Genomic DNA, 72,089 nt, shown 5'->3' with positions numbered 1-72,089 from the left:
TGTTGCAAACTAATGCAAACACAATGATCTGAAGTGAAGGAGCCAACAGATCATATGGAAATAACTATGGAGAGATGGAAAAATAAAGACTTCCTTAGGAAACCAACAGGTTAGGCACAGACTAGCCAGTAGCTAGTGAATGGGAAAAGCAGTGAGTGAGACAGGTACAGTCTAGTTCTCACTAAACTTGTCTTTAAAGATTACAATCTTTTACTTTTAATGTAAATGTATATGCATTATGTTATACCAAAAAATCCCTGCATTTTTACTTAACCTATCATAGATCCATTCTTATTTGATAAACACATAGGTGCATCACTATTTTTAATAGGTGCACAATCCTTCATTTTACAGATACACAATAGTTTGATCACAAACACAGTTTTTGGCAGTTAGGTTGTCGTCAAACAACATAATTACAAAAATCCTACAGTGCAATGTTTAAGGTATTAGATTTGCCTGGATTAAAATTTTGCTGTTGAAAACTTTATTGCCACTGTGGTCAATGTGCCATTGGTGTCTGTATTAGTCTAATCTTACACTGCTATAAAGAAATACCTGAGACTGGGTAATTTATAAAGAAATACCTGAGACTGCATAATTTATAAAGAAATACCTGAGACTGCATAATTTATAAAGAAAAGATGCTTAATTGTCTCACGCTTGTATGGGCTCTACAGGAAGCAGAGCAGCTTCTGCTTCTGGGGAGGCGGCAAGAAATTTACAATTATAACAGAAGGTGAAGAGAAAATAGGAACATCTTACATGGCCAGAGCAGGAACAAGTGAGAAAAGTGGGGGAGGTGGCACACACTTTTAAACAACCCGATCTCACTAGTACTTAGTCACTATCATAAAATCAAGGGGAAATTCACCTTCATGAGTCAATCACATCCCTCCTGGCCCCATCTCCAACAATTGGAATTATAATTCAACATGAGATTTGAACAGGAACACAAATTCAAATCATATCATTCTGCCCCTGGCCCCTCCCAAATCTCATGTCCTTCTCACATTGCAAAATCCAATTGTGCCTTCTCAATAGTCCCCCAAACTCTTAACTCATTCCAGCATTAACTCAAAAGTCTGAAGTCTCATCAGAGACAAGGCTAGTCCTTTCCACCTATAAGTATGTAAAATCAAAACCAAGTTGGTTACTTCAAAGATACAATGGGGATACAGGCATTTGATAAATACTCTCATTACAAAAGGGAGAGTTTAGGGCAAAATAAAAGGGTTATACGCCCCATGTAAGTCCAAAACTTAGCAGGGCAGTTGTTAGGTCTTAAAGTTCCAAAAAGTACCTTTTGACTTCATGTGCCACATCCAGTGCACATTGGTGTGAGGTGTGGGTCCCCAAGGCCTTGGGCAGATCTGCCACTGTGACTTTGCAGAGTTCAGACCCTGAAGTGACTCTCAAGGACTGGCATTGAGTGCCTGCAGCTTTTCCAGGCTCAGGGTCCAAGCTATCAGTGGATCTACCATTCTGGGGTCTGGAGGACAGTGGCCCTCTTCTCACAGTTCCACTAGGCAGTGCCCCAGTGGAGATTTTGTGTGGCAGCTTCAACCCCACATTTCCCCTCCACACTGTCTTAATAGAGGTTCTCCGTAAAGGCTCTGCCCCTGCAGCAGGCTTTTTCCTGGACATCCAGTTTTGTCAATACATCCTCTTAAATCTAGGCAGAGGCTCCCAAGCCTTAACTCGTGCACTCTGAGCACTCACAGGCATAACACAATCTGAAAGGTGCCAAGGCTTATGGCTTACACTCTCAGGAGCAGTGGCCCAAGATATATCTCTGTCGATTTTATCCATGGCTGGAGTTGGACTGGCTGGGATGCAGGGAGTAGGGCAGTATGTCCCTGGGCCTGGCCCATGAAACTGTTCTGTCCTCCTAAGCCTTCAGATCTGTGATGGGAAGGCTGCCAGGAAAGTTTCTGAAATGCCTTCAAGGACTTCCATTGTCTTGGCTATTAGCACCTGCCTTCCATTTAGTTATGAAAATTTCTGCAGCCTGCATGAATTCCTCCTCCAAAACAGGCTTTTCTTTTCTACCACACGGCCAGGTTGCAAACTTTTTAACTTTTACACTCTGCTTCTTTTTGAAATATAAGTTCCAATATCAAGTCATTTCTTTGTTCATACGTGTGAGATAGACATTTAGAAGCAGAGAGGTCATCGCTTGAAGACTTTGCTGCTTAAAAATTTCTTCTACCAGATACACGAAATTGTCACTCTCAAGTTAAAAGTTGCACAGATCCCTAGAGCAGAGGCACAATCCAACCAAGTTCTTCACTAAGGCATTAAAAAAGTGACCTTTGCCCCAGTTCCCAGTAGGTTCCTCATCTCCATCTGAGACCTCCTCAGCCTGGCCATGTCTGTCCATATCACTATCAGCATTTTGGTCACAACCATTCAACAGATCTCTAAGAAACTCCAAAGTTTCTCTCAGCTTTCTGTCTTTTTCTCAGCCCTTCACACTCTTCCAAGCTTTGCCCATTACCCAGTCCCTAAGCCACTTCCACATTATCAGATATTTTTATAGCAATGTTCCACTCTTCGGTACCAATCTTCTTTATTAGTCTGTTTTTGCACTGTTACAAAGAAATATCTGGGACTGGGTAATTTATAAAGAAAAGATGTTTAATTGGCTCATGATTCTGCAAGCTGTACAGGAAGCATAGTGGCTTCTCCTTCTGGGGAGACCTCAGGAAACTTACAATTATGACAGAAGACAAACAGAAAACAGGCATATGTTACATGGCCAGAGCAGAAGCAAGAGAAAGACGGTGGTGGTGGGGGCAGTGCCATACACTTTTAAATGTTATTTATTTATTTATTTTTTGAGGCAGAGTCTCACTCTGTTGCCCAGGCTGGAGTGCAGTGGTGCAATCTCGGCTCATTGCAGCCTCTGCCTCCTGGGTTCAAGTGATTCTCCTGCCTCAGCCTCCCAAGTAGTTGAGATTAAAGGCACACACCCCCACACCCAGCTAATTTTTGTATTTTTAGTAGAGATGAGGTTTCACCATGTTGACCAGGCTGGTCTTGAACTGTTGACTTCAGGCGATCTACCCGCCTTGGCCTCCCAAAGTGTTGAGATTACAGACATGAGCCACCATGACTGGTCAAGGTGCCACACTCTTTTAAATAACCACATCTCGCAAATACTCACTGACTATCGCGAAACCAGCATGAAGGAGGAAATCTGCCCCGATGATCCAATCATCCCAGGGTCCTGGGATCCCTCAGGACCCATCTCTAACACTGGGGATTACAAGTCAACATTAGATTTGGTGGCGGACAGGGCACATATCAGTGTCCTAAAGTGGACTGGAAAAAGTTTCAGAAAACCCAGTGATGGCAGTCAATGATATCTATCTCTATAGTGAGTGAGCAGCCTTGATGTGTGACAGGCTTTTTACAAAAATCCTTACACAAAAGGATGACACTACCATGAGAATAAATTTAGTAAAACATTGTATTATTGATATATCATAAATATACTATTTAATATTAAAATTGTGATTTCTTATATTTTATACAACATTATCAACCTTTTAATCCTCATTAATTAGTATATTTAAATTTAGTACCAGTGCAATGTTTCTGCATGTTTTAGTGGTTTATCTTAATAATAGTTGTATACATGATGAAATGTCAATTGTTACATACTACATATGTTAGAAGCCTTTGACAGATAGGAGGTAATTATCTGAAAGTGGTTTTTAAAATGTTAATAAACTTACTAGAAAATCAAGAAACTTTTTTTTTTTTTTTGTAATTTCCTTTAACCAGTGAAAAGGTGATTTTTGGCCTTGTTTACAAAATGCATAAAACAGATTTCATACATTATAACTTATATCTGGATTGATTCAATTTCCTCAATTTTCTTTCAATTTATTTTTAAGCAGGTTATGTTTATTTTCAGATAGAAGAACAATCTCACTGAGCATTAGTTTAATAACCTATTAATTACTTTATTAAAATACTTCTATCTGTAGTCCCAGCTACTCAAAAGGCTGAGGCAGGGGGTTTAGTTGAGACCAGGAATTTGAGGCCAATGTGGAAAATGTAGCAAAATTCTATCACTAAAAACAAATGAATAAACAAATAAATTTCATTGTAACAATGCTTCTGCCATTTACATAGCTTCCCTTTAGAGTCTTTTAATGTTCTTCTTTGAAATGTATTTCTACGTACTTGACTAAATCTTCCTATAATAATGTCAACTTCTGATATAGCACAGATTAGATAGGCTTTGCAAAAAAGGCTGGAATAGTAAAGTTTATTGACTTTTTTTGTGTAGATTTGTGTTATCCATCTCTTTTTAAATTTTATTTAACTTTTATTTTCGGTTGCAGGGTACATGTGCAGGCATCTCGTGGTGCATTTACAGCTGTGCCATTTTAAAGATGCCATTCCTTAGTGCTGCTACATAATTCATATGGACAAAAATATGTGATTTTTAGAGGAAGAGTGCTTGCTCTCCTTATTTTTTCCTGTCTTTTCAAAAAAAAAGACCAGATGTCCCAGAGCAAAACACACTAGGGGATTATTTTTTACCCTCTACTAGCATGGAAATATTTAGTGCTAGAGTCAAGAGAACTGACAGTTAGTTAATAATTTGCAAGAGGAGCAAAGAGCATACTGCAAGTAGAAAATACATATGACACACATAAATAATGCATTCCCTTTATGCTTTTTTCTTTTATTAGGTTCTTAGCTTCGACCAAGTAGCAGATGAGTACATCATGACGGGTAGGTCCAAAATCTCATATTCTCCAGAGTAGTTTAAGGACGGGAAATTTTTCAAACATGGAAAAGATTTTTCATAAGAATAGTGCAAATCCCTTTTCTCAGGTGGCTTGTTAGACGTACAGTGTCCTGTCAGTCCTGTAAGTGGGCTTCAGGACTGTTGGTAGGAATCTTAGTTTCTGTCCAACTCTAGAACATTATAGGCCATCAGGGGAGAGTTCAAGGTACTCTTACTTCTCATTCACAAGTAGTGGTGGGGAGTGGAATTCTCAGTGGGGTGCACTGGGTTTTTACATTTCAGGCTTCTACCTGAGGTCTACCGACTTCCTCTGTCTGTATCTTTCAATCTTAACTAGAAAGGAGGTTCTTCTCCACAAATTAAGGCCCTTCCTCTGCACACAGTACAAGATTCCACCCAGGACTTCTCCCTAGAAGATGTACCTCTTTGTCTTTTCATCTTAGGTCTTCAAACATGGAACAGATGCAATAAGATTTGGGAAAAGAAACCTGGACCTGTAGCTCCATGCCTTAGCAAAATGGTCCTGTGTTCAAGAGCAAAAGCTCCCATAAGCAAGACCTATAGAATGAAGACTTCTGCCCTGTCTGTGGTTAGTGCAGGTTTCACAGCAGGAAAATGAGTTACCCTTGCAATGACAAGACATATTCCAGGACAGGTTGACCAGAGCAGGGAGTTTTCCACGGGAGAGGTTGGAGCTAGAGTTCAGCATGTTTGTGTGAATGTGTGTTTCTATATGTGTGCAGGGGCAGTTGTACTTGAAGGTGCATCCGAATCTGTGTTACAATAATAGACAAATTATTGAGAATTTGAAATCTTAGGCCATTGTCAAAAATTGCTTCAAAATTAGCATCTTAAGAAAGCAAGATTGGTATACACAAGGAAGCAGGGAATGAGATGAAAGACAGTAATTAGCTTAAGAGGGCATATCTTTACATCTGGAGAATTCTCTAATTCCCAAACTGAAAATACAAATGAAACCAAATACTTACTGAGTAGCATTCTATAGGAAAATTAGCAGAATCTTGACTATGGTGATAAGAATTCTTCAGGCCAAGGAAGCAGTCACCTTAAAATTGGCAGGGTAAATCTGAGAGGTCTTTGACTTTCTGAGTTGAGCTTCTGGTGGCTCCACAGCATCTAAGCATGAGGTGCTTTTGCTCATACCATGTTGAGATAGTGTCAAGTCACCATGGAATGGTGCATTGGAGGAGCTTGATTCCTGGAAGGCTCTGGAAGACGGATGTCCAGTAACGTTAGTCTGTCTCATCTTTTGTGTGTGAGAGGATGAAATTCCAATCTTATTTAACCACTTTTTAATCAATGAACTTTAACAAAAACTCACAAAATAATTAGGGGAGAAAAAAACATATATGGCAAGGGATACAGGGAGAAGATTCACAACAAATTCACAATAGGAAGAAGACAGAAATAGTATAAACTAGTTTTATTTTCAAACTTTCTAACAAGCAAATAAATATATATAGAAGTGATGAGATAAATCAAATGTTGACTACGTAAATAGATACTATAAGCATATAAATTAGAGCTTATAATAAATATTAAATTGTAAGGCATTTATACCATGTAATATACATTATACTATTATAATGATATACATGTGATAGATTTTAGCAATTGGATTGTCAAACTTTATAAAAGTTTGTTCAAAATCTGTGTTTACTAATTTGTTAGGTCCTCAGCAATTCTATAATTTACTTGCTTTTGGAAAGAAAAATGTGAATAGACCATCTGAAGTCCAATTTGATGATAAAATCAAATCATTGCAAAACTATTGATTCAGCAATTAAGAAAGAATCTAATACATTTCAAAATTATAGTTATGTGGTTCTACCTAACTGGCTGTACAAAAATATACAGTCATATTTAGAAATAATATTTATCCATTATAAAACATAAATTAGGGATCTATGATCAAGTAACAAGCATATAATCTCTGAAGTTAAAATTGAAAGCATATTATTGAGGATAGATAGACATGGTTTTTCTGGAATGGGGGTAATTTTAATGTCCAAATCCCTACTGTATTTCTATGAAATCCCTACTGTATTTCTATGTTGCAACTAATGCCACGAAAAGGAAATCTTGTCAGTATGTCATACCAATGGAGCCGACACAGTTGATATTATGAGTGCAGTGATTAATAGATTTTAATACTTATTGCTATAGGTGAATTCAAATTTTATTCTTAATAACAGCATGAAGATTTAGCCTAACCTACCATCACCTAGGAAGGCATTATTGCTAAAAAGAAATAATGTGAACTTCTATATTATGGAGTCTCAAACATGCTAAAACATTACCTGAAATTAGTATGGACATCTTGCTGTTTTTCAAGATCCAAAAGAAACTGATTATCAATAAAATACTTTGTTTTTATAGTAAAAAATAACATTTTATTCTTTTAGTAAGCAATTCTCAAGATAAGCATTATATATTTGATTTTGTGTTTCATTTAAATATTTGCAAGCTCATGGAAAATAAACCTAATTTCTGGGTAAATGTAAATTTTTCTTCCTCACAAATGGCATTATGTAGAGATAGACTCAGTAATCAGATAGCAGCAAGGCCCTGGACATGAATAATCATAGCACCTCACTTTTACCTTTCTTGAAAATTAAAAAAAAAATAACTCCACCTATGCATAGTTACCTTATTTGGGGGGCTTCTACCTATGTTAGTGGCAATATAATGAATTATTTGGATAGTGCTGCCTTACATTTCATTTTGTAAATGAAATACTGATACAATATTTTATACTGATACAACATTTTTATGTATTATACTATATATACATTCTATATAGTTTTCTGACAGAGATAAATTGCAATTAAAAATGAAGCTTTTATTACAGTGAGAATTTTTCACACTGATGGAATTAAGTGTATGCCAACATTACAATTAAATTTCTTATTTTCAGAAATTTCAAATCAATACATTAAATATGACTTATTCTAGCACTTGGCAAATAGTATTTGAGGCAATAAAGAAATTAATCAGAACAGTTTTACAAAGAAATTGAAGAGTAGGATTAGAGACTCAAATAATGGAATGTAAAAATGTGTACATCAGTTCTAAAGTAATTTTATATGTGCATATAATTTAAAACAAAGTAACATGTGCTTAATAAAATCATCATGTACCCAGAGACCTATGCCCTCAAGCTATTCAAAAGTGTAATAAAGCAAAAAAGTAGCATTTCATGTATAATAGCCTAGAAAATTAAAAATGTATTCCTTTATTAAATAAGCAAGTAATGTAGGTATTTTTATCCAAAATAATAATGATTTCAGTTTCATTGCCTTTAGATTTCTGAACCTAATTCTTGTCCCTAAAATTCCAGTGGCCGCAGATATACGTAGATAGAGCTAAAAGTAAAATATTATGTTTTAAAACTATTAAGGAAAAATTCTTTAAATAAAGACAACTATACAGTTTGGGGGAAAACAAAAACCAAAACCTGAATGTAGTGTAGGATGAAGAAATGCAGACAGATTCTAAAAGGAAGTGAACATTTGCAGGAACAGAATGGCAGAAGCTAAATTTCTTGTCTTTAGCAACTTACAGCTGGAAGGCATGCTGCAGTTCACCATATACAGCAGCTAAAACTCTGATAGAATGCCCACAAAAGAAGCCAAAGGGAGAGATAGGGACAACCACATGTGCTGCCAAATGTGTGTGTAGGAGGGCTGTACCCCAGGAAAGACTGTCGGAGACAGACAGACATGTGTTGTACCCATAAACCCTGCAACAGCCTCTGACTCATCCCTGAGCCACTTACGCACAGGACAAAGTCAAAGGAGCTCAGTATAGGACAAAATGCCTCAACTCTAATTTCAGATTCTGTCCAAGAGATAGCATTTCCAGATTAAACCTGGCTGACTTATTTGTTGCTAAAACAAGCAAACAAATGAGAATCTCAACACTGTCTAATAGACTACAACAGAATTCAAACAGCACATAGCATAGCATTCACAAAGCATAGGATACAATTTAAAGTTACCCGACTTGGAAAACACAGAGAAATGTGTGTCACTTTCTCAAAAGAAAGGCAGCAGATAATAACTCTGAAATAACTGAGATGTTGGATATATCACACTAAGATTTTTTACACATGAATTGTCATTATGTTTAATGTAAAGGAAGAATGTTTGCTCTAAATGAAAAGGTAAAAGAATATAAAAGAATATCCATAGGAGATTGAAACAAATAAACACAAATGAAAAGAAAATTCTGGAATAGCGGAAATATATCTGAAATAAAAAATGCATTGATTGCTAGAACAGTGAGGATTGTAATAGCTTACTATGGCTGCCATAGTAAAGAGTCAAAATGTTGGTGGCTTACACAACAGACATCCTTTTTCTTACAGTTCTGAAGCCCAGAAATCCAAGATCAAGGGTTGTCAAGTATAGTTCCTTCTGAAGGGTATGAGGAAGAATTTGTTTCATGCCTCTTCCTTAGTGTCTTAGTCAGCTTGGGCTACATTAACAAATTACCATAGACTGGGTGGCTTAAACAACACATGTATTTCTCACAGTCTGGAAGCTGGGAAGTCCAAGATCAATGTGCTGGCAGATTATATCCTCACATGACAGTGAGCAGAGAGATGAAGCAAACTCTCTCGGGTCTTTCCTTCGAAGAGCACTAATGCTATTCCTAGGACCTCCACCCTCATGATCTACTTACCTCCCAAAGTCCCTACCTCTAAATGCTGTCACATGAAAGATAGTCTTTAACATATGAATTTTGGAGGGATAAAAACATCTGGTTCATAGCACCTTGTTTCTGGTCATTGCTGGCAATGCTTGACATTCCTTATATTGAGAAAACATTTTCCCAATTTCTGCTTAATTTCATATGCCATTCTTACCCTGTGAGTCTGTGTCCAAAATCTCCCTTTATATAAGAACACTGATCATATCGGAGTAAACTCCACCAGAATGACCTCATTTTACGTTAACTAATCACCCCTGCAGTGACCCTATTCCCAAATAAGGCCACATCTTAGATGCTAGGGTTTAGTACATATACATTACAGGGGAAACAATTCAAAAAGAATTAATTGATTAAAAAGAATCTCTCTTTGTGTTACTCAATAACACAAAAAGAAATTAATGAAAATTATCTGGTCTGGAAAAATAGACAAAATTATTTTTAAAAAGAGTACATAAAAGAACATCTCCTCACAAAATCTTTGGGCAGTATCCAAAGATCTAACAAGAATGTAACAAGAATCCACAAGGAGAGAAGAGAAAAAGCAAATGTGGCCTTAAACAAAGGATTTGAAGAAATCATGACTGATAATTTCACAAAAATGGTGTGAGGCAGGAAATTACAGGTTCATGAATATGAGCGTACCACAAGAAAAATAAAGTCAAATCAAATCAAGATAGGCAAGATGATAAAAAACAAAGAGATAAAATTTTGAAAGTAGCCAGATTAAAAGAGCACATTACTGAAGAACAAGAAATTGAATAACTGATGACTTCTAATCATAAACAGTAATGCTATTGACCAATATTTTTAAAAAGTGAAAAGAAAAAAAATTACTGATAGAGAATTCTATATCCAGTAAAAACACCTTTCAGTAATAAAAGTAGAATGAAAATATATATCCTGATATATATATAATCATATTATAAAACATAGGAAAATCCAAAATACTTCCAGAATGTGCTGTAATATTATCACATTTTATATAGGTAGCAGGAATTGCATTGCTATGAACACTAAAGATCCGAATAAAATAATTAACAAACTGTTCTTTATAATTGTACATTAAATATTTACAAAAATTGAGATTGAGAACCATGATGAATACAAGTTGCAAAGGATGATCATAATCCAATGTTTCCCAGCCATGCTGAATTAAGCTGTACATTAATAACACAGATTCCAGTAAAAAGCATCATTACATAGACATTATAATATATTTATAAATAATCTATATGTCTCAAAAGAATGCAAAAGAGAAAGAAAATATTTCAAATTGAATAACAACATGCCACATTTTGTGTTTCACTTTACTATGTTTCACAGATATTCCATTTTTTTACAAATTGAAACTTTGTGGCAATCCTGCATCAAGCAAGTCTATTGGTGCCATTTTTTTCTTTTTCAAAAGCATGTGAAGGTAGCTACACTAAAGAGCAGATTTTCGGCCGGGAGCGGTGGCTCACGCCGGTAATCCCAGCACTTTGGGAGGCTGAAGCAGGCAGATCACGAGGTCAGGAGATCGAGACCACCCTGGCTAACACGGTGAAACCCCGTCTCTACTAAAAATACAAAAAATTAGCCGGGCGTGGTGGCGGGCGCCTGTAGTCCCAGCTACTCTGGAGGCTGAGGCAGGAGAATGGGTAAACCCGGGAGGCGGAGCTTGCAGTGAGCTGAGATGGTGCCACTGCACTCCAGAAAAAAAAAAAAAAAAAAAAAAAAAGCAGATTTTCAGTGTACACGCAACAGCCTTCTACTGGGAGAAGATGCCATCTAGAAATTTCATAGCTTGAGAGAAGAAATGAATGCCTGGCTTCAAAGGACAGGCGAATTCTCTTGTTAGGGGCTAATGCAGCTGGTGACTTTAAATTGAAGCCAGATCTCATTTATCATTCTGAAAATTCTAGGACCCTTAACGAGTATGCTAGATCTCCTCTGCCTGTGATTTATAAATGGAACAACAAAGTCTGAATGAGAGTACATCTGTACAGCAATGCTTACTGAATATTTTAAACCCTCTGTCGAGAGCTACTGCTCAGAAAAAACAAAACAAAACAAAAAAAAAACACATTTCTTTCACTGTATTACTTCTTACTGAAAACACACCTAGTCATCCAAGAGTTCTGATGGAGATGTACGAAGAGAATAATGTATTTTCATGTCTGCTACCACAACATCCATTCCTCAGACCATGGATCAAGGTGCCATTTCAACTTTCAAATCTCATTATTTAAGATATACATTTTGTAAGGCTATAGGTGCTATGTATAGTGATTCTTCTGATGGATCTGTGCAAAGCAAATTGAAAATCTTCTGTAAAAGATTCACCATTCTAGATGTCACTAAGAACATTCATGATTCATGGGAGGTTAAATTTCAACATTAGCAGGAGTTTGCGAAAAGTTCACTCCAACCCTCATGAATGATTTTGAGGGGTTTAAGACTTTAGTAGAGAAAATAACTTCAGATATGGTGAAAATAGCAAGAGAACTAGAATTAAAAGAGGAGCCTACGGATGTGACTGAATTGCTTCAGTCTCATGATAAAAATTGTATGGATGACGAGTTGTTTCTCATGGATGAGAAAAGAGATTTTCTGAGGTAAAGTCCACTCCTGCTGAAGATGCTTTGTATGTTTTTGAAATGACAACAAATGAATTGGAATATTACATAACCTTATTTGATAAACCAGCAGGATTTGAGAGTATTGACTCCAATTTTAAATGAGGTTCCACTGTGAGTAAAATGCTATCAAACAACAATATATGCTTCAGAGAAACCTTTCATGAAAAGAGTCAGTCAATGTGGCAAGTTTTATTGTCATCTTATTTTAAGAAATAGACACAACAGGCCGGTGCCCTGGCTCATGTCTGTAATCACAGAATTTTGGGAGCCGAGGCAGGAGGATCACCTGAGATCAGGGGTTCGAGACCAGCCTGGCCAACACAGTGAAACTCCCTATCTACTAAAAATTCAAAAAATTAGCCGGGCATGGTGGTGTGCACCTGTAGTCCCAGCTACTCCAGAGCCTGAGGCATGAGAATCCCTTGAACCCAGGAGGTGACAGTTGCAGTGAGCCAAGATTGTGACACTGCACTCCAGCATGGGTGACAGAGTGAAACTCCATCTCAAAAAAAAAAAAAAAAAGAAAAAACAAATCGACACAGCTACCCCAACCGTCAGCAATCACCGCCCTAATAAGTAAGCAGCCATCAACATTAGACAAGATCTTCTACCAGCAAAAAGATTATGACTTTTGAAGGCTCAGATCATTAGCATTTTTAGCAACAATGTATTTTTTAATTAAGGTACATACAGGTTTTAATTAAGGTACATACAGCATTAAACATAATGCTATTGTATACTAAGTAGACTACAGTATAGTCTAAACTGACCTTTCATATGATTGGAGAAATAAAAAAAATTTGTGTGACCGGCTTTATTTCAATATTGCTTTGTCATGGTAGTCTGGAACTAAACCTGAAATATTTCCCAGGTTTGACTATAAAAGTGAAAATACAACCATATATTAAAATGTGTAGGATATATTAAAATCTGTTAAGTTATGCTTGTAGAGAAATTCATAGCCGTAATACATAGAATCTAATATATATATATAAAACAAATTTATTTTGGACAAATAGGTAAGAAAAAATAAAAATACAAATCCAATTATCTAACCTTCTATTTAAAAACATTGGAATAATAAGAGCAAATTCAAACTATGGTGCTAGAAAAAGTAATTACTATAAGAGTAATATTATTAATGAAAATACCAATTTTTGGCTTATTTATTTATCATCATTTCCTTACCATTTTCCTCTTCCCCTACCCATGCTCATCTTCCCTTTCTCTTCACCTTACCTGCCAGATGCTCAAGGAGGCAGAGCAGTGAGTAGGTGAGGGTGCCCTGTGTAGGCATTAGCATGCCTGGGTGCCTACGACATAGAGTGGGGGCGGGAGGCAGCACAGTTATCTCAGACAAAGGAGGTATCTGAGTAATTGAAGGCTCCACTGGAGTGAGCAGTGATTTAAGATGATTATCTATCAATCAAGCAATCCCCTCTCTTTCTCTCTGTAGCCACCTATCTACTTATCTATCATCTATCTATTTTCCCAAAGTCCTTTCAGAGAAAGGGTTTACACATGAAAAGTCCAAAGGCTGGAAAGTACTCTCAGGTGTTCTGTGAGAACTGCAGTAGGTGTTATCGTTACAAATGCGTCAGTAATAACTGTTAGATATTTGAATAATTGTATATAAATAAAGATGCAGAAATATTTACGCATATAAAATACATACAGTTATAGATCTTCATCTCTGTGTGTTTTCTTTTTTTTTGAGACAGAGTCTCACTCTGTCACCCAGGCTGGAGTACAACCCTGCGATCTCAGCTCACTGCAAGCTCCGCCTCCCGGGTTCACGCCATTCTCCTGCCTCAGCCTCCTAGTAGCTGGGACTACAGGCGCCCTCCACCAGGCCCGGCTGATTTTTTTTTTGTATGTTTAGTAGAGATGGGGTTTCACCGTGTTAGCCAGAATGGTCTCGATCTCCCGACCTCGTGATCCGCCAGCCTCAGCCTCCCAAAGTGCTGGGATTACAAGCGTGAGCCACCGCGCCCGGCCTGTGTGTGTTTTCATTTCCGTGTGATTATGCATACCTCCATACCCCAGGTCTGTCCACAGGGAAAGCCAGGCAAAATGACATCTCTAAGTGATGGGTGCACAGAGGGTCCCTAGCTTGCTCTCCGAATTCCAAATTCCTTGGGTCCAAATTATTTGGGTCAAAGGACCCAAGGCTTCTTGAAGAAATAGATGAATCCAAGACTGAGGCACATGAATCCAAGACATCACGTACATAGTAAGTGTAAACCATGATGCTGGGAAGAAAGCAAATGCTCTAAACATGATGTAAATAGGTTTTTGAAAACGATACAAACAAAAACTCAGAAAATAGTTTGACAGTGCTCTCTCTGCCCAAATTTAGTACAAACTGAGCATAAACAATCTGAATGAATATAATTAACCAAAAGGGAGAGGCCAGGCATGGTGGCTCACTCCTGTAATCTCAGCACTTTGGGAGACCTGGGGGGGGGCGGATCACAAGGTCAGGAGTTCGAGACCTGCCTGGCCAACATGGTGAACCCGCATCTCCACTAAAAATACAAAAATTAGTTGGGTGCAGTGGCAGGCGCCTGTAATCCCAGCTACTCAGGAGGTTGAGGCAGGATAATTACTTGAACTCGGGAGGAGGAGGTTGCAGTGAGCCGAGATGGTGCCATTGCACTCCAGCCTGGGCAGAGTGAAACCCCATCTCAAAGAAAAAAGGGACAAATTGCAGGAAAAACTTAATGAAATTCAGCATTGATTCATTAAAAAACCTTTTCGCAAGTTAGTAATTTAAGGAATTCCTTTAATCCGACAGAATATTAAATATCTGAAAGTTTTTATCAATCTCAATTACAAATATCATTGAATGTTATTTCATTATATTTTATTATAATCAGAGATTCTCAGTGTACCACAGTAGTATGAAAAAATGACTAATACAGTAAAATCAAATTATTTGTATTACATATAACATGAGAATAAACAAGGCAGTAGAGAAAGGTGACATAAATATTCTTGATGCATTTATCTGAGAAAGGACTCTTATCCTGAGCATGCAAGAGGACCTGCAACTAAATAAAAAAGAGATAACCTGATGAAAAAATTGCAAAATTCATGAACAGAGACGTTACAAAGGAGGTACACAAAGGACCGACAACATAAGAAAAGTTTCAGAAAGGTATCGATTGGCAGAGAGATGCAATTTAAGACCAAATATGGCACCATGTGGCTAACATTTTTTAATCGAGTATTTGTGAAGATGTGGAGTAACAGGAAGTCTTCAATACACATTCAGCTGTAGGAATGCAGATTGACAAAATCGATTGTTTCAGTATTTCCTGAAGTTGTGCATATGCGTTCATTACCACACAGGAATTCCACTCTGAATTACAGGTTCTTATATTTCCACCAAAGACAGGTTTTTGTTGTTGTTGTTGTTGTTGTTTCTTTCTTTCTTTTTGAGACAGAGTCTCGCTCTGTCGCCTAGGCTGGAGTGTAGTGGTGCCATCTCAGGTCACTGCAACCTCTGCCTCTAGGATTCAAGCAATTTTCCTGCCTCAGCCTCCCAAGTAGCTGGGACTACAGGCACATGCCGCCACGTCCGGCTAATTTTTTTTGTATTTTAGTAGAGACAGGGTTTCACCATGTTGCTCAGGCTGGTCTCGAATACCTGAGCTAAGGCAATCTGCCCACCTTGGCCTCCCAGTGCTAGGATTACAGGTGTGAGTCACCACACCCAGCCCAGGGATAGTTCTAACACATACTTAAATAATGATATTTACAAGTCCATATATATTTTTATGTGTATGTGTACGTGTGTATGGGTATGTGTGTATGGGTGTGTGTGCATGTGTATGGGTGTGTGTGTACACGTATGTTTATGGGTGTGTGTGTACACATGTAACACAATTTAAAATCAGTCCTCTATTATTTCTGATCTTTTGCTGTTGAATACAATGCTCCAATCAATGGTCTTTTATTAAAATATTATACCTGTCCTTAAATGAAAAAGTTGGATAGAGAGATGCTTCTCAAATTACAATGGAACTACATCTGGGTAAAGGTAAACCCATTGTAAATTAAAATTGCTAAATCAAAAATGCATTTAATACACCTAATCTACTAAACATTACAGCCTAGTTTAGCCTATGTTAAATGTGCTCAGAACATTTACATGAGCCTATGGTGTGGGCAAAATCATCTGGCAACACTCCACTGTAGAGTAGCTGTTGTTTACCCTCATGATCACGTGGCTGACTGGAAGCTGGGGCCTACTGAATGCATATGACTTTCACATCATTGCAAAGCTGAAAAACTATAATTGAGAACTGACTGTGTGTGTATACATATATGTATATATAATTTTTAGATTTTGAAAAAATACATTTAAATTTTAGTCTTCTGAAGAATGAATAGGATCTGCTTGGATTTTACTATATTACCAGTTTTTTAAAGGAGCTTTTTTTTTTTTTTTTTTTTTTTAGTGTGAGTGTAGAAAAATATTATACTGTGATCTCACAGCAAACAATAATTTTCCTGAAGGGTGAAGATGGTGCTAGGTCAAAAAATAGACAAAGTAGGAAATGAATTGTGGTTTAGGTAAACTGTATTATACAGTGAAATAAAACCATACCACCTGGCTTTTAATCATACTGTCCCCAGTTTACTTGTGTGAGTTTCTATTTACTCTTGGCCTCATTCCCCTTTTCTCTAAAATTAAAGGATGGATTCATGAACTGTGAATTGTTCCAATAATAGTTTGTCCAGAACTGTTTCTATTATCTACCTATCATCCCAACATGTAGACAACATTGAAGAAAATCTGCTTTGACAGAAGCCAGTATGGGCCACCCACAAAACTTGAAGTGTTAGCTCCCATTCCATCCCAGTGTCTGCAGACCCAGTTCTTCTAGATGGTCTCCAGTAAATAGCCGGAGTTTCCAAGGACACAGTTTGAAAAGCCCTGCTCCAGGAAGTATATCACAAATGTTTTTAGATCTAAGGGGCTATGTTTTGCTATTCTTCCCATAGCAAAACAATTTTTAAGATATTCTCTAATCGTTTGTCCTTCCACTTCTCAATATATTTATTTGTGACTACCACAGCTAAAGACTGAGTTCATAAATGCTTGTTTTGAAGCTTATACCCAACTTAGTTTGCTACATCTGACTTTGAGTGGTTTGAGAGTTCAAGAAAGCCTTGGATTCAATTGCAGTGACAGTTTACTACCAAATATTCAAATGATGGTGTTTGCACTAAAATTTTGTAGTTTCAACTACAATCCCATGCAGTAGTCAGTTTTGCACATTTAATTGAATACCCTATATGAGTCATTTAGATGCAACTTCTTGCAAATACAGCCTTGATTTTGAGTAAGAGAAGACTAAAATATATGTAAAGCACCATGGTAATGCATGGCAGAGAGAAATCAAGTGGAGACAGCTGTGTGATTGCATAGCAATGTGTTGATTTGCAGGAAAATAAATTAAAATAGAGGAGAGCATAGCATATTACCATATTTGATTATTATACATTGTTTTCATGTATCAAAATATCACATGTACCTTGTAAATATACAGAACTATTATATACCGATAAAAATAATCGAACAAACAAACAAAAAAGATATAGTGTACTATAGATACTTGTCGTTTTATTAAAAAACTTTGCTGGTATGCCTGGGATGCTATTTGAAGTGCTCTTCACTTGGCTATAATGTGAAGAAAGTGCACATTGATTTATATTCTTCCTGGCTACGCTCTATGGGTAATAATTTAGATAGTTATTATGTTCTTATATGCATAGGGTTTTATGATTTATAATTAGTGCGTTTATTATACCCTCTTACTTCATGGAAAGCAATTAGATTCATTAGATCAAATAAAGTTATCCTTGTGAATCTAAGGGAAGACTAACTTTTCCCTACAGATCAAAACTGTATGTGTAAGTTTTAACCCAAATTGCATGTGATTATGATATACATTTTATAATTTTAAATTCTCTTTAAATTATATGGGAAACATATACATATGGTAAAAATTCAAATGTTAGTGAAGAAAAATATAGAGAGAGAATAGAGAAAAAATTTCCTATTCCCCTAAATCTTTATTTACATTATTCATAGTTGGTGAAATTCTATTACAACATTTACCCTTATCATATAAAATCTTGAGTCACATTGAATAGATTATAACTCAGATGAAACAGAAATAGTTTTTTATTACAGTATTCTGTTACTAATAGTATTCTGTTAGTATAACTAATGATTATACTAACCTAGAAGCAACAATAAAATTGAATGGATCCTATACTAATTTCCAGATGATTATATCAAGTAAAATTTATAAATAAGATTAGGAATATTTAAAATTCACAAAATAACAAATGTAAGATATCAAGGACACTGTTCCAAATATTCAGAAATTAAAATTAATATTTTTAAATGAAATTACTTGATTAACTTTATTTTGAATAAACAAGAGAAAACATTTGTTTTGTACTGGTGAAATTCCTTTTCTGTATCCCAGGCCAAATCCTGTATTTCCTTTTCTCCTGAGAAGAACCACTGTTTTGAATTCACAATGTACCATCTGAGCTTTTTTATATCTTTACAAGTGTAGCCAAGATTTTTGGGAAAAAGAAAACTACTATTCTGAACAGTTTTCTGGTTAAACCTTAATACATTGACAATATTAGGTTAAAATAAAATATTAAAATTAATTTTATATTTTTATTGCTTTAATGTATGCATGCACACATGTATGTATATAATATATACACACATATGTATATACAATATGTATAGCATATGTTACACATTATGTTGATCAGTGTGCATAGATTATATGTCTTTATACATACATATAATCACTTAGAAAAGAGCATGGCACAGGGACATATACAGAGCTCCATTTATTTTAGCTAGTATTATTTTGTCACACATGTTTAAATAGTATAGCTTTTAAATTAACATGGCAGATGTTGACTGAAACTTGATTTATTTTCTCCCTCTCGCTATTTCTCTCTCTCTCTTTCTGTGTGTCTCTCTCTTTCTTTGTCAGTCATGCCATTATATCTTTCCCATTCATGGAACTTTCACTTTTTTATCAAGTTTAGTATCAGTTTACCTTGTTCCACAAAAAGCATCTTTTGTTTAAATGTGATTGCATTGCATCTATAGACTATTTTGTTCAATATCTGTGTGTATGGTGGAACTTTTTTTTAAGTGTTACTTAATGGCATTTAGCTATTTATCTATAAATAGCTTACAAATCTTCAGGGAAAAATACTATAAAATACCTTCCATACATGTTTTATAATACTTGCCATTCCTATTAATATATGAAACTTGAACCCTCAAATGGTGAATTGTATACATGTAACATAAACTGTTAGGATAATTACTCCAATAAAATATTTTTTTTTCCCAGCGAAGACCTCTCTTTGCATGGTGATCTCTCTCATTATTACAGAACTGACACTGTCTTTACAGATTCTTTCCACGCTAAAATAAAATGATACCTTTCCTAGTTTTCTGTTATTTCAGAAAATGAGGAAACAAATCCTGTATGAAAACGGCCTTCACATTTTGCTAAATTCTTCCTCTCCAGAGGTGACACTTGATGGTTCACTTTTTGACTTGACTCACAACAGTCTGCATCATAGCACTGATACCTACAAATTTACAATGGCCTTTCTTACATATTTTGAAAATAAGAGCAGAATGATGATAGCAAAAAATATGTAGGAAAGTGTAAGTTCCAGGTTGTTGCATGTCAAACACTTTAATACATCTTTAAAATATCAAATATCCAATTATTTCTACAAGTTAAGATTTGTTTTGGTGTCTTGGCTTCAGGCATGCCCTAAGCAGATGCCTGGGTTTGCTATTAGTGGATTCATCACCACTGGCAACAGCTAGGTATCTGTGACATTATGTGACTAATATGAGACTGATAGATTCCCTGTCACAAGGAGATGTTCACAAAGGATTGGTCTTGAACTGAATGGCTCTTCAGATGTTAAGATTGTGAATGTTTTGTTACATTCTGAAGAGTCTAATGAGAGTCATCGAATGCAGTTGCATTCATTCAGAGTAGTTGAGCAGATGAATATCATCTAATTATTTTATATCTTTCTGATCACATGGCTTGCTGGGGTTGAAAAAGAGAAAGACACAGCTTGAGGATTTCCTTGATATGTTTTATTAGTATATTTCTGCAAGCAATTTTAATATATTTGTATTCACCTATGTATTATATGTACATTAGTGCATAAAATATTATGTATGGCCCACACAAGTATTGATTGACCACTGACATTTTGGCTATTTCAGAATAATTACTACTGAAACTGTGATTTCAACTCAGTGTAATTGTTAAAGTAGAAAAGATTTTTTCTTGACCATGTTTTCCTTCAGTTACTAACAAACTAGTTATGACTTGCCCTTGGCAAGATTCGCTCTGTCTGATTGGACGTAGTCTCCATACATGATTTTTAATTTTTTAATTTCTTTTATGAAGGACATGACAGGGATTCTGAAAGATTAACGTTGTCTAATTAAAGTCTGAATGTCCTCAGGAAAATATGCCAAGCAAAACACGTGCATGGCAAGTTTCCTGAAATCACTGGGTTTTAAAAAATGCATATTTTAGTTATAATCCAAACACAGATATGATACAGTGAAAACTTTAATTAGTATTAATGTAAACACCAGACACCAAAAAAAAAAAAAAATCACACATAAGACTCTTCTCTGCAACCTACATACACTTCAGAGTAAGTAAGGATATCTGCACAGTTTCCTCACAGAGAATCAGTGAACATGCTTCTCTGGAAACATTTGAGGAACACTTTTCTAAAATGTCAAAATACATACAGTAAAAGTATTATTTTTACTCTTTAAAATGTTATTTACAAAGGGTTAAATTCATAAATCTTAAGGGCACAATTTAATAAATGTTTACACCCAAGTAATCACCCAAAACAAGCTGTAGAATATAAATGTGTAATTTGTCTCATTATCGCAACAAAATGTTTAGGGATACATCCATGCTGTTGCATATTTTATTTTATATCTATACTAAATAATCAGGAGGATTTTTACTGCTTACACAATATCCCATTGTATGAAAATGCCACATTTCTTTTCCATTGTCCTCTTCCTAGATATGAGGTTGTTTGTAACTTTTAGTTACATGAATAAACCTATTGTGGAAATTTTTGTGAACACGTTCACTAATTTTTCTTAAGAATATACCTAAAAGTGGGATTTCAGTGTGATAAGGTAAATTTAAATGTAGTACTTAATTCAAAAGATTAAAAATGGTTTTCTGAAATGTTTAAAATTTTTACACTTACACAAGCTATTTGTGAGATTAATATTTGCCCCAATTTCTCTGCGAGTGTTGTTTGCCAATCTATTTCCTAATAAAATCCTTGCAATTAATATAAGATGAAAGGCACTCATTTTAATAAATAGTTTTATTACATTATGACAAAACTAGACAATTGTGTAACTACAAATACAATCAGGAGAATACTTTCATTACCAAAAACTACTCCTGTGCTCCCATATGATCCAGAAATTCCACTTCTGAATATAACTAACATAATTGAAATTAGAATCATGAAATGATATTTGTATACCCATGTTCACAGCAGCATTATACACAATAGCCAAAAGGTGGACTCAATCCAAGTGCCCATCTATGGATTAATGGAGTTTTTTAAAACACAGTACATGTATTCAAAGGAATAGTATTCAGCTTTAAGAAAGAATGAAAATCTGATTCATGCTGCAGCATATGGATCGACTTTAAGGACATTATACTTAAAAAAAAAAGAAGCCAGTAACAAAAGGGTAAATATTATATGAGTCCACTATGTGATGTACCTAGAGTAGTTAAATTTATAGAGACAGAAAGTAGAATAGTGGTTTCCTGGGATACGGGGAGTGAGAAATGGGGAATTGTTGTTTAGTGAGGGCAGAGTTTCATTTTTGCAGATGAAAAGAGTTCTGGAGACAGATGGTGGTGACGATTGTATAACAATGTGAATGTACTTAATGCCACTTAACTGTACGTGAAGAATGGCTAAAGTGGCAAATGTTGTTATATGCATTTCATCACAAGGTTAAAAAGATAAATGTTTTTAAAAAAATGATACCTGCGTTTCCTTGCAGGCAATAAAATCTGTATTTGTGGCCGGGCACGGTGGCTTAAGCCTGTTATCCCAGCACTTTGAGAGGCCGAGGCGGGTGGATCACGAGGTCAGGAGATTGAGACCATCCTGGCTAACACGGTGAAATCCCATCTCTACTAAAAATACAAAAAAAATTAGCTGGGTGCGGTGGCGGGTGCCTGTAGTCCCAGCTACTTGGGAGGCTGAGGCAGGAGAATGGAGTGAACCCAGAAGGCAGAGGTTGCAGTGAGCCGAGATCGCGCCACTGCACTCCAGCCTGGGTGATGGAGCAAGACTCCTTCTGAATAAATAAATAAATAAATAAATAAATAAAATCTGTATTTGGACAGACCACAACTAGATGTCTTCACACAAGATAAATTTATTCTTTCACCGTTTTGAAAAGTGAAAGACTGCAATCAAAGTATTGGCAGGGCCATTCTCTCTCCAAAGCCTCTAGGGGAAGCTTCTGTCTAACCTTTCCCAGTTTCTGATGGCCCCAGGCAGTTGGCTTGTGGCAGCATCACCCTAACCTATGCTTTTGTCTTTATAAGGCCATCTTTCCTCCATGTCTGCGTATCTCTGTGTCCTAACATGGCCGTCTCCTACCTATGTCTCTGCTTTCTTATAAGAACAACAATCCTATTGGGTAAGGACCCATACTAACCTAGGGTTACCTAATTTTAACTTGATTGCACCTACAAAGATGCTGTTATAAATAAGTTCACCTTCACAGGTACAAAGAGTTAGAACTTAGTTCTGGATTGAATTGTGTTCTCCTCCTGCCTCCAAGATTCATAGATGAAAGCCCCAACTTCCAATGTGACTGGATTTGGAGACAGGACCTTTGAGATGGTCATTAAGGTTATATGAGATCATAAAGTTGGTGCTCTGATATGATAGTACTTTTGTCCTTATAAGACTAAGAGGAGACAAGGCTTGTAGCAGTCTGAAAATCAGGAAGAGAACCCTTATCACAAATCAGCCCTGCTGGCACATTTATGTTAAACTTCCAGCCTTTAGGAACTATGAGAAAATAAAATTCTGTTGCTTAAGCCAGTCAATCTGTGGAATTATTCTGTTATGACAGCCCGAGCAGACTTCAACATATCATATTTGGACACATCACTCAACCACAATTGTGTTCTGATCTCCCAAAAATTCATGTTCTTCACACATCCAAAATACATTAACCCTATTCTGACATCCTCAAACGTCTTATCTCTTACTGAATCAACTCAGAGTCCCAAATATCATCTATATATAATCAATCCACGACATCTCAAATTTAATCTTAATGTTCTAAATTAGGTCCATCCTGGGACAAAATTCATCTCCGTATGTGGACCTGTGAAAACTAGAAAGAAAATTATCTGCTTCCAAGATACAATGATGGGACAAGCGTAGACATTCCCACTTCAAAAGTGAGAAATCAGAAGCAATAAAGAGGTTACCGGTTCAAGACAAGTTTGTACTGAGCAGGGCAAATTTCATTACATTTCCCAGGCTGAAAATAGCTTGGTGCTATGATCTCTGGGTCAGCTAGGGTGTTCCCTCCTCCTCTTGACCTCTAGATCTTAGGAAACCTTGCCCCCACACCCCACACCCTGTTCTTTTGGCCTCTCTAGGTCCTATGTCTGTGGCTTGTCCCTTGGAATTATTCTTCTTTCATGTCATTTCTGTGTCTTTTTTTCCCAACTTTTATTTTAAGTTCAGGGGTGCATGTGCAAGATGCGCAGGTTTGTTACACAGATAAACGTGTGCCATGGTGGTTTGCTGCACAGATCAACCCATCACCTAGGTATGAAGCCCAGCATCCATTAGCTACTCTTCCTGATCCTCACCCTCCTCCCATACTCCAACCCATGACAGGCCCCAGTGTTTGTTGTTCCCCATCATGTGTTCACATGTTCTATTCATTCAGCTCCCACTTGTAAGTGAGAACATGTGGTATTTGGTCTTCTGTTTCTGCATTAGTCTGCTGAGTAAAATGGATTCCAGCTCCATGCATGTCCCTGAAAAGGACATGATCTCATTCCCTTTTATTGCTGCATAATATTCTGTGGTGTATATGTACCACATTTTCTTTTGGATAAAGCCGGAAGTATTTCTGCTAATATAAAACTCTCAAAAACCTGTTTGTCTCCCATGAATGTTGGCAACAACCATATCATTGGATACAAGGACTCTCCACACAGCAATCCTAGAAAATCCCAACTCAATTCCTGCCTGCTACTGAGATGGCTGATTGAATCTATAAGTTGCATGCTTACTCTTTCCAGCAAAGTATTTTCCAGCCACTCCTTTGACCCTGTTTTCAGAGCACACTGTCTGGGTAGGCTAAACTTTCCCAAATCATCAAGTGCTCATTTTTCTTTTCTTAACAATTCATTCTTTAATGTATCTCTTCCTTGCTGTACTTTACTCTGAGCAACTAGGAGAAATGAGATTGCATCTTTCACTCTTAACTTGAAAATTTATTCAGCTAAATATTCAAGTGACTCACTTCCAAGTTCCATCTTCCATCAAAAGAAGAACATAATTCACTCAAGATATTTGCCATGTTATGACAAGGATTACCTTTCCTCCAGTGTTCAACGACATGCTCCTTCTCTCCATCTGAGGGTTCAGAGAGCACCTTTAATCTTTATATTTCACACCAAATTCTGTTCATTAGTATATACGCATTCCCTAAGATGATAGAAGCTTTCTCTCCAACTCTCTTACTTCTTTCTGAGCCATTACCAGAATCCCTTTACTGTCTATATTTCTACAAAATAGCCTCCTCAGGGAAATCTAGTGTTTCCCCTGCGTATCAAGCCACTAAGTTCATATGGCCACTATCCATGACTCAAAACCAAAGTAATACCCACATTTTTAGGTATTTGTTACAGTAACACCCCCAATACTAGAACTGAAATCTTTATTACTTTCCTAGGATTGCTTTAATGAAGTATACAGACTGGGTGACTAAGACAGCATACATTTATTTAGTCAGTGTTATGGAGGCTAGAGGTCTGAAATCAAGATGTCAGCTCAGTTCTGCTCCATCTGAGATTCTGGGTAGAATCCTTCTTTGCCTCTCTCTAGCTTCTGTTGGTGGCCATCAATCCTTGGCATTCCTTGGCATGCAGCTGTATGATTTCAATCTCTGCCTCCATATTAACATGTATACCTTCCTTCTGTCTCCATTCTCATGGCAGTTACCTCCCTGTGTCTCTGCTTCTCTCTTGAGAAAGACACCAGTCCTATTGGACTAGGGTTTATCCTAATTGAGTATTACCTCATCTTAACTTGATTACACCAACAAGAACCCCATTTCCAAATAAGGACACAATCACAGATACTGAGGGTTAGGACTTCAGCATGTATTTGGGTGGAAGGACACAATTCAACCCACAACACATCCACAGCACCAACCAAAGAAAACCATTTATCTGACCCTGTCATTAGGTACTAATTAAGATTTTTCTAAATTTTTGTATGTCTGTTTTTGTACCAGTACCATGCTGTTTTGGTCACCGTAGCCTTGTAGTGTAGTCTGAAGTTGGGTAGCCTGATGTCTCCAGATTTGTTCTTTCTGTTTAAGATTACCTTGGCTATTTGAGCTCTTTTTTGATTCCACATGAATTTTAAAACAGCTTTTTTCTAGCTCTGTGAAGAATGTAATTGGTAGTTTGATAGGAATAGCATTGAATCTATAAAAATGCTTTGGGCAGTGTGGCCATTTTAATAATATTGATTCTTCCTGTCCAAGGACATAGAATGTTTTTCCATTTGTTTGTGTCATCTCTGATTTCTTTGAGCAGTGTGTATTGTAGTTCTCGTTGTAGAGATCTTTCGCCTGCCTGGTTAGTTATATTCCTGTTTTCTCCTTTTTGTGGTAATTGTGAATGGGGTTGCATTAGCTGGAGACTTGATGGTTATAGGTGCATAGAAATTCTACTAATTTTTTACATTGATTTTGTATCCTGAGACTTTGCTGAAGTTATTTATTGGTTTAAGGAGCTTTGGGGCTGAGACTATGGGGTTTTCTAGATGTAGAATCATGTTGTCTATAAACACAGATAGTTGACTTCCTCTCTTCCTATTTAGATGTTTTTATTTCTTTCTCTTGCCTAATTCCTCTGGCAAGGACTTCCAGCACTATGCTGAATAGGAATGGTGAAAGAGGGCATCCTTGTCTTGTATCAGTTTTCAAAGGGAATAGTTCCAGCTCGTGCCCATTCAGTATGATGTTGGCTATGGGTTGGTCATAGATGGCTCTTATTATTTTGAGGTATGTTCCTTCAATACCTAGTTTATTGAGAGTATTTAACATGAAGGGATGTTGAATTTTATTGAAAGCCTTTTCTGCTTCTATTGAGATGATCATGGGCTACAATAATCAAAACAGAAGAGTACTGGCACAAAAACAGACATGTAGACAAATAGAACAGAATAGAGAACCCAGAAATAAGGTCACACACCTATAACCATCTGATCTTTGACAAAGCTGATAAAAACAAGCAATGAGGAAAGGACTCCCTATTCAAAAAATGGTGCTAGGATAACTGGCTAGCCGTATAGAGAAGATTGAAACTGGACCCCTTCCTTATATCGTACATAAAAATCAACTCAAGATGGATCAAAGACACACATTTCAAACTGAAAACTATAAAAACCATGGAAGACAACTTGGGCAATACCATTGTGGACATGGGAATGGGCAAAGATTTCATGACAAAGATGCCGAAAACAATTGCAATCAAAAGCAAAAGTTGACAAATGAGATGTAATTATTATAAACTAAAGAGTTTCCACTCAGCAAAAGAACTATCAACAGAGTAAACAGACGGCATACAAAATGGGAGAAAATGTTTGCAAACTATCCACCTGACAAAGTTCTAATATCCAGCATCTATAAGGAACTTCAACAAATCTATAAGAAAAAACAAACAACCCCATTAAAAAGTGGTCAAACAACATAAACAGACACTTTTCAAAAGAAGTCATACATGTGACCAATGAGCATATAAAATAAAAGCTCAACTTTGCTGAGAATTAGAGAAATGCAAACCAAAACAACAATGAGATAACATCTCACACCAGTTGGAAAGGCTATTATTAAAAAGTCAAGAAATAACAAGTGCCGGCATGGTTGTAGAGACAATGAAACACTTACGCAGTGTTGGTAGGAGTGCAAATTTATTCAGCCATTGTGGAAAACAGTGTAGGTGGCAATTCCTCAAAGACTTAAAAACAGAGCTACCATTTGATCCAGCAATCCCATTACTGGCTATACACCCAGAGGAATATAAACCAGCCTATAAAAAAGACACATGCACACGTATGTTCATTTCAGCACTATTCATGATAGCAAAGACATGGAATCAATCAAAATTCCCTTCAATGATACACTGAATAAAGAAAATGTGGTACATATACACCATGGAATACTGTGCAGCCATGAAAAAATAACAAGATTATGTCCTTTGAAGCAACATGGATAGAGCTGGTGGCCATTTTCCTTAGCAAACTAACACAGGAACAGAAAACCAAATATCGCAAGTTCTTATTTATTAATGGGAGCCTAATCATGAGAATACATGGACACATAGTGGGGAACAACAGCCACAGGGGCCTACTGGCGAGTAGAGAGTAGAAGGAGAGAGGGAGTCAGAAAAAAATAACTAATGGGTACTTAATACCTGGGTGACGAAATAATCTGTACTACAAACTCCCATGACATGAGTTTACCTATATAACAAACCTGCACAGGTCCCACAAATTAAAAGTTAAAACAATAAATTTTCATAAAAATAGAAAAATAGAGTATGTACTGTTTGAGTCTGGTTTCTTCTTCTCAGCCTAATAATTTTAGCTATTATCAATATTTTCCAACAAGGCTATATCATTTTACATACCCATCAGCAGTGTTTGAAAATTTCCCTTGTTCAATATCCTTGTCAATATGTGATGTCATCAGTCTTTTTAATATGAGCTATTCTTGTGTCTCTGAAGACATGATAAACTTTTAAGGTTTTAATTGGCACGTATCTAATTGGTAATGATATTAAACATATTTTTATGTGCTAATTGGTCATCTGTATATTCTCTTTTGTGAAGTGTCTAAATGTTATGCCAATTGTTTATTGGGAGGTTTTTCTTCTTGTTTTTGAGTTGAAAAACAGTTCTTTTTATATTCTGGATAAAGGCATTTATGAGATATATTTATTGTTAGTATATTATCTCAAGCGTAACTTACATTGTCATTTCCATTTTAATTATTTCCATTTCCTTAATTGTGAATTTCAAAATCAGCCCATGAAATCTTGTTTGAAACTCATTTGTTATGTATTTTTTTACAGTTGTTTATGAGCCCCACCTAAGAGGACCTTCTTCCTATGCATTCTTTAATAAATTGTATAAGTTTAGCTTTGTATTTATGTCTGTAATCTATTCAAATTGATTGTTTTTTAACTTTGTAAGGTCATATTTTTCCTTACCACTACAATTTTTACTATTTTTAGTAAAACTCATTAAAAAATAATTATTTCTTTCCTGAGTTATTTTCACCTGTGTTTAAAATAAAGTACTCATACTGTGTTTATTCTATTTAACTAATCTAACACTACCCTGTTTTAATTATTCTAGCTTTATGGTAAACAATCAGTTACTACAAGTATAACAACTTTGTATTTTTCTATTTTGTAGTAATGGTTGTTGCATTTTGTCACAGCTGTTGAAATAATCTGTTGTTTTCCTTTTTTAGTCTGTTGATATAGTAAATTACAATCCTGCTAAAATTAACTACATTTTTATAAGAAAATAAAAATTGACTCATTTTACGTAATAAAAATGAAGGACTATAATTCTAAATAGTAATAAAGTGAAGATGACAAAATATTTCAGAGTGAATTGAAGTATGCTGAATTGTCTTGTTATTGAAGACAATATGGTGACTACAGACATTTAGATATTAATATAACTCAAGGTTAAATAAATTTAGTAAAATTTAAAGCAGAATATTCAAAAAGTAAATTTAAAATATACCTTCAAATTACATAAGAACAAATGATAAACAAGATAATTTAATAATTTAACAGAAAAATTAAAATTTGATAAAGTTTAAAATTAAAATTTTAAGAGCATTAAGATTTTAAGGAAATTTTGTAGTAATTTCAGTTATTTATTTTATGCCTTTTATGTTTATTCAAACCTTGGAGCATTTTATTTCCACTGAAAGTATCAGATTTTTATGAAACAGTCAGAATGAAATTATTGATTTTCTGAGATAAGAAATAGTGTCACAATATCTGAGCTTATCTTATCCTTTTATCTGTTGAAAAGACATTATTATTTTTATGTACACATATATCTAATTCATTGCACAGATCCTTGACTCTTAAATAATACAATTGACATTGACTTTTTCTATAAGTGTTAACACTCTATGTCGTTAGATGACAATGTTTAAATATATTTCATTAGTATTAATTTTCATAGTTTACTAGTTTTGAATTTCACTCGTTTCACATAAACATATTTTTATGTAAAGTGCAAAATGTAGATAATTTGCAAATATTCAAATAATATGATAATATATATTATAAAAAACCAGGCAGCATAAAATGCATGACTGTTGACCATGTCGATAAAACAAAAGTTGTGTGACTTGGATGTCGTGAGAGACCCCAGTACAGCTCTTAACTGATTTACTCTACCTCTTTAACAGTTTATCAGTAGCACAAGGAGTTAGAAATCTAAAGAAAATGAATGAATATTAAAACTGAGGGATAGAAAATAGAAAAACAATTTTATCTGAATCTTTGAATAATTATTGAAGAGTAAAAATATGATCTAGACAGTATTTTATGTAACTAACATGACAGTGATTATATCTAAATTCTCACATCACTTTTAGCTGATGTATTATAGAATTTAGAGACTTGAATAAATGTACTTTCTTTTTAGTATCGAAACAGTTTTGAAAGATCTTCCCAAAAGATCTCTTTTTATTTACCAAATATGTTAAAATGTATTTTAAATGCTTTATTGAATCAGTATTTTCTTTTTAAAAATTATATTAAAATTCACCTACAATAAACTCTACCAAATGTAAAATGTGATGAGTTTGACATATGTATATGTCCCTATATATGTATATGCCCATATATGTATATATCTATGAAGCCATCACAATTGAATTAATAAAATAGAAAGTATCTTGTTGACCCTCTTGTATGTAATCTATCCCTTCCTTACATCCCTACCATTCTCAGATAAACAGGCATTTGTTCTCTATCACTATAGATGATGATAATTTCCTGTTTTTAGCTATTATAAACAAAGCTGCTATCAACATTAGTGTTTAAGTCTGTGAGAACTCAGTTTGATATCTCATAGGTAAACACTTAGGTGATAAACTGGATAAAGGTAAATACTTAGGCTGAACTGTGTGACAAATACATGATTGATTTTTTAAGTAATTGGCAAGATGCTTTTCGCGATAATTATATCATTTTACATTTTCACCAGCAGTGTTTGAGTGTCCATTTTTTAATCATATTCAGTAATAACTGTTATAATTGGTCTTTTTAAATTTTTAGCCACTCTAATGGTATATAAAAGTACCTAAAGGTGGTTTACATTTTCATTTTCATTTTTTCCTAAAGAGCTGTTGATTTGAGCCTCTTTCCATGCATACAGTTGTTGAAGTGTCTATTCAAATTCTTTGCACACTTTTTTCTTGAGTTGATTATTTTCTAATTAGTAAATAATAAAACTCTAAAACTCTTTATATATTAAACAATGTTTTGGAGGATCCATATTTTACAATTTTTTCTGAGTCTGTAATTTGCTCTTTTTTAAATTATGTCTTCTTATAAAGAGCAAAATTGTTGACATTAATGTGGATGAACTTTAATTTCATTTTTTTATTTAGTAATTAATGACTTTTGGATTGTATTTAAGATATTGTTGACAAATTAAAGGACATTAAGAATTAACTTCTAGAAATTTATTTTTTTAGTTATTACAATTATTGTGTTCCTTAAATTTAAGTCAATGTTGTTACTTTTTATGTAAGATGAAGTAAGAATTGAGATTATTTTTTCTCCATATCACTATCCAGTTGATCCAGCACTCTTTTTTGATAGTGTTATCCTTGCTCCTTGAAATTGCCTTGGTATCTTTGTCAATATTAGTGATAATGTTTGGGTCTATTGATGGACTTCTTAAAAAATTCTGTTGAGAAAATACCTATATATTAGGCTATTTAATATTGACTAACAGTTCTTTAGATGTGAGCTTTAGGGGGACATTTCACCTCTCTGGTGTCTTTTTCTTTAGCCTCTAATAGCTTCATCACATGCATGCAATGATTAGTACTCAACTGAACTCTTGAGGGGGCCTCTCTCCAGATTTTCAGGTTTTTCTGTCTAGCTCCTTTTGGGCAGCTGTCTCCACAGTACTCAGCGTATGGAGTTTAGCTACCTTTATCTTCCTAAATATTTAACTCTATTTTAAACACATCAGGATGGCAGGGTTCATTTTATGTTTTTCTGTTGCCCTGTATGGTGACTTGAAAACTCTCTCTACTCTATAATCTGGGGCAATTAGAGAATTTATCCTGTTTGTCTTCTTTGTGTCAGGAACAACTGTTAGGGTTGCCAGTTCTACAAAATTTGAAAGCTGTTGTTCCATACATTTGATCATTTCTTAATGTGTTTAAGGTGGAAAGTGAAGTTTGGTTTCTGTTACTTCATTCTTGAAAGCCACATGTATTAGTCAGGGTTTTCCAGAGAAACAGAACTAACTGGATATATGTGTATATGAAAGGGAGTTTATTCAGGCAAATTGACTCACACAATCACAAGGTGAAGTCCCAGGACAGGTCGTCTGCAGGCTGAGGAGCAAGGAAGCCAGTAGTGACTCAGTCCAGAGTCCCAAAACCTCAAAAGTAGGGAAACTGACAGTGCAGCCTTCTGTTTGTGGACAAAGGCCCAAGATCCCCTAACAAATCACTGGTCTAAGTCCAAGAGTCCAAAGGCCGAAGAACCTGGAGTCTGATGTCCAAGGGCAGGAAGCATCCAACATGAGAGAAAGATGAAAGTGAGAAACCTCAGCAAGCCAGCTTATCCCACCTTTTTCCCCTGCTTCGTTCCAGCCTCACAGGTAGCCAATTGGATGTCGCCTACCCACAATGATGGCGGATCTTCCTCTCCCAGTCCACTGACTCAAACGTTCATTTCCTCTGGCAACACCCTCACAGACACACCTAGAAACAATACTTTACCAGCTACCCAGGCATCCTTCAATCCCATTAAGTTGGCGCCTACTCTTTACCATCACACCACATCAATGATTTTTAAGGATTACATATTCTAAATAAAATTCTGCTCATAGACTCAAATGCAAACGTAATTCAGTCAAAATATTGATTCATCTTTTAATACCATATTAATTAGTTATCTTTTTCACATAAAGTAATTGCTTAAAATGTTGAATAAATGAATGCAAGAAATATATATGAATTAATGAAATATGTTGATAATAACAATACCATTGTTTTTAATGAAGAGGAAAAAAGGGATAAAATTATGATAGAAGTAAGAGGCAAGAAAAAATGAGCATGATTCTGAAATAAAGTGGGGAAAATGAGGGAAGATAAATACATAAATTTAGATATAATAGTTCACAGAGCTCTTCAAGAAGATGCCCAAATAGACATCTGCCTCCATCCACTCACAGGTGCCAACTTGTATTTGAAATGTATTACAAATTTGTATCATTTGTATCATTACAAATCCAACTGACAGCACTGAGAATATAATTCAAAATTATTTGAAAATAGCTTTTAGAAAAAAAATGTATTCCTACAAGAGGAGAACCAAAATTATATACAACTTTATTGGACATTTCCGTATCAGAAACAAATCCAGAAATGTTCTGTCAAAAAGTTTTATATTTGAATAAGAAAAGATTTTAAAAATTATCTCCATGAAACCAATTAATGATGGCAAATTTTATAAGCCTATTGCTATAATTAAGGAATATGTTTGCTGTGGAAACTGCCAGTCTCTGAGTAGTTGAAGTTGACCTAGATCTTTGTGATACTCAAAATTGGTGCAATTCTTGTGTGGAGTGCTAAATTCAACATTGCTGGTAGGGATAGATCAGCTTAGTCATCTGTCACAAATTCACTCATATGTGGCTATTATTAGAACCACTGATTCGCCTAGGTGTAAGTCAAGAGGTAATTTGATACATGATAGGCTGCAATGGGATGTGAGAGAATCAATTTTCATTTTGGAGCAAATGGAATAAATCTGCACCTGCAGGTGACATGGAGGTCACAACCTCATCCTAGGAACGCAGAGTAAGCCACAGATGTTCGTAGCTTTACAATTTCTAGATTTGATTACTGTAATTCACTTAGTCTACAAATTGGAACTACTCACTCAGTGACTTCCGCTTGTATGGGATGAAGTGGATCAATAATTTAAAATTGACTATTGATGGTAACACTTCAAGTATGATTTCATACGCATTGTCTCTACTTCAGTGACACTCCACCATCATTTCTAAAGGCCAAGTACAGAAACCTGTAATAATACAGTTGAAATACTCTATGAACCTTTAAATAAAATAGAACAAGGCAGCAAAGCTTTCCTTGAATCGCATACTTTACTGCATATCAGATAGTGATACAGGCATATAGAAGTAGGCGCAAATGTTTAGCTCATTTCATAATTAGAATGACTCTGTTATTTTGCCCTTATTGCTTCCATGTTAAGATTAGGATTTTAAAACTGAATAATAACAATAATAGTAAGAAAATGCCATTGCAAAGTTGGAGATGATTGACTTTAAAATCAAACTCAAGAATCTTGTCAAGAGTATGGATACATGCAATTTTTATTATTCTGGCTACAGTTTCAGTTCTTTGAAATCACAGGGTTTTAAAAATGTTCCTTTTCCTATTAGAGTTAATATCATATCAATGTAAAATTTTATTTATCTCCTTTATACCAGTTTATACTACAGAATGCGTTATATAATATTTAGCACAATAAATATATTTTAAGTAAGCAGGAAAAAACCTTTATATATGAATTAGAACTGGAAAATATTTGTTCTTCCTCAAAGACAAGTAAAATTTTGGATAGAAGCTGCATTCAGATGCTAATACTTTTCCTGAAAACCATGAGTCAAGTATCATTGCTACCATTATAATTAAAACACTTTACTTCTTTTTCTATGAGAGAAAGAATTCGAAAACACTAGAGAAAGTCATTACTGTGTATCTATCCAAAAGAAAATAAATCGTTCTACCGAAAGACATATGCACTCTTATGTTCATTGCAGCACTATTCATAATAGCAAAGAGATGGAATCAACCTAGGTGCTCATCAGTTGTGGATTAGATAAAGTTAATGTATCACATATACATCATGGAATACTACACAGTCATGAGAAGTGAAATCATGTCCTTTGCAGCAACATGGATGCAACTGGAGGTCATTATCTTAAGTGAATTAACACAGGAACAGGAAGAGAAATACCTCATGTCCTCACTTACAAGTGGGAGCTAAACATTGAGTACACATTGACATAAAGATGGTAACAGTAGGCACCGGGGACTACTAAAAGAAGAATGGAGGAGGGAGGCAACGGTTGAAGAACAATGGTTGGATACAAAGCTCACTACATGTTGATGGGATCATTCATACTCCAAAGCTCAACGTCACTCAATACACTCATGTAACAAACCTGCACATGTACCCCCCTGAACTAAAATAAAAGTTGAAATCATAATAAATAAATAAATAAATAAACAAATAAATAAATAAAGTTTTTCTGTTAGGTTTAAAATAAATAAAATGCATGGAAAAGAATACGGAAGAAAAGAAAACAGAAGTAGTTCTCATTGTCTTAGATATCTCTCCTCTTTTTCGTATTGCTCTAGAGATCGTCTTCAAAATAATAGAGATTATTTAATGATTACTTAGGCAGGCCTATAATGAGAATTTTTGGGGGATAGGGGGTAAGTCAGAATGGACAAGATATGGGTTGGACAAAGAAGGCTGGAGATAGACATGCTTCCAGGAGTTAGATATTTCTTTTCCAAATGGAGGTAGAGAATTTGACCATTAATATTTGAATTCACCCGTATCTATGGGTAAGCAAAACGAAGTGAACCTGTAGGCATTTATTGTCAGGCTGAATAACTTCAGGGTTGTTCTACATGATGGGTCACTCTTGCAGAGGATGCCAGGCCATGGTCAGGTTTACGGAAAAAAAAGGTCAACGCCTGGGAGGTGGAGGAGGCGTGTGCTAGACAGATTGTTCAATGCTGTAGGGACAGGGTGTCATGAGCAAAAACAGAAACAAGATTATAATGACTGGATGGATATAGTGGTCATTAATAAAATCTTTCAGCTTGATGGAAAAGCAAATGCACAACCTAGAAACTAATTCTGGAAATTTTCTGACTTGTAGGTGTGAGGCTAAGAATCATCTTCATACCTTAATTACCACTGGCTCAGTTATCTGGGGGAACCCTGCCTGTAGGATACATTACTTTATAGCCTAATGTTTAAGTGACTTAGAGAAGACTGGGACAAAAACACTTTTACTATTAATTTTTAATAGGGAATTCTAATGAAATTACACTCCATCATATTATGGGTGTCTAAATTTGCCTTTGAAATCTATCTAGAGATGAAAATAAGGAGAAAAAAGAAGGAAAGATTAAACAGTGTTATTTATGGCAAATGCTTGACATGCAGGAGATTAATCTAGGACATGTGAATGGCCCTTTTATCTTATCAACAAATACATAAGGTGAGGTCAACAATTCCTTTCTTGCTCTGATAAAACTAAGACTCAGTAAATTTAAGTAACCTGACTACATCACATTTACAAGGATGTCATATTCACTATATGAACCAAGGTTTGTCTGACAAGCTCTGTCTGAGGAGAAAATTCAGGAGCTTTCAGACACATTAACACTTCTGATGTGCCGTTTCTCAACACTACTGATCCGTGCTAGATTGACTTTTAAAAATGCATGTGAGTTGAATTTATCACAAGAAAATGCATTCCAATTTTCTGCAAAACATGAGCGATAGAATTAAGTAGTGACAAAAATCTTTTTGAGAGCTAAGAGGACTGAATAGTGTTAATAAATAAATGGCTTTTTCTTTTTTGTGTGGCTAGAGAAACAACTTTCAGGTGCAACATTGAATTATATCCTCCAAACTGCAGAAAGAGATAAGGTATGTTGTATATTGACTAATTTTTAATAGCCAAAATAGATTTAATATGTGTCAGTATCATAAATAGACATATGTGTTTAAATTGTTACTATTTATTTTTAATATTATTTACTGAGATTTGATTAGAAAAGCATATGATGGCTAATTTGGACATTGAGAAGTTTTATAAATAAATGATAAAAATAGCATAATGTTGCTACCTAAACCAGTAGTCAGCAGGCTATAGTCTGCTAAGCAAACCCAGCTGTAGCCTGTTTGTACAAATAAATTTTGTTGGAACACAGACACGCCCATTTATTTATGGTCTGTGTATACCTATTTTCATGCTACTGTGGTAGAATTGGGTACTGACTACACCAGCTGGCCTGCAAATATTGGTTGGCTTGCCCTTTAAAGAAAGAGTGCCTATTCCTGACCCACAGGATAATACTTTTTAAAATTGACTGTATTATTTTGCTATTTCTCTGTGCATTGTGTATGTTTCCAATTAACAAGCAAATAACTATTGAAGATGGCTATAAAATGAGAAAATCTAGAATCTTTGTCCAACATCCTAGTTATTTTTAACGTATTTGTGAGAAGATATAGATAATAGGAGCATTTTCTGTTTAACCTGTAGTTCCATTCATTTATCTAATGCATATTGTTTGCATAAATGGTACCAAGGTCTGTGCTAGCTGCTGGGACAACTGTAACACAGTTTTGGAAGTTTTTAATTTGACATACTTATTAGACATCCAAGTGGAGTTATACAGTGTGCAATTAGGTAAACGAGTTTTGAATTTAAATCAGAGGTTCTGGAAGAAGGGTATTTTTATTATATTACCCCCTATTCCCTCCATTGGTGAGAGAGAGATTCCCACTCTATGGTTACATGGATGGCCAAGGAGCAACAGTCAACATGGGGAAGATGAGATAGACATCAGTGTATTAGCCACCTAAATTCAGCTTGGGGGAGGAGACCCAAGTAGAAAGGAGATCTGCTTTGGGTCAATTAGAGGGAAGCCCAGGAATTATTCCCATAAAATTAATGATAACTTATGCCATCTTTATCTTCCTGGATATGAATAAGAAATATATAATCACTCCACTTTTAACAGTCAAGTAGTTAACAAATCTACACACGGAGTACCTGTGACCAAGAAGACACGTAGGGAAACCAAGAAGACACATAGGGAAACAAAGTTGAAACTGATCATTTTGAGAATCTCAATGTATTCCTAAAGTTTTGCTTGAGACACAGCATTTCAATGAAGACAGTGATAGAGTTCCTTTATTGGTTAAGCCCATTTTAAATTATGTTTTGTGTTACTCATAGATTTAAGAGTTATTGAGAAACTGCGCTCTTCTACTTCCAAAGTTTAACTTCTTCACAGAAGGCAGTTTCAGAATTGAGAAAAGCAAATACTTGTTGCATATTTTGAGGAACAATAAGTACTGAGCTTGCAAACAGGTTCTATGGATATTTGTCAACAGAAGATAGATGATCACAAATGTGCAAAGAGGTAGAAAAATGACACAACGTCTGACCACCCTGCCCTCTGAGTCAGCAAATAGTTTTCTCAATACATTTCTACTCTAATCCTTGTTTAATAAAACCTCTTTCTCCTTATAGCTCCTTGCAGTAATATTTATTATTTAAAGTTCTTTTCTTCACCTTAACAAGTCTTAGTTTCTGCTTTGAAGTAATCTCTTAAATATTCATATGGATTGCACATGGTTTTCAGCTGCCAATAATTATTATTTACTATACATTGTATAGACCTAAATTTATGCAAATTATTCAGACAATTTTTAAAATCATAGATTCTGTCCTTTTGGTGACAGAAAATTAATTTCTTACAAATGATAAAAGATTTTTTATGTATTTGCTACAGGTAAGTTTTTTTTTAGATACTACTGCTTTAAGAACTGTAAATTATTTAGAATTTGCTTTTATAAATAATGTGAGGTTGAGATATGGCATATTTTTTCTTTTAAGTTCATAGCTTAGAGTTCTAACTTCTTTTTCCAGGATGATTTGAAAATGGTGCATTTTTAATATGGTAAAAAACCTCTATATGCATGTGTATTTCTTCTACATTTTATATTATTATATTTATCTATTCATTGTCCCTTATGAGAAAAAATGTCACCTTTAACTACTACAGTTTTTTTAGCACATATAGGATACAATATAATTAAGCAAATTTAAAAATATTTTGTACATTCTCACTTTCTTATTTTTTCTCATGAAATTTAAAATTGATTTGCCAATTTTCTTTCAATTTCATTAAGTGTACACATAATTTTGGCCTGTCTCCTATGGTTTGTATCACTACTTATCCTGTTTTAAAAGTGTAAAACTTTTGTGGTTTCCTTAATATGGACTTTCCTAATTTCTTACAAAGTTAATTTCTTCATAATTTAAAGTTTTATAACTTTTGTGACTGGGATTTGTTTTTCATTACATTTCCTAATTAGTAATTTCTGTTACATAGTCAAGCTGCTGATTTTTGCTTATCTATGTAAAGAATGCCTTACTAAAATCCAGGTATTCTAATGACTTTCCTAGGGTTTTCAAAGTAGATAAACCTTACATAATACAATGCTTTTGTTCTAATATGTATAACTCAAGTCAAAGCTTAAAAAATGATTTTTAAAAAGTAGCTATGAATGTGACTATTTATATCTAACTATGTTTCTCCGTATGTCTTAAGTATTGATATTCATTTTGACTTTTGTACTTCTAAATATATTCAATAAATATCCTTTTGATTCATTTATCTGAGCCTCGTTTTTCAATTTTATCCTCTACATCACATTTGGCAAAAATAATGTGTTTTTTTTTTTTTTTTTTACTTTAAAAATGTACATGATAAAACATTAAAATGCTTTCTAGTAGTGAAACCTCCTGGGTGTTACTGACATCTATCAATCCCATTCTTGCCTCATCGCTTGTTTTGAGCAGTGATGTTCTCGACTTGTTAATATTTTGTTAACTTTTTTTAAATTATAACGCACTGATAAATTTTACACACTATTTGTCATTTTCTTTTCCATTTTATCTAGTGGCAACAGAATTCTGTACAATGCCAACTGTAGAACATATTTGCTAATACTAAGGGCTTTGTATTTATACAGTGCAGTATTTGAATCCCAGCTGTGTCATTTTCTAGCTTGATCGTATTAGGTAATGTGTTTTAATCTATATTTTTTCTGTTTCTTCATATCATAAACAGGGAACCCCATTTTTTGGTGATGATTAAATGAGGTAAGAGAAAAGGCAAGGCAACCAGCTATCCCAAAGACTAGAAACTCAGTGTTAGTCAATAAATATCAATCACGCAATAATGGCACAAATACTGTCTCTTGATTTGTCCTTTCTTATGTTTAGATGGTATTTTATAAGTAGATAGGTTGTTAGCAATCAAAATACTCATACTTTTTCTTGGACATTCAGAGGGGTCCTCTTTTCCAAGTGTAGACCAAAGAAGAAAGCTACAATACTTCAGGTACCCATCAGCTTGTTAGAAAGAAATAATCACAATTGGTATAGTTGCTTTCCCTATTGGAAAGTTTATTTTTCCTGATCTATAGCATCTGTCGATCAGCTTGAGTAGTGCCTCTGTTCATTACTTGTCATGATGTTATTTGCCATATCAAGCAACAAGAGACATTTAACTCTCCCAACCCGATTTGACTAACATGGTTAGCCCTACTTTTTATTATTATTTATTGTACACATTTAAGGTATACAACATGATGTTTTAATGTATGTGTATATACATAGTGAAATGATTACTACAGTCAAAGAAATTAACATTCTGTCATCTCACATAGTTACCATTTTCTGTGTGTGTGATAAAAATACCTAAAATATATTATTATATTGAATTTCCAGTATATAATCTAATATTGCATAGTATTATAATATTACTATATAACAGGCATATGCCCACTCTGGAACCTAGACATGCTTCCTAGAGATGCTTCAGGGAACATGATAATCCCTAATTCTGAAGCAATCTTTGCATTCTATGAAAACTGATTTTGCTGGCAAATCTTCCGTTGACTTCCTTTATATTCAGAAAGTCATGCGTTAGGTTGACCTGCCTTCAATTTTGCAGAGATATAATAACTGTATATGTTTGTGAAGTACATGTGATTTTTAATACATGCAATGTGTAATGATTAAATTAGGGTAATTAAAGTATCCATCACCTCAAACATTTATCAGTTCTTTGTGTTGGGCACATTTCAAATAGTCTATTTTGAAATATGCAATAAATTGTTAACTGTAGTCATCCTACTGTCTTCTCAAACACAAGAAGATATTCCTTCTATCTAACTGTATTTTTGTACCCCTTAACCAGCCTCTTTTCATTACTCCTCAATCCTGGGTTCTGTTAACTCATGATTCTACTCTCTACTTCCATGAAATCAATTCTTTTATTTCCTGCATATGAATAAGAACATGTGATATTTGTCTTTCTGTGCCTGGTTTATTTCGCTTAACATAATGACCTCCAGCTCCATCCATGTCTCTGTAAATGACTGGATTTCATTCTTTTTTATAACATGGCTTCATTTTATATTCCATTTGCAATACTTATGAGATTTTTTCTTTAATGACTATCTCCATTTTCTTTTTTAAAATGCTGTTGTAAGTTATTTTCTCTTATATATTCCATTTGTGATTTCAACAGGGAACAGATTGGTGGATAATTAATACATTTTCCATCCTCATCTTACTGAGAGTCGTCTTTAATTTTGAGACAACAAATACTTCTTCCTATTTTATTATTACAATTACTAGGTCATGATGTGATTCCTCAGAGTCAGCAATAAAGAAAACTAAGTAACACCTGAGATTACAGTGTCTGCCCTACCCAATTTAATTTCTCCTTCATAACAATTTAGGGAGAAGAGTATTATATTTTAGAATAGTTAGAGAACAGCTGCTAAAAAAAAAAAAATCTGCCTGTCAAAGTTATATCCTGATGTTAAATTAGCCTGTTTCCTGACTGTTGTCTTCTGGTCCTGAAAAACTATAAAGACTATGCCAGTGACTTGTTTAGAAGGGAGCACACATGTGCATATTACAGACCATCATAATAATTAGTGGAGGACAAGGTAACACAGAGTGAATGCTCTATAAATATATCTAAAGGCATTTATGGAATGGTGAGCAACAATATAAATTACTAAAATGTATTTATAATACAAATATTTCTAAATATATAAGGCACAACTTCAGCCATAGAGTCATAGCACTGAAGTAGTGTGCCAAGGAGACATGCAAAAAAGAAAGCTGACTGACATTTTGATGTGTTTATGTGTATATACATGTAAATATACCATATATACATGTATATTTAAGAATTTTCAGGAAATATGTGGTTATTGGTACCGACACAGGTAGGTAGCCTGAGCTACCTACCAAAAGTCTAATATTAGTGTTAAAGTTATAGAGTAATTATGTATGTGTTTTGCATTTGTGTTTGTAATAAAATGTCTATAACGTGTTTTACCATAATTCAGAGCATATTTAAATTAATTAAGAGTACAAAATGCTGCTCAGAGTTCATCCAATATCAACAGAAGTTCTGCATTAGAGGCCTACAGACTTTTACTTAGCTCCATGGCACATTGAGTGTGCGATTCCCTTAGAATGATTTCCCTTTAATGGAAATGAATATTAAACATATTGAAATAACCTATCTGCAAATACTCTTTCGCTGATTAAACTAAAATATTTCTTTAACATTTGACAAATCCATCAGCTTTCTTTTTTGTTGTTATATAAGTTCAATACCAAAATCTGTTTTAGAGTTAGTTACCCTAAATTTGATTTAATACACATCACGCATAAACTTTCATTGGTTGTTCATTTATGTGTTTATTACTTATTCTACCTGTTGTTCTCATGTTTACAAAGTAGTTCATCCCATTCAGGGATTTTCTGTTTTGTACTAAAGCTCTAAGTAGCAGCTGGTTAGGGAGAGTGTGGAGTAAAAACTTCTTCACCCCACATCCTCTTCAATTCAAAAACCCTATGAAAATTGTGTGTTATTTTCATAATGTGTGCAAATAGCTAGTCTTCTACTTGGTGATTTTCATACACAAAAATCCATTATGGATTTTGATGTATTAAATCCATTGTGAATTTTTATGTATAAAATTCACCAATTCGAAGAGTAGTTTTTGCACAGATTATGTGATTCCTAAAGAATGAAATACTGAAAATTATTAACCAAATTTGGGGACAAATTCAGAAGGAAAAACATCAAAGGCAAAAAAAAATCACAAGGGAAAAAATCTGATGCTTCATGGTCATGAATATCACAAGAGAAAAATAATACTTCAAGGTTTTGTATAAGAACCATTTTCCAAGGGAAAGAGCCTAAAGAACTTATTCCTAAAATTTGATCTCTTTTTTCTCCTGTACCTGGAATCATAGAACAGGAGACCTTGCCCGTATATTCTAAACTAAACTTCATTACGTACAAATTGTGTAACACATTTCATCATACTGACTTTTTCCTGTGTTAAATACCTGCCAAGATGCTTCTCACTTCAGGATATTTTCATTCAATTCAGAAACCATTTTCCTGGTCTTTCACATAGCTGACTTCTCTCATGAGCCAAGATTCACAGTTAGGTCCACTTCCCAGAAAGGCCTTCCCCAAACACATTCTGTTAAATGTCTTAATATACTCCATGACAGCTAGTATTCATTTTACTTTGAAAAATTATATTCATTTCTTTGCTTTTCTTTAGAGCTCATCTCCAATAGAATGGAGGCAAGCAGGGAAAACATTTCTCTTATTCCTGATGTTGGCAAATGCCTGCAGGACATGGTACTGAATGCATTTGTGTTGAATGAATAGATGGATAAATGCAAAGGAGAATAATGTCAAGACAAAGTGTTTGTGAGGAAAGGGTAGGAGCTACAAATTTTGTCAGCAAAGTAAATTAATCCAATTTAGATCAACTTATGTTTATTCAAATATAATATGAATTCAGAATAGAACACAAATTTCTCAGCTGCCCACAATTTTACATACTGGACACTTCTATATAACCAGCATACAGTTTAACAGGTAGAATATTACAGGCATCGAAAAGCTTCTATTCATGTCTGTTTTAGTCATTACACTCTCCCAAAGTTAACCACTAGTATTATTTAGCATATATTAGATTAGTTTTAAAATTTATAAAAGTAGAACCATATAGCTTGCATCTTTAGTCTCGGATCTTTTATTCCATATAATATTTTTGGTGATAGTGTTAGTCTGTTTCTCATTGCTATAAAGGAGTACCCGAGGCTGTTTAATTTATAAATGAAACAGGTTTATTTGGCTCACAGTTTTACAGGCTGTACAAAAAGCATAATGCCAGTTTCTGGCCAGGACCTCAGGAAGTTCTCACTCATGGTGGAAGGCAAAGGGGGAGCAAGCATGCCACACGGTGAGAGAGATAGCAAGAGAGATGTCAAGCTTTCTTAAGTGACCAGCTCTCGTGTGGATAACATAAGAACTCACTCACCCACCGGAGGCCACCAAGCCATTCATGAGAGATCCACCCCCATGACTGAAACCCCTCACTCTAGTCCCACTTCCAACATCGGGCGTCACATTTCAACACGCGGTTTGGAAGGACAAATAATCCAAACCGAGTTACTTGTCTTCCATATCGTTGTATAATGTAGTGGTAGTTTCATTGCTATTGGTGTCTGGCATCTCCTTGCAAGAATTTAATACACTTTATTATTCATTCTACTGCTGGAAAACATTTGAGAGTTTTTTCCACTTGATGTGGTTACTAGTGGGACAGCTATGGAAAATGTTGTGTATATATATTTTTGTACATGTGTATAAGCATTTCTCTTGAGTATAACTTTAGGAATATACTAACTTGTACATAATACATTCTTACGTTCGATTCTTTAAGTACAAGTTTCCAAAACAGATGTACTGGTTTATAGTCCAACAAGAGGGTATAATGTTGCTGGTGTTTTGGCATCTCTGCCCCACTTAGTGCATTCAGGCTTTTTCTACTTTGTCTATTCTGATTAGGAAGTCATGGTAGATTCAATCACAATTTTCTGACTCAGTAAAATTTAGCACCATATCATATGTGATATAGTTTGGATAACTGTCCCCACTCAGATCCCCATGTTGAATTGTTATCCTTAATGCTGGAGGTGGGGCTTGGTGGGAGGTGTTTGGATCATGGAGGCAGATCCCTCATGGCTTGGTGCCATCTTTGCAATAGTGACGAGTTTTCCTGAGATTTGGTCATTTAAAAGTGTGTAGCACCAACGGGCGTGGTGGTTCACTCCTGTAATCCCAGCACTTTGGGAGGCTGGGGCGGGCGGATCATGAGGTCAGGAGATAGATACCATCCTGGCCAACATGGTGAAACCCTGTCTGTACTAAAAATACAAAAATTAGCTGAGTGTGGTGGCGGGCGCCTGTAGTCCCAGCTACTTGGGAGGTTGAGGCAGGAGAATCGCTAGAACCTGGGAGGCAGAGGTTGCAGTGAGCTGAGATTGCGCCACTGCACTCCAGCCTGGCAACAGAGCAAGACTCCATCTCTAAATAAATAAATAAATACAAACATAAATACATACATACATAAAATAAATAAATTGTATAGCACCTCCGCACCCCATTCCCTCTCTCTATTGCTCCTGCTTTCACCATGTAGTGTGCCTCCTCCTCCACCGCCTTCCATGAGTAAAAGCTCCCTAAGTTCTCCCCAGAAGCAGATGCCAACATGATGCCTCCTGTACAGCCTGCATAACTGTGAGTCAAATACACTTCATTTCTTATAATTTATAAATTACCCCATCTCAGGTATTTCTTTATAGCAATCCCAGAATGGCCTAATATAAAATGTTTAATTGATAGGTTTATTGAATATTTCAAAATTCTTCTTTGAAAAGTGTCTATTCAAGATTTTTCCACATTTTAAAAATAGGGTTGTCTATCCTTTTCTTATTGATCTGTAGGAGCTCTTTACACATTCTGGATAAAATTTTTCATCATATATAATTATTGCAACCATCTACTTACTGGTGTCTTTTGATGAATAGAGTCTTCTTATTTATTGGTTTCTTCATTTATATTCTTATTCATTTATGGATTTTAATGTGAGCTACCTGCAATAGCAAGTTGGGTGTAACATTTAGAGGATCCTGCTCTAGTTTGGCTAATGACATTTTGCTTAAGCAAACTTGATGAAATCAACTCTTCAAGGGCTACAAAAAGTTATTTAACTATAAACATTCCTAGACCATGAGACGGAATAGAAAAATACAGTATTCAGAAGAGCTGACTGTCTGCAAATCCTTTATAATACCCTTCCTAAGAATAAGCATTAGGATTTCAAATCTTCTGAATAGTTTAACAATTGTGATTTTCCAATTGTGAACCCAAATATGACACTGAAATGCAATAGAATATGAAGCTATCAAAGCCACATTTAATGTCTAGTTTTACCAACTGCATCAAAACACCTTATGGCTGCATATTACCGCTATTACTATCATTACTGCTACTGATATTACAGTCATTTCTGTACGGCCAGCTGCACTATGCATACAAGCTGCTCAATGGATATGCTTCATTTTTAAAGCAAAGTCTATGATCAAAATATCTGAATAAAGAAAATGAATAAACAGAATGTAAATCCTCTACATCACTTTTAAACTCTAAGATAGTTTACTTGTACATGTTTATAGACCAGAGGAGATTGTTTTCTCTAATGAAATTCTACATATGGTAGTACTTAATTCCAATGGAAAAATCTACTGGTAAATGGCCAAATCATTCTTAATTGAAAATAATGTCAATATTAAATTATTTATATGAAGACCTATGCACCAGAAGAATTACTGACCCTTAAAAGTTCTTAGCTTAAAAGATAAATAGATTCTTTCTGACTGAAGCAAGTTTCTAACCGGTGACTAGGAAGACAGGACAGGGTTTCCCTCATGAAATAAAGGCATTTACAAAGAGCGAGGCAAATCATCAGACCTCTATTAGTTTACTCTTTTATTAGCATTTTTTTAAGTTTGTAACACACTAGGAATTGTTCTGAGTTAGAGTGCAGTACAAAATGAAGTCTTAAAAATAGATGTGGATGTGAGACATGCAAAAGGAGAAAGTGCAATCAATTTGGGCAACAACAGTAATGTATGGGCAAATCCATAGTGGGTGAGTTTGTGATTGACGAGATATTATCTTTGCTTATCAATCCTGTGTTTGAGAAAACAAAAATATTTCTAGCTTTTACTTGCAGAAGCAATTTTTTTTCAGGAAAAATACATAGCTAAGTAAGGTGGTTAAATTAAATTAGTTACTACTGACCTGCTTGGAAAGAGGCAAACACTGACACTTCCATAAGCAATTATTTGTTAATTTTAGAATTACAGTGTTTAGATGAAAAGTGTTGTTGAATGTTAAAATGAGTACAATTAGAGCATTTTTCAGAAATGTCAAAATTCTGAGAATATTTAAAACAAATTTAATTATGAGCTGAGATGGACACACCTAACATAAGGCACATATTACTGGTATCCTTTAATAAGCCAAATAAAGAAATACTAATATTAAAGTTGTTTTGGAAAATAACACAGCTTGATTATGAAAGCTGATTTACAAGAATTGCAAGAATCCTGAAATATCAATGTCAATTGCAGATTCAGTACACACTAGCAGGAAGGAGGAAACAATCCAGCTTGTCTCTCTGGAGGGCCTCAACCCTCTCACGTACACCTACCCAATTTTCCCTTTCTCCTGAAATAAGGTAGCTTCTAGTTTTGAAGTAAGAAAACAAAAATATGCACAGAGCTTTGTTCTTAAAAGAGGCAATTTGGGTTGGGATCTTGCTACAGTTTGACTGTGTCACCAAAAGTTTATGTGTTTAAAACTTAATCCCCAATGCAACAGTTCTGAGAAGTGAGATGTTGTAAAGGTGATGAAAATTCTGTTCTTATGAATGGATTGCTGCCACTGTCTTGGAAGTGGGTTCCTGATAAAAGAATGAGTTTGGCCATCTTCCCTTGTTTCTCTGTCTCTTATGCTCTTCTGCTTTTCTGCATTTCATCATGGGATGACACAGCATAAAGGTACTTACCAGAGGTGGTCCATCAATCTTGGACTTCCCAGCCTCTAGGACCATGATCCAAATAAATTTCTGTTCTTGATAAACTAGCCAGTCTCAGGTATTCTCCTACAGCAGCACAAAATGAACTAAGACAGTTCTTCCTACTTTTATATTCCAATATGCATGCAGAGAGAAAAATATCTGCATAGCTCTCTTTCACACTCCAACCAGATATGTTCTGTTAAACCATGACTTACAAGTACACTTACCCATTTAGACAGACTGAATATGTCCTGCTAAATATATTTTTGTCAAGATAAAAACTCTCTAGTATCACACACTTCGCAAATATTATTAGCACTTACAAATAGGTCCATCTTTTGGGGTTGTCATTGCCCACAGAGTCCCCTAGGAAGATGCATGCTACTTTATCTCTCCTAAGTTATAAAAGAAGATGGTCAAAATTTAGTCGGCATGTTGGGGAAAAAAATCTTACTTCATTATGAAGTAATTGCAAATTACAACAATAGTTTTCTAATACCAACTATTAATTCAATCATTTTTGTTTTGTTTTTTATTAGGACCCCATTTCCAGATATCAGTATAATGGTGGAAAACTATTTTACAATTTAGATAAGAATTCTTAAAAATTCTCCTAAGATTTAACCTGGTGATTTTACTCCTAGAATGTTATCAGAGACAATTATCGGTAAATTTGTGACTAATGACAAAATAGTCCAACATGATCTTAACATTAACATGTCAAAAATTAAAGAATGGCTAAGTATATGGTGCTTATGTCTAAAAATGAATTTTTCTACCATTCGAAATGTTTTGGAGACTTACTGACCCAAGGGTTTGCTCCTGGCATAACTTGTAGGAAGACCCTTAAAAAGTCTTATACCTTTAAGTCAGTGGTTCATCTAACCTGAAAGCTATCTAATTAAATATAGAAACATCGAAATATACTAAAATATCTTAAATTATGTATTCAATAGAAATAATGTGTCAAACAATTGTAGAATCGCAATATAAAATTACTAATTCCATACATGATAATAGTATACAGTTATTATAGTTGTGTTATGAAAAATTACAGTGATATTAGAAATTGCTTATAATAAGGTTAACATTTTAAACATATACAAAAGTACACATAAGATAATTAAGTAAAAACATTTAAGATAAAATTACATGACATCTTTATAAAAATTATATATTAGAGAAAAAGGATGATTTTCTAGATAAATGTAAATTACCAAATGTCATCTTTTTATAATAACAGTAATATCATCATAATTATTATTACATTGTAGAAGATATCCCAACCTTTCTGTACAACATCTTGGTTAATCTACATAATAGGTTTCTTATTGTAAAATAAGATTACATTAGTGTCAAGGGACCCTTTATCACTATCTTTGGAAAGTGAAAGAAATGAAATCATACATTGCCTATGTGTTTCTTATTGTTAAAATAAAATACAGCTTCTTTTACAGAAGTTCATAAAAGAGTGACAGTAATACATATGCTAAATGGTTATGTAAATTCTACTGTTAAAATAAATCGGCTTCCAACCAATTTCAATAAGCTTGTATATTATTTGAGGTAGGAGTTTCCTTTCTTTGTGTATCAAGTTTACAAAAATTACTTAATCAGCATAAGGAAAGATCAACGTGTATCTTTAGAAAAGTTTTATTTTGTTTTGTTTGTTTCCAAACAGGCAATTTGTAAAATATGAATCCAAAAATAAACATGGATTTAATGTATAAAATGTAGTAAAAATATATTTAAAATATCAACTTTCCATCAATTCTTATATATTGACCTTTAAATACAAGAAATGAGTAAAGATGTCTATCTAGATGAGTGATGTATAATATCACTATATTTTCGATAAATCACTATGTACATTCGAACAAGAACATAAATGTTCTTTTACGTGTGTAAGCTCTTAAAATCTTTTTGTGTATAAGGCTTGAAAAAATACGATCATAATAAACAAGTCAGAAAGTTTCAATCAGGCAGGAGAAAGAAAAAAAGGGTATTCAATTAGGAAAAAAGGAAGTCAAATTGTCCCTGTTTGCAGATGACATGATTGCATATTTAGAAAACCCCATCGTCTCAGCCCAAAATCTCCTTAAGCTGATAAGCAACTTCAGCAAAGTCTCAGGATACAAAATCAATGTGCAAAAATCACATTTGAGACGGAGTCTCCCTGTGTCGCCCAGGCTGGAGTGCAGTGGCCACATCTCAGCTCACTGTAAGCTCCGCCTCCCGGGTTTACACGATTCTCCTGCCTCAGCCTCCTGAGTAGCTGGGACCACAGGCGCCCGCCACCTCGCCCGGCTAGTTTTTGTTTTGGTATTTTTTAGTAGAGACGGGGTTTCACCGTATTAGGCAGGATGGTCTCGATCTCCTGACCTCGCGATCCGCCCGTCTCGGCCTCCCAAAGTGCTGGGATTACAGGCTTGAGCCACCACGCCTGGCCAAAAATCACAAGCATTCTTATACACTAATAACAGACAAACAGAAAGCCAAATAATGAGCAAACTCCCATTCACAATTGCTTCAAATACAATAAAATACCTAGGAATCCAATTTACAAGGGATGTGAAGGACCTCTTCAAGGAGAACTACAAACCACTGCTCAATGAAATAAAAGAGGACACAAACAAATGGAAGAACATTCCATGCTCGTGGATAGGAAGAATCAATATCATGAAAATGGCCAGACTGACCAAGGTAATTTATAGATTCAATGACATCCCCATCAAGCTACCAATGACTTTCTTCACAGAATCGGACAAAACTACTTTAAAGTTCACATGGAACCAAAAAAGAGCCCGCATTACCAAGACAATCCTAAGCCAAAAGAACAAAGCTGGGGGCATCACGCTACCTGACTTCAAACTATACTACAAGGCTACAGTAACTAAAACAGCATGGTACTCATACCAAAACAGAGATATAGACCAAGGGAACAGAACAGAGCCCTCAGAAATAATACCACACATCTACAACTGTCTGATCTTTGACAGACCTGACAAAAACAAGAAATGGGGAAAGGATTCCCTATTTAATAAATGGTGCTAGGAAAACTGGCTAGTCATATGTAGAAAGCTGAAACTGGATCCCTTCCTTACACCTTATATGAAAATTAATCCAAGATGGATTAGAGACTTAAATGTTAGTAAAACCAGAAAAAAACCCTAGAGGAAAACCTAGGCAATACCATTCAGGACATAGGCATGGGCAAGGACTTCATGTCTAAAACACCAAAATCAATGGCAACAAAAGCCAAAATTGACAAATGGGATCTAATTAAACTAAAGAGCTTCTGCACAGCAAAAGAAACTACCATCGGAGTGAACAGGCAACCTACAGAATGGGAGAAAATTTTTGCAATCTACTCATCTGACAAAGGGCTAATATCCAGAACCTATGAAGAACTCAAACAAATTTACAAGAAAAAACAAACAACCCCATCAAAAAGTGGGGGAATGATATGAACAGACATTTCTCAAAAGAAGATATTTATGCAGCCAGCCAAAAGACACATGAAAAAATGCTCATCATCACTCACCATCAGAGAAATGCAAATCAAAACTACAACGAGATACCATCTCACACCAGTTAGAATGGCGATCATTAAAAAGTCAGGAAACAACAGGTGCTGGAGAGGATGTGGAGAAATAGGAACACTTTTACACTGTTGGTGGGAGTGTAAACTAGTTCAACCATTGTGGAAGACAGTGTGGCGATTCCTCAAGGATCTAGAACTAGAAATATCATTTGACCCAGCCATCCCATTACTGGGCATATACCCAAAGGATTCTAAATCATGCTGCTGTAAAGACACATGCATACGTATGTTTATTGCAGCACTATTCACAATAGCAAAGACTTGGAGCCAACCCACATGTCCATCAATGACAGACTGGATTAAGAAAATATGGCACATATACACCATGGAATATTATGCAGCCATAAAAAAGGATGAGTTCATGTCCTTTGTAGGGACATGAATGCAACTGGAAACCATCATTCTCAGCAAACTATCACAAGAACAGAAAACCAAACACTGCATGTCCTCACTCATAGGTGGGAATTGAACAATAAGAGCACTTGGACACAGGAAGGGGAACATCACACACCGGGGCCTTTCATGGGGTCGGGGTTGGGGGGAGGGATAGCATTAGGAGATATACTTAATGTAAATGACGAGTTAATGGGTGCAGCACACCAACACGGCATATGTATACGTATGTAAGAGACCTGCACATTGTGCACATGTACCCTAGAACTTAAAGTATATTAAAAAAAGATAAGACAACAAAAACAACAACAACAAAAAAGACCAAAAGTTTCATAACAATATTCAAAACACCCTGATTTTAATCTGAAATCACTCATCACCAAGAACCAGTTTTCTCAAACTGAATGAGAAAAGACAGTAAGTGGATGCCCACAATAAGATAATAAAGACATTAGAAGTATTTGGCTAAGGCTTGATAGCAGACATCATAAATATGCTTCAACAATGAATCACACATTTGAAATAAATGAAAACTTAATTATATTACATAAATAAGGATTCTGAAAAAAGTAAAACATGAAGAAGGATAAAAATCAAATTTTGAGGACTGAATAATATGACAAATGCTAATAAAAAGTTAGTGGAAAGTCTCAATAGCATGAAATACTGAACATGAAAAATAATAAGTGACCTTGGAGATAGAACTACAGATTGTCCCTGATTTACAATGATTTGACTTACAAATTTTTTTTACTTTAACATGGCATGAAAGTGAGACACATTCATTACACCCCTTGACTTACAATGAGGTTACAATAAATCTACTATAGATTGAAAGTATTATGTTAAATTATGTTATTTTCAACTTATAATGGGTTTATCAGAATGTAACTCCATCATAAATCAAGGAACATTTGCGTAGAAATTATCCCACCTGAATAGTAGAGAAGAAACATGCTAGATAAAAATGATAGAAACTCAGAGATATGTGAGACTGTAACAAAATAATAAGTATTTGTGTAAATGAAGTGCTTTAAGAATAGAAAGAAAAAACAAAGGATGGATATGAGTAAAGATTTTTTAGGCCGGGCGCGGTGGCTCAAGCCTGTAATCCCAGCACTTTGGGAGGCCGAGATGGGCGGATCACGAGGTCAGGAGATCAAGACCATCCTGGCTAACACGGTGAAACCCCGTCTCTACTAAAAAATACAAAAAAAAAAACTAGCCGGGCAAGGTGGTGGGTGCCTGTAGTCCCAGCTACTCGGGAGGCTGAGGCAGGAGAATGGCGTGAACCCGGGAGGCGGAGCTTGCAGTGAGCTGATATCCGGCCACTGCACTCCAGCCTGGGCGACAGAGCGAGACTCTGTCTCAAAAAAAAAAAAAAAAAAAGATTTTTTAAAATGACTGAAAAATTTCCAAATTTTGCAAAAGATAGAAAACAACACATTCAACAAATTCAGACTGACACATGTGATGGTTAATATTGTGTCTCAACTTAATTGATTGAAAGTTGCAAAGTATTGTTCCTGGGTGTGTCTGTAAGGGTGTTGCCAAAGGAGGTTAACATTCGAGTCAGTGGAGTGGGAGAGGCTGACTCACCCTCAATGTGGGTCAGCACTATCTAATCCACTACCAGTATGACCTGAATAAAGCACGCAGAAAAAAGTGAAATAAAACTTGCTGAGTCTTCCAGCCTTCATCTTTCTCCCATGACGGATCCTCCTGCCCTCGAACATCAGACTCCAAGTTCTTCAACTTTTGAACTCTTGGAGGTACACTAGTGATTTGCCAGGGGTTCTCGGGCCTTCGGCCACAGACTGAAGCCTGCACTGTCAGCTTCCCTACTTTTGAGATTTGGGGACTTGGGCTGGCTTCCTTGCTCCTCAGCTTGAAGACGGCCTATCATGGAACTTCACCCTGTGGTCATGTGAGTCAATTCTAATAAACTCCCCTTCATATATACATCTATCCTATTAGTTCTATCCCTTTAGAGAACCCTGACTAATATAACACCTCAGAATTTCAAAATTCAAGGAAGGGAATAAACTCCAAAAAGGATAGTTTCAAAACAATCTGTGCCAAGACACACCATAGTCAAACCTTTGAAATCTAAATACAACAGAAAAAATATTGGCACATCAGTGTGATGTGAATGATGATGACCTTCAAAGATGTCCACATTCTAATCCTTAGAACCTGTGAATATCTTACCTTATATGATAAAAGGTGCTTTGCAGATGTAATTACATTAAGAATATTGACTGGGGAATTTCATACTGGATTATCTGGCTGTATCCAATATAATCATAAATATCTATATGTGAGAGAGGCAGGAAAGTCGGAATCAAGAATGGAAGTATAATGATGAAAGCAGATGTGGGAGCAATGCCAATTCTGGAAAGGGCTCAAGTGCCAAGGAACATGGGCAGTTTCTGGGCATCTGGAAAGGTCAAGTACACAGATTTTCTCCAATAGATCCTTTAGAAGAAACACAGATTTTGTAAACTACTTTGGCTTTTTCTCCTCCAATATTATGAAATACACATTTGTGTTGTTCTTTGCCATTGAATTTGTGGTAATTTTTTATGGCAGCAATTGAAAACTAATGTAAGGGGAGGAAGGAAGAATACTGTAATATGGGTAAAGGCAAGAGACTGTCATTCTCTTCTTGATCTTTTTAAAGTATGTTTGACTATGGAAACCTAAATTATAGCCCTGTGTTATACAAAATAATACACATAGTAATATTCTAGATAAACAAAAATAAATGCTAAAAATAGTTGAAGAAACCCACAGGAAGGCAAAAAAAAAAAAAATCCTAAATACACTCAAGAAAATAGAGAAGCATAAAACCAAACAAAAAGAAAAAAAAGGCAGATTGATGTCTTAAAATATCAGTGAATATATTAAATATAAATGATCTAGACATACAAATTAAAAGACAGAAATGGGCAGAGTAGACTACATAAAAATGATCACTGTGTGTCTTGTTTATAAGCCATTCATTTTAAACAAATCAATACTTTATAAAAGAAAAAAAAAAGAGAAATGCCCAAATGCATATTGTTTCACTGAATAATTCTACAAAGATTTTTTTTAAAAAAAACCAATTCTACACAATTTATTACATAAAGCAAAAACACTTCTGATCCATTTATGAGTTTAGTGTTATCCTGATATTAAAACCAGGCAATGACAGCACAAAAAGAAAACTATAGATCAATACTCCACATGAAAATAGATACGATATCTTCAACAAAATAGGATCAGAAAAAAATTCAGAAATATATTAGAAATTGTACACCATGACCAAGGGGGATTCATTTCTATGGGAGCAAAGCTATGTCGATAATTTTTAAAAGATAATTTAATTCATTATATTAACAGAGTTACAAAGAAATATTACACAATCATAGCACTAAGTGTAGAAAAAGTAATTGACAATATTAACATCGTTCATGAAAAAACTTCTAGAAAAATAGAAATAAAGAAGGCCTTTTTCAAATTGATAAATAATATATACAAAAACATCCTCCAGGTAGCTTTATATTCAGTGGAGAAAGACTTAATGGGAGAAACACTGAATGCATTTTCCCTGAGATTGACAACAAAACAATGGGGTCATCTCTCAGTATTCTCAATCAATTCAATTCTAGAAGCTCTAAAGACTTCAATATGGAAAATAAATAAATAAATAAATAAATATAAAATAAATAAATGGCATACATACTGCAATTGAAGACATCAAAATGTCCCTACTTGCCGATGATGTAATTGTCTCCACGGAAACTCTCAACTAATACACAAAAACCTCCTAGAACAAATTATGTCATCAAGGACACAAGATACAAGCAGGATACAAAATAAACATCCCAAAATAATTTGTTTTTCTATATGCCAACAATAATCACATAGACACTAAAATTAAAAACTTTACACCATCTTCAGTTGTTCACACACACGAAGAAATGTTTTGTTGTAAATGAAATATCTAGAAGACTTGTATATTAAAAGATGCTCAACGGGTATCAAAAGATCAAAGAAGATTTAAGTAAAGAGAGAGATATACTATGTTCATGAATTGGAAGACACAGCACATCAAAGATGTTAATTCTCCATAATTATATACAGGTATAACCTAATTCATGTCAGAGTATCATTAATATTTTTATAGATATAATGAACTTTATTCTAAAATTTGTATAGAAAAAGCAAAAGACCAGAAGAATTAAAATAATATTGAAAATTATGAACATAATAAGAGGACTCGGTATATCAATATTTAGACTCACTATTTACCTACAGTAATCAAGTTTGTGTGATATTGATGGCAGGATCAATACACAGATCAACAAAAGAGAATAGAGAACTCAGAAATAGACCCATACAAATATGCCCAATTGCGCTTTGACAAAAGTGCAAAAGCAAATCATAGAGGAAATATGACTTTTGCAACAAATGTTCTAACATTCGTTATAGCAATTGGACATGTCTCAAACTTTATAAAAAGATTAACTCCAAATGGATTACAGACAGAGTGGGGGAAATAGAGATGTTGGTCAAAAGATATGTTTCAGTTATGTGGTGTGAAAACTTTATAGAGATTTAATGTACAGAATAGTGACTATAGTTATTAATACTGTGTTGACTATTTGAACTGTGCTAAGAGAGTAGGTCTTAAGTGTTCTCACCACACACACCTGCTAAAAGGTTACTATGTGAAGTGATGAATATGTTAGTTTTCTGTAGTAACCATTACTCAATGTACATGTATACCAAAACATCACACTGTACGCCTTAAATTTATACTTTTATTTTAAAAATGATTACAGACAAATGTAAAATGTCAAAAAGTTTTATAAGAAAGATATTTGAGGTCTAGAGCTGGGTAAAGAATTATTTTGCTGTGCAGAAGCTCACGTCCTGCACATGTACCCCTGAACTTAAAATAAAAGTTGGAGGAAAAAAAAGAGAATTCTTACAAAAGACACAAAAATCAAAGAAAACTTTGATAAGTCAGACTTTATTAAGAACATTGAAATATACTTTCACTGTGAATGACCCTTTGAAGAAGGATAAAGGACAAGCTGCAGGCTGGAAAAAAAAAAACAATTTCAAATTACGTAGCTATCAAAAGACTCTTATCTAGATTTTACAGAGAAGTCTCAAAAGGCAACAGGAGGAAAATGAGAAATCAAATGAAAAAATGGGCAAAGGATGTAAAGAATCATTTTAATAAAGAAGGTGTATGGATAGCAAATAAGCACATGAAAAGATATTCCTTATCATTAGCCACCAAGGGAAGGCAAATTAAAACCACAATGAACTATTACTACAGACGTATCAGAAATGCAAAATTTGGAAACAAAATCAAACCAAACCAAAAAATGTGGCAACACCACAGGCTGATGAACGCGCAGAGAAGTGCAATCACTCACACATTGATGAATGAAATGCAAAATGGGTCAGCCACCCTGAAAAACAATTTGGCAATTTCTCAAAAATCTGAACCTATCACTACCATATGAACCACAGTTGGTTTACCATTTGCCAACAATAATTGACATTTATCCAAGGGAAATGAAAACATATATTCACACAAAACTTTCTCATAAACGATTATAGCAGCTTTATCTGGAAACAACTCAGATGTTTTTCAATGGATAAATAGAAAAAAAAAAACACCAAAAACCCACAAAACCATGGTATATCAATATCATAGAATATCTCTCAACAAGGGAGAAAAAGCCACTCTTCATAAATGTGAGAATCTTGATGAATTTTCAGAGAATTATAGTAATAAAAGCCAAACCCAAAAGATTATACATTTTATGATAAAATTTGTATATAATTATCAAAATGAAACTACAGAAATAAAGAACAGACTAGTAGTTGCTAGGAGTTAAAGAGGGGGTGAAAGTGGAAGGCAAGTGTTTGTAGATATAAAAGAGTAAGATAAAGGATGCTGTAGTGATGGAAATGTTCTGTATCTTGTCTGTATTTATGTCAAAATCCAGATCAAAATATAGTTCTACAGTTTTACAAGATGCAATCATTAGAGTAGATCTAATAAAAGATACATAGTACATCTGAATTATTTTTTACAACAGCATGGACATCAATAATTTTCTTAAAATAGAAAAATAAATTAAAAAATTAAACTCTTGTTTGCTTTTAAATTTGGTATTTACAACTGTATTTCTCTAGTATTTACAACTCTATTTCTAAACCAGAAGTATGTAGAGCTATTGTTAAATTTTCATGTTTGACATATATTTATACTATACCATATGAGGATTTAGCTTTATTAAAATGTATTTATAGTCATACACGTAAACACATAAACTCACTGTCTTTATCAGTATTCTCAGCTTAAACTTCACAACAACTAATGGTTAATCATTATTCACTCATTTCAATTACTTAATACAAAAATATTTTTATGATCAAGCCATGTTATAATTATCATTCCTCTGTAATCAAAATATTTCCTTTTCCCTGATCTTAATTATTTTGAACATTTAGTTCTGTCATTAATTGAGAATGTTTGGCTACATAAGACATAAATAATTTGTGGAAAATCTAGCATGCATGTTTTGGGGGCAAAACAACTGTAATAGAAGTAAATATTAACAGAATGGTGATGTAGGACCTAGAGATGGTAGGAAGTAAGTGGAAAGGAGGGAGATTGTGGCCTGAGATATGAATGCATCAGGAAATGATTACAGAGAGACTGGTCATCTGCCTCTTGCCAAACATTTCATGTATAATGTTGAAAGTGCATATTAACAAAAGCCCTCATTGAAGTGAAGCTAATCAGAAGAAAGCCTTCTCATTGCCAATATTAGGCTGAAACTCATCTCTCTCTCTTTTTTCTTTTTCTTTTCTTTTTTTCTTTCTTTTTTTTTTGATGGACTTTCGCTCTATCGCCCAGGCTGGAGTGCAATGGCCGGATCTCGGATCACAGCAACTTCCGCCTCCCCGGTTCAAGCGATTCTCCTGCCTCAGCCTCCTGAGTAGCTGGGATTACAGGCTCCCGCCACCACGCCCGGCTAACTTTTGTATTTTTGGTAGAGACGGGGTTTCGCCATGTTGGCCAGGCTGGTCTCAAACTCCTGAACTCAGGTGATCCGCCCATCTCGGCCTCCCAAAGGGCTAGGATTACAGGCGCGAGCCACCGCACCCGACCTGAAATTCGTATTTGTAAATCACTTTGTTAATATTGGAGACTAAGGAGATTGCAATACAGACACATACCTCTTCTGAACTGACATTCATGGTAATACACGCAGCATTTATCTTGGTAGTTACTCTTGTTATTTAGTGGGAGGTAAGGCTTTATCCTAGACAGCCTTTTAAGTTAGAAATGATGAATTATATCAATAAATTATATTGCAAGAAAATCAACAGGACCAGATGGCAGTCATTCAAACATTCTGCAGGATCTTTAAAATTAATTCACTGAGCTAAAGATAAAAATATGTATAATCCATCATTGACAACAACTATCCTGCCTAAAGACTGGACATCAGCCAATCTTCAATGACTATGCTGCCACAAAAGTAACTAACATAAGAAGCATACATAAAAACATTTGAAAGAGATTCTATGGTTTCATATAATAAAGTAAGCTTACATCCATTTTTTGAAAATCGACTTAGGAAATATACTTTGTCTATATTTTCTATAATGTCATATATTAGTTTTTCTATGTAGAAAAATATATAATGTGAGTGGCAGTATGATAAAATTAGGCTTCATGTAAATGCAAAATTATTTGACCAACCTAATTATCCAGGATAGTAGAGAATTGGTATGTTAAAAGATCGACTTAAACTTGATATAGTTTAGATACCATCTCAAAGAACAAGCTGTATTAGCTTAACAGGTATGGGATTTTTTAGGATTTCTAACTATACTGTGACATTACTGAGGGTAGAGGGCGTTTCTAGAGAATGCTTGTCAGCAAATCTGTTCTTTTGTGAAAGCATTGGTCCTGGAGCATAATTTAAAGACATAGTAATATTGGATATTATCTGACTCTTTTTTAGAAACAAAAGGTATAGAGAGAATCTATATACTTCTCCAAGTCGTATCAATGGTTTTCACAAATATGAGAATTGTTTTGCACTTGCAAAAATCCTATTTGCCATACAACAAATAATCATAGAAATCATATTCTCTCATGTCCACAGATCATGGTCATAATCAAAGGAAAGGAGTTACACAGGAGTAAGTCACTGGGGATCACTTTAGCACTCTGCAAACCACAAAATTTACTTTGTTTCTAATATGCATTTGCTCTTTGAAAAGTATAGTAAATTTATGCTGTTGCAAAGTGAAAACAAAACCTTCTGGATCCCACTCTCCAATTTTAAGCTCTAATAAAAACAGTTAAAACTGTCAAACAGAGAAATACCATAAAGGTAGGAGAAAGTAAAATTATTCTTTACATTATAATGTCAACTAACATGTGGAAGAAATAATAGTTAAACTCACTGTAATAAAAAATGATTTTGATATGTATCAATGGATGTTCACACATTAGGTGAATGTTTGTTGGAAACAGGATCAAAATTGCTCCCCGTAAATGACTTATTAAATTCTAAGGGAAGGAAGGAACCTGTGTATGGAAAAATCTGATGGTCACTTCCGCAGCAAGGTTACCAGCATCAATGATGGCGTGCACTGAGGCCAGGTGTTCTTTGATGTATCATTTTACACTGAAAAGGATACAGCTTGAAATATATTATATTCCTGCCAAAAATTCATCACCTGGATCTAGTTAGGATAAAATATGCAAGTAAACACAACTTGTGGGACCTTCTATAAAACTCTTGGTCTTTACACTTCAGAAATATCAATGGGAAAGGCTGAAAAACAGTTCCAGAATGAAGTATGCTAAAGGAACATTAACGTTAAAGGCAAAATACATTTTTGTGTTGGAATTGGAGTTGAATAAAAATTGCTATGAAGGAGGTTTTAAAGGAAATTAATAAAAGTTAAACATGAATTTGATGAGAATTAGAAGTATTGCATCCATGTAAATTATGTGAATTTGATAATTGCCTTGTAGTTTCATAAGAGAATGTTCTCCTAGTTCCTAGGATATTCATACTAAAGTATTTAAGTGTGAAGGATCAGGTTATCCAGCACTTAATTTTCGATGTTTCAACATAAATATTAATAATCCTAACAATATGTATATATTTATTGATAAGTAGGAATAAGTAAGGAAATGTTAGAAATCTATAAATCTAAGCAAAGTTTAATCCATTTTTATTGTACTATTGTTGTAGTTTTTATTTAGGTATGATAATTTTCAAAATAGAAATCAAATAATAAAAGTCTGTCTAAATGATTTAAAATATTCCCAAAACAAAACTGGTTCCTTTCCAGTTGAAATAAGAGCTATTTTAACCTCTTCTGGAAAATATTAATTGAAAAATTAGGGAGAAACTTACACTGAGAAACCTAGAAAATGTATGTTGACATATAAGGGAACAAAATTAGAGAAAAAGAAAAAAATACAAGCAAAGGAAGGTAAGTGCAATTGGAGTACACACTATAATTATGTTATTTTTGTTTAAAAACAAGTTTGTCTCTTTGTACTATTAATCTCATATCAATACACCAGATTTTATAAGCAGAGCAGTGACTGTATTTCAATGGAAATCACATATATGACAGTTTTATATGCACTTTGGACAAACTCTGCCCCAAAGATAAAATATAGCATCTGTTTCACTATGCATTGAGGAAATGCAGAACAGATTTAAAAATGAGGCAAAGTATTATATTCTGCCAATCTATTTAATTACCACTTCTTTTGGTCTTTATTTTTTAAAGTTAAAAATAAGCTGTTCACATGTGGGCATGGAGACACAAGAAAAATAGACCTTATGTCGACATACGTATGCTTAGTCACATTTTGGAGCATGCGCACTGTTGCTATAAGAAGTAAATTGCAACATTATTGGTAAAAGTCAGTTAAAAACATTCAATTTAAAATAAATGCCAGACTCTGGGATCCTTTCCCAAAATTTTTAATATTTATTTTTATTGTTAGTAAAAATTCACTAAAACACTAAAAAGAGTATTAATAATAGAAATATTCTAATATCTCAGATATGTTTATACTAATGATATTACTAATGAGATTACATTTGCTATAAAGTCATGATATGCTACAACAAATAGAGCAAAAATCCCTCCCTCATAGTAAGTAGAAAAACCTATTGTTCTTGTCCAGATCAGCACCCTGTTTCAGGTATGCAAGTCTGTTGCTTAAAAAACTGAAGAGACGATGTCCAGGGATTATTTACCTAGTGACGGTGTTGGTGTTTCAGAGTCAAACTTTGATTCTATGCAGTAACTTTTACTCTTTGGCTATTCTTTTGCATATAGCAGGATATCTATCATCCCCTTCCTCCCTTCCCTCTTTTTCTTTCTTACTTCCTTTCCTCCTTTCCTTCTTCTCCCCTCCTTCATATTTGACCGTATCCCTTTGGCCACAGTGAGTTGTCAGTTAAACTAACACTAGATGACACAGAATGACCTTTCTTTGATGTCTGGTTGATTTCTGACTTTTGGCTGAGATACTCTTTTCATACAACTTTTCATGTGACTTCACCAGCAGCCTACCTCAGGGTATAAATGTTCCAATAGGGCAAGAGCAGAAGCTACATGTCCTCTTGCAGTCAAGCCTTAGAACTTACAATTTGTCATTTCTGCCTTATTCTGTATCTCAAAGCAAGTAACATGGCCATCCCAGATTTAAATGATGGCAAAAAAGACTTGATGGGAGAGACTACAAAATATTTTCTGCCATTTGTAATCTGGTATAATGCCTCTTCTACAGTGGATGCTATCCGGCGAGCATGGAGACTTTCACCCATCATGTTCCTTTCCACTAATGCATTCAAATGCTTCTTTCTTATGCTTCTTTGTTTCTAATTGCCTATTTGCTCCTTCCAGGACTTTGATAATAAATAGATAATTACTTTTAAAAAGCTAAGCCACTCAATATGGCCTAAAATTCTGGGAATATTCCTACCTCAGGCCACTTCTCCTTCCTCACAAACTTGATGGCCAGAAATACTGGTCAAAGTCATGTATAATAGGACTATTTTGGGGCCACCTAGATTGGGGTAGTGTATCCATTGTGGTTGCACACCATCATATCAAGTTGATGTCTCCATAGAATAGAACTGTAATTATTCCCTCTGACATCAGCTGCCCTTAAGGATCCTCTCACAAGGCTACAGAATGAGATAAATAAACTGTGCCTCAGAGGGCATCTATGTAATAAATGAATACTCCAGATTTGCTCAGACTTGAAGCCAAAGCCACTACTATTTCATCGTGCTATGCAGTACTACGGTTCCCACTCAACTTTAGGACTTGCTGGGCTGAAAATTTCCAGTTTATGATGAGCAACACCAGTTGTAGAGTATTTTAATAGCCTTTGTTTATGTACTCTGTCTCTACTATGGCAAGCATGCCTGGAGCTGCTTTTTACATCATGGAGAACTTTTTACATCATGTAGATTCTATATACCCCTACTTAATAGAGAGCAGTGGTTCATGATGGAGCTTTGGTTCATCTGATATTAACAAGATGGTCCTGTAGCCAACATCCCTAGGAAAACCTCTTTATGCTTTTGACCCTTCTATCAATGCTCTTATGAAACAGTTCTGATATTTCTACTACATTTAAGTGTGAAGTATAGATATTACATACATAATATTTATTATATACGTACACATACACATACAGAGAGAAAGGGAGAAGAAGAGGGTGAAGGAGAGAAGAAGGGAAAGAAAAAGACAAAGAGAAAGAAAGAGAAGTAGGGAGAAAGACACAAACTTTAAGGAGCCATCTTAGAAGTGTTTTAGGACCATCTCCAGGTATCCTGTTCAGACTTTATATCCTAAGTTATCTGAGTTATAGGAGCATGCTCCCACATCAATATTTTTATATTATTTTACTTTAGGGATATGTTCTAGAAGAGTTTCATTCTTTATTATCAAGATCCACTTTTCCTATTTTCTCTGATTCCTGGTCCACATTTGCCAAGCCCTGAAGTTATTTTGGTGGGGCAGGAACACTCTTTCTCCAATTGGTTCAGCTGGTTCATCCTTCCATAATTAATTATGGAGGTGAAATTGAAACAGATTTTGATGATATAGAATACCATCTTGTGAGACAGACACTTCATCTGAAAGCTTCATGTGATTTTCAGTCTGCCATTCCAAAACGGAGAAGACAGAGTTATTTCTTCTAGCCCAGATGTGGACAGTTGGAAAATGCTCATGAGTTATGAGAATGTTAAGAGTGGTAAGACCAAGGGAAATTTGGCAATTGGGGGACCTAAAGTGCATCCACCCAAACACCAGCATACCAGCTCCCGGGGTTTCCTCACTTACCTCTCAGGGACCCCATTCTAGCATTTAACCTGTTTTCTATGACTCATACTCACAAAATCAGTGGCTGGAATTCTTATCAGTGCAGTTTTGTTCCTGGCTCCAGGAGATGAGCGCCTTTGTCATAGTGGTGTTCTAGCTTTCACACAAAGCCATGAGTTTGTGGTTACCTAACATAAGCCTATTGTTTCCTTCCTTCACAGTATTTGTGGTCCTTAGCAACAATTGAAAACTCTGCAATACTTAAAATTACTTTTTTGCATCTCAAGCACTATGGATACTACATAGGACTGTAAATGCTTTCAGTTGTATGCTGTACATTTCAGTTCCCTATATGTAACAGTCTTCGGAATTGTAATGCTATATATGGCATGTCAAGGAGTGTCACCACCCTATCTAAAAGCAGCAATGCGTCCCTGATTCCATCTGGCTGGCATGATAGTAAATGTCACAATTCCATTCTGAAGATCTGCTTCCTAGGACAATACCAGTTGTCTTAGTTGAGATTCCCCTAAAGATACTCACAAACAAAGTTTTTATTACAAGTAGCTTTTAAAAAAGGTAATCCCAAGAATCACTGGTACAGAATAGGGAAGAGTAAGGGAGAAACCAGCGGCCACACAGTAGACTGTACATTGTCAATAAATTATGAGTACTTGGAGCTTAATCCCACCAAAGCATTCTGAAAGCCAGTGTAAAAGCACCTGCCTAAGAATAAGCCTACTGGAGGCTTTACTCATTAAGAGTTTTCACTCATTGTTTGAGGGCTACTGGAGAAAAGTCTGGGAATAATAGTCATTAGTTCCGCACCGTTTCAGTCTGGTATGGACTGAACTGTGTCTCTCTAAATTCATATGTTGAAACCTTAATCTCTCATGTGACTGTCTGGAGGAGGAGTTTTTCAGAAATAATTAAAGTTAAATGAGATTATAAAGGTGGAGCCCTAATGCAATAGTATTATTGGCCTTATAAAAAATAGGAAGAGAGAAAGAGCTTGTTCTTTCTCTCCACCATGTGAGGACATAGCAAGAAGGTGGCTGTCTGCAAGCCAGGAAGAGAGCCCTCACCAGAAATCAAGTCCTGTTTGAACTTTGCAATCTCTAGCAGTATGAGAAAATAATTCATAATTGAGTCACCTAGTCTATGACATTCGGCTGACTAAGACACAGGTATACTATGCATGAAGGGCAAAAAGACATTTTTGACCGAGAAAGTGCTCAGGCAAAGTATGCAGAGGTCGACTGTTGGAAATTGGACAAGGGTGACAAGAACGTTAAGGGCAAGAGTGACAAAGACTAGGGGATATGATTGTGCTGCTGACAGCCTCTGTTACAACTATCATAGGAAAATTGTATACATTCGTGGATGTTTTACTTCAAGCATCTTATACCTGTAAGAATGGAGTTTACTCAAAGAATTGATGTTTTATGGGGATAGGTGCTCACTGTCCACCACAAAATTTCAACAAGTATAGAGAGGTCTTGTTAGTCTTAGCATTAGCTGAACCTTTTGCATAATATGACAAATGGTTTGATAATGTTAACAATTTAGATACTAAAATAATTAGTACTGAACCTATTTAAATATACAGAAAGATAATAAGGATAGATTGTTTTAATGATCCAATCATTGTTTAAAATTGCAAAATCAATTAGTGTTTTTTATTTGACAACATATTCTGTTTTCCTATTGAGCTGTGTGATTTATAATAATATAAACTATTGATTATACATTTTAGTCATTCTAAGTAATTAAGACCCAGGAATTGTAATAGGAATCTAATTCATTTTTTTCTTATTTAAATTCAGAGCCCACTTTATTATAACAAACCATGCTGATAAACTGGTACACTCATGCTATAAATTATACTACATTATGGAGTCTGCAAAACACACTTCCATGGACCTATACCTCTTGCCAAGTATTGTCTATACTTTATACCAATTATTTTCTGATATTTAGAACTAAAGACCTAATTTGATTCCATTTCCATTTCTAAAATAAATGCTTTATACCTGGACATGTGAAATTTCAACAACACCTACCCACTATTCACTGGTCCTTCTTTTATGGATGATTACCCCACTCATGACTATTGCCTACAATCTTTATTTCAAAAAGACTTGAAAATAGTGACATTCAAATTATATTATTCCTTATTCACTTATTAAATAAAATTATTTGCTTTTTAGATTTAATAATCTGATTTATCTGGGATATACTGTGAGAAATTGATATAGTTCTTTTTCCTAAATGACTAGCAAGTTATCTCAAATATTACTTAGTGTAAAACCTAGTTTTTCTTCATTTTTTTGAGTTAATGTCTTTGTATAGTCTAAAGTCTGAAATGTAGTAGGGTTCACTTACGGAGTTTCTATTCTGTTCCATTGGTCTGCTTTCTTGTAGGCCAATACAACAGTCTTAAATGTAGAGACTTCATAATACTGTTCCATACATGGTGGATTTGCACACTCACAATTGCTCTTACATTTTAGGAAATTTGTTACTCTTCTTGACTGTTTGCGATTCCAACTATAATTAATAATCGACTTGTTTCAGAACAAAACTTGATGGTATTTTTAGTGGTAATACATTATATTTATAAATTAACTTTTGGGTAACCGATAACTTCATGATATTTTCTTTCTGTGCAAGGATATGATAGGTATTCAAGTATATAATAGTGTGCCTTCATAAATTTTTTATGGTTCTCTAGATTAGTTTATGTTTATGACTAAGATTTTGTCTGCTCATTTTTTAAGTTAATGGATTTTGTTTTTGAGCAGATTTAATTTTACAGAAAAATTGACTAGGAAATATTGATACTTCTCATATGTCTTATCATGACCTTCAGTGTCTCCTATTTTGTCTTACATTAGTCTAGTATATTTGTTATAAAAAATGAATTTATATTGATATGTCATTGTTAAATTTATAGTTTACATTAGAGTTCACTCCTTGTGTCATACATAATATAAGTTTTGACAAATAAATAATGATATTTGCCCACCATTACAGAATCCTCAGAATAGTTTCATTGTTCTGAATATTCCCTGTGCTTTATCTATGCATCCCTTTCTCCTGCCAAAATTCTGGAAACCACTGTTTGTTTTACTCTCCATGATGTTGCCTTTTCCAGAATGTCACATAGTTGGAATCACCTAATAAGTAGTCTTTTCAGACTGGTTTCTTTCACTTAGAAACATGCATTTAAGGTTCCTCCATGTCTTTTCATGGCTTGATAGATCATTTCTTTTTATCATGAAATAATATTTCACTTTCTGTACATACCACCATCTGTTTATTCATTCACTTATTGAAGGACATATTACTTGCTTCTAAGTTTTGGTAATTGTGAATAAAGCTGCCAAGGAGCACCATTTGTTGTCATATGGAAAGAAAATGTTTAGTTTTGTAAAAGCCTATCAAGCGCCTTCCAAAATAGCTGTGCCATTTTGCATTCCTCCCATCATTCCTTGTTGCTCTGCATACTTGCTACTTTTGGTGCTGTCAGTGCTTTAGATTTTAGCCTCTCTATCTGATAGGTGTGTAGTAGTAGTTGATTTTATTTTTAATTTTTTTGCTTTTGTCTTGTTTCCATTAAAACTAATAGCCACTACTTGCTTTGTCTATATATGTTTTATTGGTTGTGTGTTAATTTTACCTGAAGTATTAACATCACTTTCATTATTTTCGTAGAATTTTTTCATGGTCAGGATGTATAGTTATGCTCTCTAACTAGATTATTTTACCTCTCTTTTTGAATTTATTTTGCCTCTAGTTGTTTTCTCTCATCTAGTCAATTTGTACTGACCAGTATAGTCATCATAATGCTAAATAAGCAGAGGACTCAGAAGGCATCATTAGTCATTATTTTTTGATAAGTACAAAGTGTATGGTTGTATATACACATAGACTACATATTTTAATGTATTTTTTAAATTGTTGTTTCTTATTTGTCTTGTCCTTGACTGAAGCATTTATGTATGCATACATATATGCTTCATAATAAGGAAGTAGCTCCCCATTCTTGTTTGAATAAGTAAAAGATATGTATTTAGATTATTCAAAGGTAAGATAAAAAAGAAAATTCCAAATTAGTTTCATCTAGGAAATAAAATATTTATCCCCAAATCTGCAATCAAAATTAGTGACAAATAATATTTTAAAAAATCAATCATGTAAATATATTACTGGAGTATTAGGGAAAATAATTACAAGACAACATTTAGACATAATGTGTTATAATCACTTGAGTTTTAAGGCAGGAATTCAAGAGATTTTAGGAAATTATAGTTCAATTCTTAATAGTATAGGAGCTGAGGAGAACAAACTAAATTCATCATTTATGAGATACAAAACAGTATTTGAATTTAATTTATACTTCTGAAATCACTTAATTTCACTTATATCTGGTCCTTCTACTTTGTTTTGATTTGCTGGGGTTTTTTTTGACACTGCTATTTACAGTTTTATAATATTATGTTGATATAGGTGTCTCATACCATAATATTCCTCTGATTTTGCTGAATTCCTTAGATTGTAGTTTAGCTTTGCATTATCATTACACTTTAAAAAATTATAATTTACCTATTTTTGTCTTTGAACCAAAGGTTATTTAATATAGCATCTTTATTGGTGCTTATATATTTTAAATGTTTGCAGTAAGTAGCACTTTGATTTTGTTATTAATTTCTCCTATTTTTATCCACAAAATTTATTGATATTATTCGTTTACATTTCTTCTGTTGTTCTTTTCAGTCAAGCTGTTGGAAAACTTTTGTGAATCTTCCAAGTATATTCAAATATAGTCGTTATTTTTGTAATACACACACATTTTCATCTGAAAGTATATTGTTTTAAGCAACAAATCAAGTTTTAGTACAAGTGCACCTTTCCTTCCCCTGCAAAGAAAAAAAAAAAAAAGAATCTACTCTAGAAAAAGAACAAAGAGAAACTCATACAAAATACTAAGTAATCAAAGCAGCACATATAAAAAGTCTTTCATTTTTGAATTTGTCTTTATTTCTCCTTGAATCTCTTGCTGTTTCACCTTTATATCAATTGTTGCTATGTAGTGTGGATTGTAGCCATTTGCATTATAAAGTATCCAGTTTTATCTCTTCATTCTTTTGATCAGGTTTCTACCTTTACATATAAAGGCGTAACTCAGAGATACTGGGGGTTTCATGGTAGACCACTGCCATAAAGACAATTTCAAAATAAAGTGAATCACATCATCTTTTAAATTTGGTAGTGTATGCAAAGCTATATTGAAGCCACATTGTAATCTATTAAGTATGCAATTGCATTATGTATCAAATTATTCACACACCTTAATTAAAAATACTTTATTGCCAAAAACGCTAATGATCATCTGAGGGTTTTGCCTCAATATTGATGGCTACTAACTGATCACTCTGGTGGTTGTTGCAGATTGGGATGGCTGTGACATCAGGAATGATTTTTCTGTAGCATGCAGTGCTGTTTGACAGCATTTCAACCACAGTAGAACTTCTTTCAAAATTTGAGTCTATCACCTCAAATCCTGGTGGCTACTTTACAAATAAGTTTGTGGAATATTCAAAATCCTTTATTCGCCTTTCAACAACATTCACAGAATCTTCCCCAGGGTTGGATTTCATCTCAAGAAATCATTTTCTTTTCTATCCGTAAGAAACATAAGAAACAACTCTTCATCCATTCAAGTTTTTATCATCATGTTGTACCAATTCAGTCACATCTTTAGATTTCATGTTTAATTCTAGTTATCTTTCATATGGCTATTCTGGCACATCTGTGGTTGCTTCCTCCAATGAATTCTTGAACCCCTCAAAGTCATTCATTAGGGTTGGAATCAACTCCTTGTCCCAGATCCATCAGAAGCATCACTATTTATGTCAGCTATAGCTTTGCAAAATGTATTTCTTAAATAATAAGACTTGAAAGTTGAAATAACTTCTTCATCCATTGACTGCAGAATGGATGTTGCATTAGTAGGCATGAAAGCAACATTAACCTCCTTGTACATCTCCATCAGAGCTCTTGGGTGACTAGGTACATTGTCAATAAGGAGCAAAATTTTGAAAGGAATTTTTTTTTTCTTTTTGCCTGAGAGGTAGGTCTCTGCAGGGGGTTTAAAATACTCAGTAAACCATGTTGTAAAGAGATGTGCTGTCATCCAGGATTTTATTTCTTTTCATTTATATAGCATATCAGAGAAGAATTAGCATCAATGTTTTCCCTAGGATTTTTAAAGTGGTCAGTGAGTATTGGTTTCAACATAAACTCATAGCTACATTAGTTCCTATCAAAAGAATCAGTCTGTCCTTTGAAGCTTTTTAGACAAGCATTGACTTCTCTCTAGCTATGAAAGTCCTAGATGGCATCTCCTTCTGATACAGGGCAGTTTTGTCTACATTTTAAAAAGTCCTTTTAGTATGGCCACTTGCATCAGTGATGTTAACTAGATCTTTTGGATAACTTGCTGTAGCTTCTCCAGCAGCACTTGTTGCTTCATGTTGCACGTTTATGTTATGAAGATGTGGCCCCTCTCCTTACGCCTCATGAACGAACCTCTGCTATCTTCCAGCATTTTTTCTACAGCTTCCTCACCTCTCTTAGCCTTCGTTAAATTGAAGAGAGTTAGCGTCTTGCTTGGAATGAGGTTTTGGCTAAACAGAGTGTTGTGTCCGGTTTGATCTTCCATTGAGACCACTCAAACTTTCTCTACATCAGCATAAGGCTGTTTCAGTTTCTTATCATTCATGCATTCACTGGTGTCGCACTTTTAATTTCCTTCAAGAACTTTTCTTTTGCTTTCTCTATTTGGCTAACTGTTAGGAATAAGAGACCTAGTTTTCAGTCTCTCTGCTTCTGTCCTATCTTGGCTTTCAACATGCCTTCCTCAATAAGTTTACTCATTTCTATCTTTTGATTTAAAGTGAGGGACATGTGACTCTTCATATTAGTTGAATAGTTACAGGCCATTATAGGACTCTTAATTGTCCTAATTTCAATATTTTTCTATTTCAGAAACTAGGGAGGCCTGAGCAGAAATAGAGAGATGAGGGAGAGAGCTGTTGGTGGGGGAGCAGAAAATAGATATGTATTGATTGATTTTACTGTCTTACATAGGTACAATTTATGGTGCCTCCAAACCATTACAATAGTAACATCCTAACAAGAATACAGCAAAAAAACTAACATAACTCCCACTCTAGTTTGTTTAAGAGGCTTTACCCATTCCTGCATGTAGACTAGGATAATTTTAGAGCAATGAGCTAATACGCAAAAACAGCAATCATGTAGGTTTTAAAACTAACTCTGGGATTAAAGAGAAATTATGAAAACAACTAACTATGTTTTATTGAAGATATATATGAGCATTGTGATCTGACCCAGTTTAAAGACATTCCCAGTCTACTCACACCCTCACTGGTGACCAGATGTCTGTGGTTGTTAGTCACCTCTTAACCTCTTTCTCTTTGCCCAGCCTTAACATAAAAAGGCACTGAAATATGCTCTTACTTAAGACAGTACTTTAGGACAATAATCCACCATCTTCTCAGATTACTGGCTCTCCAGATAAACCTGCTTTCCCCCCACCATTGCTCCTCTCCTGTGTTTGGCTTTTGACAGGTGAGCAGTTGAACTTGGGTTTGATTACAACATCCAGGGTCACTGATCACAGATCACCATAACAAATATAATAATAATAAAAACTTTGAAATATTGCAAGGATTATAAAAATGTGACACCAAAACAGAAAGTGAGCACATATGTTGGAAAATATTTGAAGAACATCTAAGTATATTAATAGAATAAAAAATCTATAATCCAAAAAAGCATAATTAGAAAATAATCAACATTTTAATAAAGATTGAGAAAAAAGATGTGAAGAAAATATCATACAGGCCCAATTACAATTTGAAATTATAGAAAATATTTCATCAATGCAGACTAAATTA

Source organism: Colobus angolensis, unplaced genomic scaffold, assembly GCF_000951035.1.
Source record: "Colobus angolensis palliatus isolate OR3802 unplaced genomic scaffold, Cang.pa_1.0 Scaffold327, whole genome shotgun sequence".
NCBI lineage: Eukaryota > Metazoa > Chordata > Mammalia > Primates > Cercopithecidae > Colobus > Colobus angolensis.
Note: the sequence above shows the minus strand (reverse complement) of the source record.